At 39.3% G+C, this 72,089-nt stretch overlaps 2 protein-coding genes across 2 annotated transcripts; one reads left to right on the forward strand and one right to left on the reverse strand.

Moving 5' to 3' along the window:
* Nucleotides 1–5,143: 5,143 nt before the first annotated feature.
* Nucleotides 5,144–7,039, reverse strand: LOC147638024 (zinc finger A20 and AN1 domain-containing stress-associated protein 8-like). The gene has a single exon (XM_086797593.1). The coding sequence runs from the start codon at nt 6,096–6,098 to the stop codon at nt 5,496–5,498; it is 603 nt and encodes a 200-aa protein (XP_086653719.1). The 5' UTR covers nt 6,099–7,039; the 3' UTR covers nt 5,144–5,495.
* Nucleotides 7,040–36,570: 29,531 nt separating this feature from the next.
* LOC147638025 (alpha-amylase-like) lies at nt 36,571–39,672 on the forward strand. Its single transcript, XM_086797600.1, has 4 exons — nt 36,571–37,065; nt 37,411–37,540; nt 37,805–38,607; nt 38,709–39,672. The coding sequence occupies exons 1-4, from the start codon at nt 36,757–36,759 to the stop codon at nt 39,150–39,152; spliced, it is 1,686 nt and encodes a 561-aa protein (XP_086653726.1). The 5' UTR covers nt 36,571–36,756; the 3' UTR covers nt 39,153–39,672.
* The last annotated feature ends 32,417 nt before the right edge of the window (nt 39,673–72,089 follow it).

The following is a 72,089-nucleotide window of genomic DNA, read 5'->3' on the forward strand; positions in this document are numbered from 1 at the left end:
CAGGCCTTACACAGGAGGAGCTGGCAAACTAACAAAGCAAGAAGAAAGGCTGAGGAGGAGGAGAGAGAAAAACAGAATTTTTTCCAGCAGAACCTTTTCAAGACACCACCCCCAGAGCACTGTACAGATCTCCCTCCTAATTTCACAGTGGTTAGACCCTCGTCCTCTCATGCATCTCATCAAAACACACTTGACACCCTCCACTGGGCGCGGTCAGGCAGTTTCAGATCTAGCCAGTCCCATTGATGTTATTGACCTATCCGTCCCCGAAAGGTCTTTGTGAGTCCATACCCCTACCCCTCCCAAAGGACGACCAACGGCTTGGAACATCTACATGGTAGGGGATGGCACCTCGTCCATGAAGCATACATCTCCCTCCGCACTGACGTCATTCCCCCTTATTCAACACGGCTAACCTCCTAATAATGTACCACAGATGTCATGAGCAAATGGAGGTCATGGCAACCACGAGAATATGCCAGTTCAATGACTCACGCGTTGTATTCCCCATGGACTTCACCCTTGATGAAGCGACAGTAGCTGAAGCATTCTTTCAATCCCATGGTCTAGCTAACTCAACAGAAGATACTCATGCCCCCGGACGGCCACCATGACGAAGGTGACGCGGCCATGGCAACCTCCCACCTCCACCATCCTCAACTCCTCCACCTCCCCCTCTACCACCTAGTTCCTCTCACCCAAGTACGAGCACCCAAGTACGAGCAACCAACCACCACCCCCATCAAGTACATCCATACTGCCACTCTTCCCTCCCCAAACCTCTTCTCCCCCAGTTTATTTTCCTACCCCACCCTCATCACCAACCCCACCCTCCTTGTCATTGTAGTTGGAAATGCACACTGCATTCCGTGACATCTTGTCCACCCCACACCTAATTGACACCCACCTCGCCTCAAGAGCCTCCACATCGACAACCCCTCCACCCTCGTCACCGACACATCACCCCTCCACCCTCGTCACCGACACATCACCCCTCCCACCCAACCCTCGAGAAGGTGAGATTCTGCCACCGCCACCCCTGGAGCGCGAGGAGGTCAACCCCCTCCACTTAACCCTCTCAACTAGCAAGACCCCCTTGACCGCACGGAGTTTGAGCAAGCGAATGCTATCCTGCTCAGTCGATAGCTCCAAGCCACGGCCATCACCTGCATAACAAACAACATGGACATCAATGTCCTGTGTCCATACCTTGAGGCCAAACATCAACAATGGCAGCTAGAGCATCCACCCAGAGAGCACAAAGGATACCACTGGCCACCCACCGCTGCTCTCCCCATCATGTTCGAACTCATGGGCAAGCAATTAGCCTGGAGACGCCCCTATCTACTCAAACCCTTCATCTAGGAAACCTACTACCTACCCATAAGAAGACGGTGGGCATGGAATCTATTCCACGAGGAGCAAAAGAAGAATCCACGGCTGTAATTCAATTTTTCATGATTCGCTCCTCTGTCAGTGCAGCAGCCTTGTATTGAAGACACAATGATTAAGCACTTCAATGAGTTCATCTGTCGCTATAATCAAGTCCCAAATCTAGCCGTGATCGTGACGATCAAATTTTTTCACTTGATCATCATGTTGTTAGAGTTCTTTCTAGATTTTGGGATCATTACCATGAGGACTTAGCCTTCGACATCAACAAAGGGCCAATGCTAAAGTAGATTTTTGAATATTATGTCTTCAAAGGTTTGTAGTCTCTAGGCGGGCATCCACATTATGCGCTTATAATATTCAAAAATCTACTTTAGCATTGGCTCTTTGTTGATGTCGAAGGCTAAGCCCTCATTACCTAGGTGGGCATCCACATTATGCGCTTATAATATTCAAAAATCTACTTTAGCATTAGCCCTTTGTTGATGTCAAAGGCTAAGCCCTCATGGTAATGAGGGCTTAGCCTTCGACATCAACAAAGGGCCAATGCTAAAGTAGATTGGTAATGAGGTCTTAGCCTTCGACATCAACAAAGGGCCAATGCTAAAGTAGATTTTTGAATATTATAAGTGCATAATGTGGATGCCTGCCTAGAGACTACAAACCTTTGATGAAGACATAATAAAGACGATATTTTGGACCCACTACAGAGTCTTCCATCGAGCCCCTCTACTCCAACCTCATGCCGCGACTTCATCCGAACATATTCGATCTACTACAGATAGATCTGGCCATCTCTGAGGACGGACCTGAATTAGGAAGGAGGGTATGTTAACCACTCTGGTTAACATTACTTTTACAGCGTGGCTACGCTTATTGTACTCATCTTTTGTAATCACGCTAAGCGCTTAATAGACATGGAATGACCAAGCTTACGGCTTATGTAATGCTAATCGTGAGGAATATTTGTACCTATAGCTAGGAAAACTAGTTTTGGGTCCCAATTGTAAATGTGTGACCGACCATTGAAACTATGAGCTCTTGTATAAAAGATATTTATGAAATATAAAAAGGAACAATCCCATTAGTCTCATTTAAGCTTTGCCTCTTCTCTCTCTCTCTCATTTGAGCTTGTAGATGTTTGGTTGCTTACATGCTTGCTTGTTGGTGTGTGCTCAACAGGGATGCTGATACTCTAATCTCTCTCCTTCTATCCCCTCTCTTTGCTCTCTACCAAGTCCCTCTTGAATGCATGTGGCATGAGGTGAAGGTTGAGCTTTCCATAGCTCCCTCTTACTTGCTCTCTATCTAGCCATTGAATCTCTATTTGTGTGACACAAGTAAAGGTGGAATGAGCCCCTAGCGGCTTCACATCGAGGAGCTAACCCTCATTAGGATTGGCTAATTGCAACTCTCTGGACTCAAGCCTTGCATATGTCTCTCTTCTCTTCTCTCTCTTGTGTGCAATGTAGTATGTTAGGCTTAACAGCGGGTCTCACTTCTTCATCGCGTAGGCTAGCAATCAGCCAACCAACCCTCATGCTGCTAGTAGACCGGCCCTGTGAGGCTTGGGTGGTCAACCCCAGCACACGACGGCTCCAACAGCCCGCCAACCCACACAGTGCACAACCTCCTAGTGCGCATGGCGCACCACCCCAAGCGCACCATGCTCGCCCCCCCCCCCCCCCCAAATCCCCTCTCATCTTTTTTAACATAATTAAAAGTGAATAATGACTTCATGTTGACACTTGGATCTTAATCCCTCCTCTCTCTCTCTCTCTCTCTCTCTCTCTCTCAAATCCCATCCATCCATTCAAAAGTGAGTGCACCCTAGCACAGATGATCTGTTCACTCCAAAGGTGAATGCATAACTGGCAAGAGACCTTGTTTTGGAAATCAGCTTTAACTCATTATATCCCATACCTCTCTCTCTCTCCTCAATTTCCAAAACGCTTCCTTCACAATTAAGAACTCAAATTTTTGAGATCACTTGGGAAAAATCAATAAAAGGGCAAAGGCTTTTCCACAAGAGCTCCACTTGTATTTAAATATTTTTTTTAAGTACTTACAGTACTTCACCGTCATAATGGCTGATCTGATAAGACGAGAAATGCTAAGAAAGAAAAGAAACTGCAATGAGTGAGGGCAAGGAAAATGGCTGATGACTTGTATGGATCCTTTGTCTGGCATTTTCTCACATAATCATCATGACTTCCCCCGTTACAAGATAAGATTCCAAAGTCAAAATGCTCTACTACACAACCATTATAACTTACAATTGCAAGATAAGATTTCAAAGTCAAAATGCACTACTCAAAAATCAACCATCAATGCATTCTACATGGATCTAAAGCATATTCAAGGTGGAATTCAACTTGATTCTACTCAAAAAGTTCGTGAATATTAAGTACATTGTGTGAAACATACATGCACTTAAAAAAGAATGAGGTGATTTAAATCACTCCCATCCATAAAATAAGCAGATCATGACTGCCCATCGCTCTTAGGTGATGCTCCCACCCAGACGATACATGTGGGATCATGAGTCGGGATTTTTTAGTCCATGGGATGATTACTCACGGGTGAAGTTTAACTAAAGACTACTCTAAAGTAAGCAGTGGTTTGGAAACAGTCTAACAACATACACATAGTTGAGTGGGCTAGGACAAACTGAGGCCTGCTGTAGGCCTAGCTAAAGCTAGGCAATATGGACCGAGTTTTTACAGCTGCCCGATACTCAAGATACAACATCAAGGCTTTATCAGGGCTAATTGCAAGTACTGGCAATGGGACAAATGTCATCTTAAATGGAAGCTGTTCACACACAGTGGCAAGCATTCCAAGTAATGTGGCACATGTATGAAAGTCATGCTTTAAATGCCTATCAATGTGCCTAAGGCAGGATAGCTCATTTGATTTGAGTGATAGGTGGTGCCTATTTTACATGCTGACAACTAGCAGCTCCTTTGGGAGGACACAAACAGCTTGTAGTTCTATTGAACACCTGGTTGCTTGAATCAAATGGGCTGTAAATGGACCATAGTTCAGATTCAGCTGTAGCTGCTTGTGCAAAGATCTATTTTGAGGGATGAACTGTATGCCCATCTTTACACAACAAGAAGCCCTTGAATAAGCTGGAAGCCTTGACAAACACTTCACACAGGAATGCACCCCGTTGCTGATAATCTCATGTAGGATGTGATGATGGTATTGACAAAGTATCCAATGGTATTGGCATTCTTTTACTTTTTATCCAAAGAGGCTATGACACTCTCTCCGTGTACAACTGGTTTCCACTTGGAAAAGGGTTCATCTTTCTTCCATACTTCGTACAAGAATTATATAAAATAATGTTTCAGTACCAGGGATGGCAATAGGAAAAAGATCAACTGGGTGCACATCAAATACCTTTTTCCTAGGTCTACTCATAAACTTTACACATCTGCAGGAGGTGTACTGTTCATTACTTCTAACGTGTGTTTACCAAAGTCCTTCAAATAACAAGTTTTTTTAGCAATAATGAGAACATAAGGCAAACAAGTTGCACGCTGCATGTCCAAGTGATGCATATGGGAGAAGTAGATTGATAGAATTCACATCATCAGCACATCATAGCCCCCAAACACGGCACCGTAGACAAAACATGGCAGAGATAAATGGCACACATACGCCTTTCTGGCAGAGACCTACCTCCCATGGCATCAAAAAGCCTGACCATATGATTGAATAAACAAAGATGAGACAGAAGAAGTGCTAAGAATACCCCTTCGGCCCTCATCAAATTTCAATTTTGATACATGCAAACTGCACATATGAATAGCGGACACAACACAGATGTGGCACTATGTACACATGCAGTACCATCTACATTACCATCATATGCAGTTAATCATAAGGTCAAAACTACCTGGCATATGCATACAGGACACACTTGATAGGGAGAAAAGCATCGGCAAGCATCTAACCATCCACAGAATTTAACAAAAACATCGAAGCAGCCGCCATTATGGCATCAGATCTTACGCATTTTGTCTGTATCAAGATAAACCGGCATCAAATCTTTGCTGATGTTAGCCGTGATCAAGGTACACCTATTGCTTGCATCAGATCTTGTCCATTTTGTCTGCCTTGATGACAGGGTTGGCTTTGGCGATGGCATCCTGGGCTGCTTTCCTGTAGTCAAAGGGGCAGTTGTGCTTGTCAGAACATCGATGCAGGGAACAGAAGAGATTTCCGCATTTGCACTTGAAACCCGTCAATCCAACGCGTTTTTTGCAGCAAAGGCATCTATTTGGGACCCGCCGAGATGTCTCCTGGGGCAAATCAGGGGGGACACCATCACCACCACTAGATGAAGCTACTACAGAAGGCAGATCATGTCTACGGCAAAGTGCTACAGAGGGTGGATCGTGTCCATGGCCATGGCCATGAGCGACAACAGGCAGATCATGACCAGGGCTAGATGATCCCACTACTTTGTCATTGATCTCCGGCTGGGGTGTCCTGTCTGCTAACAGCTCCAAGAGTTTCTCTTTCTGAGCTCCTGTTGCCATAGCCTTGGAAGCCCTAGTTTCCTTCAAGACAAGATCCCTGTAGCACTTCGAGCAGAGATTCATGGTGGCAGCACTGCCGAAAAATCCACAGTTGTTTGCGCAGAAGACAGGGCGTGCTTCATCTTTCTCCGTCTTCCAGCTTTCCTGAGCCATATGCGGAGAAGAATGAAACCCTAAAAAGACCACAGAGAGCAGAAAATCTTGGAGAACCAAAGCACAGAGAGACCCCAGAAACAAGAGGAAAGCCCTGGAAAAGCAATCAAAGAATATCAAGAAACACGATGATCTATTGGTGAAGGCGGCATCAGAGCTCTGCGATTCTCTGTGGCTATGGCGAGAAGTGGTAGGGAGGGAAAGCCAGGGCTTTAAAAGACCTGTGGCGATGGCGGAGACGCCAGCCCTGTGAGAAAGAAGATGGCCACGAAACCTTCGACAATGACCTGCTTAATCAGTTTGTTAGTCCATTTGATTGCATGCCACCTCATTCCACAGCAAAATTCCGTGAGCTGCGGCTCATTTCAAATTAGGGCGGGGCTGCTTCATCGGGCTGTTGCAGCCGGGCGGTCACGACCAAGTGGAGGTACAGTGTTCGAATCTACCCACTCTCATAGTGATACCACCTAGCCTCTCTCCGTGTGTGTGATACCCTCTCTGTGTGTATGAAGTACTCTCATAGTGGAAAGTGATACCTCCTAGCCTCTCTATATGTGTGTGTATGAAGTACTCTCATAGTGGAAAGTGATACCTCCTAGCCTCTCTATGTGTGTGTAATACCCTCTGTGTGTGAAGTGTGCAAGCTCACCTACAAGCCATTGTGTCATCCACATCTAGCCGAGCTTCTCACTTGGTAGTTGCCCTCATCTAAAGCCAACATTCGAATGGGCCGTCCGAGAGTTTTGACGGCATGGGCCTTCTAAGGCACAAACTTTTAGCACCCTAGTGTATAGGTATCCTAAGACATCATCCAAGAGTTTTTAAAGGCACGAGCTTCTAGGCTGAGTACACCCTAGGTGGCAACCTCTCATCGCTTCTCTTGTTTAGTGGTACTTTGTAAAGGCCCTTATGGACAAGATAAATGGACATTGGACACCAATTGAAATCACGTTTGCAATGACAATTAATTGTGACTAGTCTCTAATGGGGCCTTCTCCAATTAGACAAAAGTACTCCATAGATGTGCTAAGGGTTTTTAGGGGTATTCACATGCACTACCTAGCACACGAAAAAAAAATGTGATTTTATGCAAATGTACAAATGTAATTAGGCACCACTAGACAATATAATATGTTTTATCATGTTGTGTATAACTTTCAAGGGATGTTCCAAGCCAAACAAAGAGGAATTCACTCAATCTTTGTCCTACAATTAAGGTGTATTAGAGACACCATCAGAACACCCTTGAGTAGATTCAATGTAGAATTAGTGGTTATGTACCTTTTGAAAAATGAGTTTTTTAATCACAAAAAGTGTGCCAACACGTTATCCTTACAAGGAGAGTTGATTATCAATATACTTTCAAGATTTGATTAATGGTTACTTCGCTTGAAGATTTGTATTTCATCATCAAAAATCAATTTCCATCTATCAAACTCACCATTATTGTCTATGTAGATTTGGCAATGTGACATCTCACAACAAGAATGTGTGTATGTGTGTGTGCGCGCGCGTGCACATACGTGCGCGCTTGCATGTTCATGTCTAAAACCACTTGTGTATGTGTTGATTCAATCATGTGTGATTCATCCAAAAGCATTGAAAAGACAACCTTTTATATGTACCAAACTATAAGTACCAAAACAGTCATTTGTATACTTTTGCTTTTGTTTCTCACATTAGATTCGGTGCTTGTTTCAATCATGGAGCTTTCATACTTAGATGTGACCCGTATAAATAAATACAAAAACTCATGTATGCACCCAATGTCAGCCATAGATGAGTTGGAGACTCTGGCCTAAACACTTGCTACCTTTTGTTAGATGTGTAACTCAATTAAATTGAATTATCATCATTTAATTCAAGCCACCATGATGCAGCTTACTATAAAGAAAAGCTAACCCCTTTATTCCTTAAAAAATATGAATGTTCAACCCCTTAATTCCTAAAAACATATGAATGCTCAACCCCTTAATTCCTAAAAACATGTGAGTATACACATGTTCAACCCCATAATAGTTGACATGTTAGCATTAACATTATATAATCTCTCTATTCCCAAACTCAGTTAGCCAATACTTACATAAAATATCAATAATGATATATAAACACAATGTTTAGGATGTTATGCATTATATAAAAGTTAATAATCTTATTAGAGAACCCATTTATAAATAATAATACAATACTTCTAATAGTCCATTTGTAAATAATAAGTTGCATACTTATAGTAGTACATTTGTAAATAATAATACACATACTTATAGTAGTCCATTTCACATAGACATAATCTTTACGAGCTCGAGATCTCGCAGATACAAGTCCTCTTTATTTTAGTAAGTTTGAGATAATACACATACTTATAGTAGTCCATTTCACATTGGCATAGTCTTTACGAGCTCAAGATCTCGTAGGTACAAGTTCTCTTTATTTTAGTAAGTTAAAGATAACCAAATAAAATGGGAATCACTTTCCAAAAAATGCCTGCTTATAAAAACTTCAAAGAGAAACTCCGAGATAGTGATGGACGTTGTGTCATTTAGGGATATTGTGCACCTTTGGATTATTGTTGTTTGTTGAGCATGGTTCGTTAGAACAAAGGTTGTAATTCTAGATTAAAGAACTAAAAAGAATTAGATGACACATAACAAAATGTTCACTTTAAAATTCTAAATAAAATCCATATTAAAAAATTAGAATTATACTATTGAAGGCAAGGTTTCTAGTGTATACAAGACAAGAGAATCGGCAACAAAAATACATATCCTTGCCATGAAAAAAATTATATGTTATTTCCATACAAGATAAGAAAATCATCAACAAAAATACATATCCGTGCCATACAAAAAATTATATGTTATTTACATACAAGACGAGAGAATCGTCAACAAAAATACATATCCTTGACATACAAAAAATTATACGTTATTTCGATACAAAAAAGAGTAAAAAAGACACTGACTAAAAAGTAGAGATCACTCATCATCATCGTTATCATCATCATCGTAATCCTCATCGTTATTATCATCATCGTCATCGTCACATCATCATCGTTGTCATCATTATATCAACAATTTTCACCAGTATCATCAACATAATCATCTTTCACCACATACAATAAAGTTTACATAGCTAGTACAATAAGTTAAGTGGTTATAATTTAATCAATCATTCTAGAAGCATACTTACAATAGCTTGAGTCTTAAGAGACTTATAGTCCAACTACACTCCAACCACTAAAATGTTTTTGAGATGCTATTATAATAGTAGTATTCATACTCCTACACTCCATACCACTGAAATGTTTTTGAGATGCTATTATTTATTACATTAGTAGTCATACTCCTACACTCCAATCACTAAAATGTTTTTGAGATGCTATTATAAAAATAGTATTCATACTCCTACACTCCAACCACATTGAAATGTTTTTGAGATGCTATTATTATAGTAGTATTCATACTCTTCTTGTGTAGGTGAGTGGTGAATTTCTATTATATTGTTAAAGATTTCAAATATTAAGAACTTAATAAAGGTAGGGAAGAAAAGTGTAGAAGCTTATAAAGTGAGCATGAAAGGTGGTCTTCCACTAGACCCAAGATGCGAAGTGCCACATTTTCATAGTCGAGTGTGAGATGCATCTCTTTAATAGCAGATTCTATCTAGATCTCTTTTACCAAACTTCCACTCCTTTTTTGAGCAATAGGGTAGCTTTCACCATTGATTTTACACATCTTTGTAAGCTCTCTTGTTAAGAGAGGTGAATCCTTTGCAAACTTCCACTCCTTTTTTAAGCAATAGGCTAGATTTCACCATTGATTTTTACTCATCTTTGTATGACAATTCTCTTGTTAAGAGAGGTGAAATATCATCCTCCTTTTCATGATGTCATCATTGAAAGCCATACTTGAATGAGGCACAAAGTACTATGTCTTTAATACATCACAAACATGTATCATTTTTTGGCCTCGTTTTGGCTGCTTTAGTTTGTGAAACAAAAAGGGACATCAAGGTTAACAAGGCCATGCATGTGTGTATTAACGTGCCTCCCCTTGTGATAGAATGGAAGTTTGTGGACTCTACGAGTCACAACCCACTTAAGAAAGGGGTCTCACTTCTAACTACTACAAGATTCCCCTTCTAATAGAATGGAAGTGTGTGGACTCTGCGAGCAAAACCCACTTAAGAAAGGGGTCTCCACTTCTAATTAAGATATTCCATCAAGCCATATATAGGTGCTACATGCAGGCTACGGATATTGATTGATGAATGTAGAGTATTATGACCACATGGTCATAGCTCCAAAAAAGGTCACATGTTCTATATGAAGAAGATAGATTTTCCAAAGCAAAATGTAAAAAAGTCTTTATAAATATAGTTTTTAAGAGAAAAAACTAAAAAAGTATTAATAAAGATAGGTTTTTTAACAAAAAACTAAAAAAGTATTGATGTTGTAAGAGTAGAAGAGCTCTCTATGCATATAGTGTATGAGCATGAGAGCACAAGAGCTCTCTATGCTAATGGGAAAAGTGATTCTAATAGGGATTGCACTTCCAACAACTAAGAGATTCCATCAAGCCATATAGAAAGTAGGTTATTGCTAATATCGATCAACGAATGCAGAGTATTATGGCCACTTGAGCCTTGGTCTCAACTCTAAAAAATGGCCATATGTTTTATAAAATAGAGATAGAATTTTATGAGGAGAAAACTAAAAAAGTCCTAATAAATATAGATTTTTAGAGAAAAAACTAAAAAAATCTTGATATTGTAAGAGTATAAGAGCTCTTTATGCATATAATGTAAGAGCACTCTTTATGCATGACAGACCCAACACTTAATCTATGGAGTGAGCTATGAACAAAACAACATAGAGCATAACATCATAATACTTTTCTATGTATATAGCTATGCATAGAGTATAAGTGAGAGCTATATGCATGCATAAGAGAGATCTATATGCAATGCATAAGAGGTATGCATGTATTGAAAAGCTAGATAATACATAACTAAAAAATCCTAATGCCTGCAAAGGTGTTGAATACCCAAAATCTATGAGGGAGAAAACTCTTACCCCATGAGAGGAGAGATAATGTTGACTTGAAGATGTGTTTAAAAAGGTTAATAAGGAAAGATATCAACAAAAGTTAACAAGAAAAATACAAGTTAACAGAGGTTAACAAGAAAAAATACAAGAAAAATAGCATTTAGTGAGCTTTGGTACAAAAAAGGAGACCTAAGAAACATAATCTGGTTAAAAATCTTGTTGCATTTGGTCTACAAAAAAGATGAGACCTGAGAAACATAATCTGGTTAAAAATCTTGTTGCATTTGGTCTACAAAAAGATGAGAAGGAGAGAAATAGGGGAAGAGGAGTAGAGGAATAGACCACATACAAGGGGAGAAAGAGAGAAAGAGGGGAAGAAGAGTAGAAGACTACACCACATACAAGAGGTGATTTAGATATTATGTACAACTTGAGTGTTTGGTTATTGGATTCCTTTATGTTAATGTGATTGGGGTCAGGTTTTAGAAAAAGCTTATTGATTAACATTAGGATTGTGTAAGAAATAATAATGCAGGGTTTATTCCAAACCCTAATAGCATTAGAGTTTTAAAAAATACCTAATAGCCTAAGGCATGCAATAAACCCTAAAACTATTATGGATTAGAATGAACACTGACACTTTTAGGGTCAAAAGAGTGAAATAGGGCTAGAGAATAAAATAGACTACTGTATTGTAGAATAGAGAATGGATATAGAAACCCTAAGAGTGAAATAGGGAATGATAGAAACCCTAAGAGAAAAAACAAAAAGAAAGAAGAATTCACATGGCTTGCACTTAGCTAAGATGCTTTATAAAATGGAGGTATACAAATGGTCTTTACCTAGCCGCGAGCTTAAGTGGGTACCCAATGCCTATCTCTACCCATATATACAATGCTTGTGGTTGTGGCTAGCTTTGATATGTCATTGGCCCATGGCCATACATAATGTGGATAGATCCTGGGCTAGAGGCTGAGATTTTGATGTACGAAAAAGAGTTAACAACCCCCTTTTCCTAGACCTACTTCTATCCTTGGAAGCTATGACCTTCGCTTTACCTTCACGAATGACCTTATCTTGTGGAAGCGTTGCACCACCTTTGGGCGGTGAAGTGTCTTCTTGTTATTGCAAGTGAACACAAAATTGTAGCCAGAGAGGATGAAATCATAAGAGAACATCTCATCGAAGGCCTGTATCTTGAATGCTTCCAAAACTTGAATGGTGTGAATAGCCCATAGATTTGATGAAGCGTGGGCCACCCAAGGTTGATATCAAAGGCAAATCCCTGCACATGAGATTTTTCATACTTATGCCATTGCATGGGTCCCTTTTCCTCTTTGAAATCTTGTAAATAACATGGATCGTGTCTAGGAATTTGATGCTTTGATGGCAATATTTGGGGTGCCTTGATATGAGGTAATAAACTGAACTAATCCCATTCTTTTGTCGGAATTATGGTAAACCCAAACATCTATGGAAGTGTTGTGAAGCAAAATTTTAGATTCGATACTAATCCTTCAAAATATTCAAAAGCAAGGGTAGACACCTAATGGAGCTAACAAGAGAAAATATATGAAGGAAGACCACATCAATGAGCTGAGGAGCAAAGGTCTTTACTGCAAATGTGGCAAGAAGTGGCATAAAGAACAACACAAGTCATGCAACACTAAGAATGTCACTATCAACGTGATTCTCTCAGAAGTGATTGGAAGATGATCATGAGTCTTTTGATGTTTCCCATGAGTTTGTGGATGGTGCTAGTAATCATAAGCTAGATAGGGAATCTTCTTTTGAGAGCTAGACGGTGATATCGATCATGAGCTAGATGTGGAATTTCCTTTTGATCTTGATGGTGTTATGCATGTTAAAATATGACACCTTTCATGTCATGTATGGGGAACATATATGTGGGAGTAATATAGATGGAGCCTAGGATGATATGAAATTGGAATGGGGCTAAGGTTATTAGGGGATGTGAATGGATGAATGTAAAAGGTGGTCAAATGGTCAAAAAGTAGGCACATGGAAAGTGTAAGGGTGCAAAAGGCATGTGAGCATTTCTGAACACATGGATTGCACAAGTGTGCATGGAACATGTGAATAAAAGATATATGAGAGATACAAATGGATGTAACAAACTCATTCTCTTAATGCAAAAGCGTGAGTATGTGGTTAACCTTAACTCATATCATGGCCATCATTGGGTTAAGTCTTAGGGATAATATCATTCATCATATTAGCAACAAAGAGCATGCCAAAGAAGCCTGAGATGAGCTAGTGAAAGTATTTGTAGGAAAAAAAATCAAAAATAAATATGAAAATACAATTCTATGGGCTTGATATGGAGTTCAAAGACTCATTTTTGGAGCCTGTAGGTAAGATAAAGAGAATTATGATGCAACTTGTAGGTATCAAGGCACCTGTTGAGAAAGATCCAATTGCGGTCTTAATCAAAAGCATGCCTCAAGAGTTTTCTTCAGTTATAACAACTCTTACTAATCTTCCAAATCTTCCTCTTAAAGGTGTTGAATCCTCTTTATTTGAAGAATATAAGAAACTAAAAGGTACACAAAAAAGCTCAACAAAGCAGTAGGGAAATTGCATTCTTTAACAAATCCAATGTCAAATGTAACCATTGTGGAAGGATGGGGCATGTAATGGCCCAATGTCGCCATCAATCCCAAGCTTGTATGTGATACATGTGGCAAGGAACACCTTTTCTAGGTGTGATGATGTATGTAAGGTGATGTTTTATATCATGTCTTATGTTAATGTCAACCTTGGGATTGGGCAACCCTTGGTCAAGATGTGTCCATATGTGTGTGGATGTGATACTATCTATGTTCATGTCCATGATGTCATGTCATGTCTATGTATGTCACATTACCTTCTTGGGATGATACCCATTTGGGCACCAAGGGGGGTGTTGAAATATGGTGCTCGTCATGTCATGTATGGGGCACATGTATGTGGAAGTAATATAGATGGAGCCTGGGATAATATGAAATTGGAATGTATGAAGGTTAAGGTTATTAGGGGGTGTGAATGGATGAATGTAAAAGGTGGTGAAATTATTAAAAAGTAGGCACATGGAAAGTGCAAGGGTGCACAAGGCATGTGAACATTTAATGATGGCACAAGTGTGCATGGAACATGTGAATGAGATCTCTATGAGAGCTACAAATGGATGTAACAAACTTATTCTCTTAATGCAAAATCATGATTATGTGATTAACCTTAACTCATATCTTGATTATCTTCATTAGTGTTAATATTGCGCTCTAAGTATATCTTCTTCCATCTTCCATCCACCATAGCTCTCACTTTCTTTGGTTATATACTCATACTCTCTTTAAATCCATTTTTTTTAACAATGTAAAGGTAACATGACTATGATAATAGTTTTCCTACACCTACTAACTATAAAACCAATGGTTAACTAGGTGAATGGTTTAGCCTAGCCCACCTACAAAAGCTTTCAAAGTTTGTCTAAGCGGAACAAGTGGTGAGCATCGTCGAATGCATTTGTTGTATTTTTTTTCTCCACCCAAGTGGACTTTTAACACTTATTGTAACATTTTTTCCACTCAAATGAGCACATCACGATGTCGAGCTGGCATCACATTCACATATACAGTAGTAGACACCCATAGTCCTTGGTTTATACACAATGGCTACCCTAGTTTAGGTGCTCCATCACTTATAAGTTTTCTATAAAAATCTCCATTAACATACTAGGTGGTTGGTTTGTGAGTTTAGGTGTGTCAAATGAATTTTGGGTGCAAAAAAAGAAAAAAAACGAAAACATTTTTATCTCTGTTAGTTTATTAATATTCTCTAATAACATTTTTATCTCTATTAGTTTATTAATATTCTCTAATAAGTGAGAAAATTGATTAATTAGTAAGAAATTAGTCTAATTAGTCATTACATTACTTTTAGCTTTGCATTAGGATCCTTCTCAGTTAGCTTAATTTGCATTTAAGCATCTAAAAATTAATTAATGGATTTCTTAACTCTCTACATAATGAGATTAGAGGACATTAATTGCTAATATCTCCTTCAATCTTTCCTGACATTCAAAAGTAAACATAGATTTGGATTCTTGGCCATGAGATTGACCTAGCCATAACTTCAAATCACATTTTAGGGCTAGTTGAGATTAATGCTAATTACACTATAGAGGGTAATTAGTGAGCTTTAATTTCTCATAGCTCCTTCAGAAAGCCTCCATTTCCAAAACTAATTATAGAATTGGATTCCTTGTGCTTAAAGTGAGCTATTAAAAGCATCACATTGCTCAATAATTACACTTTGATTTTTGTCAAAAATTAATTATGTAATTAAGAGATAATTAGGCTTAATTGCACTTTTTAAGAATTTTGAGCATTCCATGGGATTGAATGAATACCTGAGATTAATGTCATTTTGATTTCACCAATTCCCATTTTCACTTCAAAGGTTGTGAGTTTTTTTAAGGTTTCTGCATAACATTGTGAACACATAACAATGACTAGAAGGAAATTCTCAAAGTTCATAATGCTTAAATGAAGCATCAAACCGAGAAACTGATTGTGCAGTACGAAAATTTCACTTACCCTAAACATCATACATGCTAAATCTCTTAGTTGAAATTTCATTGATTCTATGCATAAATGTTTAAACTCTTCATGTTTATTTGTTTTTTCAACTTGCATTTAGCAAATCTCGACGAGGATTTTGGGGGACAAGAGCAGGTGTTGGTGCCATACGAATAGCTAAGCAAGGTCCCTAAGAAGCACCATAACATCCATAAGTCAATTGACAAGTGTGAAGAAGGGTTGGTAGTAGCAATAAGCATTTGTATTCCATCCTTGAATCCACTTGCACCATTTATAGCAACATAATCTTTTGGGTCACTGTTTTGTAAGTCAGTCTAAAATCTCGTATACACTCAAATTAACTCTGCTAGAATTTATAACTTTTCCCTTAAAAATTAGACTTTGAGTTTGATCTTACACTCACAATAAAGGAAGAGATCTTAAGCTTGGACAACCCGCTTACGAAGGGTGCACATTAGGAAGTTCCAACCTAGTTTTGAACATCTCAATGGTATCAAGGGAGCTTTCACCACATCCAAGTAAGTTCTAAACCTTATACCCTATTCAAAGGTACATGTCTGTAAGAAGTCAGAATTCCCTAAACTACTATAGTTTTTACTGTGTAGTCTAGAATTGAAATCTAATTAAAAATATGGATTCTTTTTTTTTAAAGATAGATTTTGATGATAAGAACATCAAAATCGAAGTCCTAGAACTCTAGATACGGCCCGGATATAAGGTGGACGTAGTTACAAAAATGAGGTTTGTCATGTGAGTGAACCTTATCATAAAGATGAAGACTGGCTAGACAAATCTAATTTGGGTGTCGTGTGAAAACGGCACCCAAGTGGAGTTCTGACTTTTACACTTTCACCTGACCAAAAATAGTAACAAACGAGACTGAATCTAATGCCATATTGGGAAACTCGCTCAATTGGAAATGAAAAAACAAGTGCTTAAGGAAGCAAAAAAATGCAAGAGGAAAAAGTGAGGCTTAGAAGACGATAAATTTTTATAAAGAAACAATAAAAGCCTCCTTGGGAGTCATATGAGAAACCGCCAGTGTAGGAGAACGGTTGATGATGTAAACAACAGTGCTCACAGCTTCTCCCTAGAAAGAGGGAGAAAGATCAGAAGGAGATAGCGTAGTATGGGCCATCACGTGAACAATCCTGTTCTTAGGTTTAACCACACCATTATGTTGAGGAGTGTGAGGTGTGAAAAATTGACGGCTTTTACCTTTTTGTGAGTAAAAATTATGGAAGGATTTGGAGATGAATTCTCCTCCATTTTCGGAATGGACTTGTTAAACGTTTTGTGTGGTCACAATCTCGACCAAAGTCACCCACTCTTGGAAGCAGGAGAAAGCTTGAGATTTTTTTACCAATAGATAAACTCAAATTTTGCATGAGTAATCATCAATAATAAGCATAAAGTACCTAGCTCCACCTTGGGTAGTAGTCTGCAAAAGTCCATATGAATGACCTCTAGAATATGAGAAGCCCAATGAGTAACCTCGTGAGGAAAGGGATCTCGGTGTTGCTTGCCATGAAGACAAGCCACACAAATGGAGTGCTTCAGTGTGGTGGAAGACCCTCGACCATCTGCTGAGAAGATAACAACTACTGTAGAGAAGTATAATTCAGTGAATGAGCATGCCTTAAATTCATATCCACATGAGCTACCAAGGCATGATAGCTGTGAAGAAGTTGTAGCAGATGAGATTGGGACTCAGTCAAAAAACCTCCAAAGTCCTTCAACCGGTAAAGACCACCTTCTTAGATACATGTGGTGGTAAAAATGTGCAAAGTGTTGGAGTCGATGATCTCGAGGATGGAATTGTCGAAGTAGACACCATATCCTTTCTCTATAATCTGAAAAACTAAGAGGAGATTGTTGGAGAGCTTGGGAACATGAAGCACATCTCCTAAATAGTAGAAGGCTAGCCTGGGAAGGTGTTAAGTCGCACATTACCAACCAAAAAGTCCTCCAAGTTGGAAGCATCACCAATGGACACCATCGAAGAGCTGGGACAAATGTCATGAAGAATGGTCTTATCAGGAGTCATGTGAGTAGTACACCCACTATTAACCATGCAATCCGTAAGACGTGAAGTGGAAGGAATAGGAGAGTTAGAGGGAAGCTCCTCAATAACAATGAAGACAATATCCTTATTGTTGGAAGAGGATTTTTTAGTTTAGTTGGTGCATGAAGAGATTTAATTAGGGGGTTTCTTAGCAAAACCACCTTCTCTCTTCTTCTTGCACTCTTCTTCTTGCGAGACATGTTGAATGTGACCTTTGAGACCACAATAGTGACAAATAAGCTCCTTATGAGAGGGATTGTTGGCAAGTTTAGAGTCACCTTTATTGCTCATGGAATGTCATGGAACCCTTTAATCTTCTTGAAGAAATAATTAAATACATCAAAAAAATTAAAACAAACACTTGAATTAAATTAAAATTAATTAACATAGCATAACACAAAAGCAAAGGAAAGAAAATAACATCACCATCTAGACAAGAATGGGTGCAATCTCCCCCCCCCCCAATGCCGTGTAGCTCCCCTTCCACGACATGAGTATTTAGAGGATTTTATTTCATAAAAATTACCCAAGGACCTAGAATAGGTGAACATACAAATTGGGCTTCCTTTTCCCACTTTTGGGGTATTGCTTTACACATTTTTAACCATATGAAGTCTCCTAAGGTTTATACATATAAAAACCCTTGCACCCAAATAAAATTGCTAGTGGGCCTTGTTACATAAAATGGCTATGTGTACATTTACACCTATACATTAATCTTGTGCCCACTTGCATATTCCATTAAACTGAATCTTGCACAAATTAAATTAAACATATTTTTGTAAGATTATTAATTCATCAAGAAAAAAAATTAAAACAAACACTTGAATCAAATTAAAATTAAAACAAACACTTGAATCAAATTAAAATTAAAACAAACACTTGAATCAAATTAAAATTAATTAACATAGCATAACACAAAAGAAAAGGAAAGAAAATAACATCACCATCAAGACAAGATTGGGTGCAATCTCCCCCGCTCCCCTTCCACGACATGAGTATTTAGAGAATTTTATTTCATAAAAAAAACCCAAGAAGTTATGAAGAGATTCAAATCTTTACACACACAAAAAAATGCCCAGAAATAGGTTGTGCCCGTGGCCTGTTTCTGGGCATATTTTTTCTTGTGTTGTAAGAGCTATGCTTTAGCTCCTTGAAGAATCTTTAGCCCAGCATAAAAAATAAGAGCTATGATTTAGCTCCTTGAAGAAGCTTTAGCCTAGCTTGGAATTTTTACAAACATTTAAAAAAACCACAGAAACAAGCCTCGCCGGCACCGCCTATTTTCGGGGTTTTTTTCTAGCTCCTTGAAGAAGCTTTAGCCCAGCTTGGAATTTTTACAAACATAAAAAAAAGCCCCCAGAAACAGGCCATGCCAGCGCGGCTTGTTTTTAGGGGTTTTTTTCCCTCTTCGAAGATGCGCAAGGCCGCTCCTTAAAGAAGCTTTAGCCTAACAAAGAAGAGCTAAAGAAAGGCTTTTTTTCTTTCTTTAGCCTAGCAAAGAAATGCTATGAAAAGAAGAGCTTAGAAGTTTTACAATCATAAAAAAACCCTCAAGAAACAAGCCGCAATGCGGCCTATTTCTCTTCAAAGATGCGCAAGGCAGCTAGGGTGAAGAAAGAAAATAGGAAAACCATACCTTGGCGTTGGTGGCTTCCAGAGGCGCATGCCCATGTTTGAGTTGTCCATCGATCCTCTTCCTCCCATGACTTCCTCCTCATAGCCCTAAACTTTCTTCCCCAAACCCTAGTTGAGCAAAACGATATCTTTGAAATTACACTATAGTTATTATTTTCTAAAAGCTTTATGATCTAAAGGTTTTTATGCCAGTGTTTGAGTTGGCCATCAATCTTCTCTACTTCCTCACAGCCCTAAACTTCCTTCCACAAACCCTAGTTAAGCAAAATAATATCTTTGAAATTACAAATATAGTTTTTATGTTCTAAAAGTTTTTATGCTCTAAAGGTTTTTAATTTCTAAATATCTCTTCTGAACATTGCTAGGTTTCCTCCCTTGTTAATTTATCATTTATAATTTTTATGATTAGATGTGCTTTTAAAGAATTGGTCTTTCTACTCATAAATTCTCTCCTCTGTCCCAACACGTGGTTCCTCCCCTAAAAAAGAACACTATTAAAGGATTTTATAGACAACAATGCTTAAGTCAAGGTTTATCACTATATTTAAAGAGCTAGGTGAGCTACAAGCCTATGCATACATAAATACAAGCCTAAGCAAAACATGATCCTTCTAGTTCTCCTTTTTTTGGTCATGGGGGTTACCTTGATTTGACCATTAGAATGGATTGATTGGCATTTTAGTTTGTATTGGTATGAGAAAGAAGATGAACATAATAATGAAAGCAGACATTCAAATACATTTTTGTTGAGATATCGAGCTCGTCTAGTGAGGCGGTGGACACTGATGACCCGCCTGGGGGATAGGCCCCACACTTACACCACTGGCATGGTTGGTGAGATCTTGGGTGATATGCGGCCAGTGGGATGACAGGCTGTGTGACAGCCACTCTAGAGACTGGCATAGTTATAGCGCCAGCTCATTTAGATGGGTTCACACTATAGAGAACCCGTGTATGTATTGGTTGAGTACCTTTCATATTATGAGTACTCTTATCTTGTATATGGTGTGTTGAGTGTTGAGTAGAGAAGAAGAAGATTTTCAGCCTCTCACCTTGTGTGTTCTCTATTAGAGTTATGTGAGTGTGTGTGTGTGCTTGCAAGAGCTCAAACTCTCTTCCCCCCTGCATCTTTTCATGGTATCAGAGCCTGGTTCGTGCTAAGGGCTGAGCTGCAAGCAAGAGAACCACAGGAAGCGGTACGAGGGTAAGAGCTTCAACTACTCTTCCCTATTGTGTTGGTGACTACACCCTTGTCGGGAGCTCTACGGGAGGCATCGGCAAACGATCTCTGATTGAGGAGCTTTCTTCGCGGGAGTAAAGCTATAGGGCAACTATACAGTCCTATTATCGGACTACGATTTTTGGGCCGAAAACGCGTTTCGGGCGCGTCTAGACCTCCGTTTTTCAGAAAGCAGGCGATTTCGAGCACTGCGGGTAAGTCATCGATTCTCTGCAGAACTCTGTTTTAAGAACTGCAGGAAGACAGATTGACTGTGCAAACACTGTGGGTGCTGTAAAGAGGTCTACAGTTGCCATTAGGTGTATGTATGCACATTGAAGTCACTGGTTGTGACATTTGAGAGTACTACAGTACCGCTGTGCAGAAAATACAACAATTTGTGCAAATAAACCAGAGTGCAATTTCTGGTAAAATTGTGTGTTTGGCAAGATGTCTAATGATGGCATAACACAGATTGTGGCTGAGAAGCTGGATAAGAATAACTTCCATGCTTGGAGGTTCAGGTTGACGGGAAAAGGCTATTGGGACTACATAGAAGGTGAGCATGAAGAGGCACTGGAGATACCAGATATAAATCCGATTGTTGCTGTGCAGATGTAAAAGAGTTCAAAGACTGGAACCAAGGAGCCAGGAAGGTTATGTATTGGCTTTCCATTAGTATACAGGACACCATGATTGGGCACATTCAGGATGCCAAGTCCCCCAAGGAGGCGTGGGACACCTTGGTAAAGCTCTATGAAACAAATACCAAGGCACGTAAGATACAGTTGAAGAATGAACATACTATGGAGAAAAAGAGCATGTCTGTGAATGACTATGCGCTGAAGATAAAGGGTATTGTGGAATCCCTTGCATCTATTGGTGTGTCAGTAGATGATGATGATAAGGTGGAAGTCTGTCTACGTGGTCTCGGGCCACAATACAAGGCGTTCAAGACGTCCATTCAGACTCGGGAAAACATTCCCAACTTTACAGATTTGGTGTCTATGCTGATTATCGAAGAGAAGAGCTTGGGTGAAGACCAACAGTCTTCACAAAGCAAAAACAGTTCAGAGCAATAGGCCTTCTACACGAGTTCAGGAAGAGGACGAGGTAGAGGAGGCCGTGGACGCGGTCAAGGAGGTGACCGAACAGGTAATCAGAATTATGGCCAGCAGCAGCAGCAACAACAGTCCCAGAATCAACAACAACAACAACAACACACAGGTGGAAGAGGCAAATTCAGAGGCAGGGGGAGTCAAAGAGGCCGTGGAAATTGGCAAAGGCAATATAATGATGCACATGAATGCTATTATTGTGGTAAGCCTCGACATGTACAGTCAGAATGTTATAAGAAGCAGGCTGACATGCAAAATGGGAAAGTGCAGCAAAACAACTATGCATCCTCAAGCAGAAATAATGAGGATAATGAAAGGTTGTTTGTTATGCAGCATGTTGTGAATGCCATGTCTGAAAATGCTGATGCAAAACAAAAAGATAATGTATGGTATGTGGATTCAGGCGCTTCGAACCACATGACGAGTCATAGGGAGTGGTTCAAGGAGATGAAAAACCCAGAAAGACCAGGTTTTGTGGAAACAGGGGATGACACTGCTCATCCAATTGCCCACGTTGGAGATGTGCCATTGTCTATGCAGGATGGCAAAGTGAAGTACCTTGCAGATGTCCTTCATGTACCGAACATAACAAAGAATCTGGTTTCAGTTGGCCAGATGATTGAGCAGGGTTTGCAGGTTCGGTTTAACCCTGATGGGTGTTATGTTGAAGATTTCAAAGACAAGTGCAGGAGGTTGGTTGCAAAAGGCAACAGAGTGGGCAAAATGTTTACGTTGAATGTAGACATGCCTGAAATGAGTGCTGCGATGTTTGCAAATGGTTCAGGAATTGTTGCAGACATAGACATATGGCATAAAAGAATTGGACATGTGAATGTGCAGAGATTGAAGTCTATGCAGACAAAAGGAATTGTGACAGGGCTGCCAAAATTTAAAGTGGAAGGTATGCATAAAATCTGTGAAGCATGCCAATTTGGAAAGCAAACAAAGCATGTGTTTCCACGTAACAGATATGTGAGCAGAAATGCACTAGATGTTGTGCATTCAGATGTATGGGGTCCTACGAAGACCATATCTATGGGAGGCTGCAGGTATTATGTGACTTTCATTGATGACCACACAAGGAAAGTGTGGGTATATTTCATGAAAGAGAAGAGTGAGGTGTTCACTCACTTTCAGAATTTCAGAGTTTTGGTTGAAAAGCAAACAGGGAAATATGTCAAGTGCCTGGGGAGAATACTTCTCCAATGAGTTCTCTGAATTTTTGAAGAAGAATGGTATTCGGAGACAGTTCACATGCAGATACACTCCGCAGCAAAATGGAGTTGCTGAGCGGAAAAACAGGCACATTGCTGAGATTGCGCGAGCATTGATGGAAGAGAAGAATATGCCGCATTGCTATTGGGCTGAGGCTGTTTCTACAGCAGTATACATCATGAACAGGACTCCAACTGCAGCCATACATGATGTAACTCCAGAGGAGAGGTTTACTGGCAGAAAACCAGATTTGTCTCATCTGAGAGTCTTTGGATGCATTGCATATGTGCATGTGACAGATGAGCTGAGAACTAAGCTGGACCCAAAAGCTGAAAAATGTGTGTTTATTGGATATTCCCTTGAGCAAAAGGGATACAGGTGTTATAACCCTGCTACACGTGAGCTGAGGGTAAGCAGGGATGTTGTGTTTGATGAGATGAGCAGCTGGTATGTTGTTGAAAAAGAAGCTGTTGGGGCTGATGTGAGTGGAAGTGTGGTTGCACAGAATGCAGGTCAGCAATCACAGTCTTTGAGTGGACCAGGAGAGTCCTCATCTAGTGGGTCTATTGATAGACCATGGAGTGGCAGGCTGCGTCATAATACCAGTCCTGCAAATGTGATTAGTACATCACGTAAAGGAAAAGAGAAAGTGGTTGAGCCCCTTGGTATGCCTGACATTTCTGCAGGGCATTCTCATGTTGATGGAGAGTCTAGTGGCTCAGATATGAGCCTTGATGAGGAGCTTGGGATCCCAGCTATGAGAACACTTGGTGTAAAGAAGGCTATGGAAGCCATGAATGAAAAGCTGCGAAGATCTAGGAGAGTGAGAAATCCTGTGTAGAGATTTACATATGATGGTTATGTGGCACATCACTATGCATATATGGCAAAGGTTGTGCAGGTTGTTGAGCCCACATGCATTGATGAGGCTGTTGGAAATGTGTGTTGGGAGAAAGCTATGGATGAGGAGATGGATGCACTATATGGAAATGAAACTTGGGATTTAGTGCAATTGCCTGAAGGCAAGAAAGCCATTGGATGCAAGTGGGTGTACAAAGTTAAACATAACAGTGATGGAAGCATAAACAGGTACAAGGCTAGATTGGTAGCCAAAGGATATGCGCAGACATATGGGATTGATTATGAGGAAACTTTCAGCCCAGTTGCCAAGATGGCAACGGTGAGAGTTGTGATAGCAGTGGCTGCGTCAAAGCAATGGTCTTTACATCAGATGGATGTAAAGAATGCATTCTTGCATGGGGATTTGCAAGAAGAGGTGTATATGTTGCAGCCACCTGGTTATGAGGATGTGGGTCACCCCGAGCATGTTTGCAGGTTGAAGAAAGCCTTGTATGGCTTAAAGCAAGCACCAAGGGCATAGTCTGACAAGATTTTTGAATATCTTGTCACTATTGGCTTTCATGTAGCCAATGCAGATTTCTCATTGTATGTGAGACATGGTGATAGAGGAGTTGTGCTTGTTGTCATCTATGTAGATGACTTGATCATTACGGGGGACCATGGTGCAGAGATCTTTGATGTAAAGATCTTGCTTAGACAGAAGTTTGAGATGAAGGATCTGGGGGAGCTCAGATATTTCTTGAGCATTGAGGTGATTAGGTCACCACATGGTATTGGATTACTGCAGAGACAGTATGGCTTGGACATGTCGTCCAAGTATGGTATGACAGGCTGTAAGCCTATTTCTGTGCCATTGGATCAGAATGGCAAGTTGAATGCAGATTCAGGAGAGATCTTGGAGGATCCTACTATGTACAGGAGCGTAGTAGGAAGTTTGATCTACATGACGATCACCAGACCAGATTTGAGCTATGCTGTTGGGTTGGTGAGTCAGTTTATGCAGGTTCCACGGAAACCGCATTTGGATGCAGTGAGACGCGTACTGAGGTATGTGAAGTCTACTTTGCATTGTGGACTATTCTATGAGACTGGTACAGAGATATGTGTACATGGGTACACAGATGCTGATTGGGCTGGTAGTATCTCAGATAGACGATCTACCAGTGGATTCATGTTTTCTTTGGGGAGTGCTGCTGTGACTTGGAGCAGCAAGAAGCAGCCTACGGTTGCTCTATCGAGTACAGAGGCCGAGTACAGAGGAGCTGCTATGGCAGCATGTGAGGTAGCTTGGTTGAGAAAGCTACTTATAGATTTGGGTCTATCAGTGGATAGACAAGTTGTCATTTTTTGTGACAACATTAGCAGTATACAGTTGGCCAAGAACCCAGTCTTTCATGCTCGTACGAAGCACATAGAGGTCCACTACCACTTCGTCAGAGAGAAGGTCTTAGCAGGAGACCTTGACCTTGTTTATGTCAGCACAGAGGATCAGGTAGCTGATATCTTCACCAAAGCATTGGGTACAGAGAAGCTCCACAGATTCAGGGCTTCGCTTGGTGTACATGAGATGGAGTTGAGCTCGAGGGGGAGTGTTGAGATATCGAGCTCGTCTAGTGAGGCGGTGGACACTGATGACCCGCCTGGGGGATAGGCCCCACACTTACACCACTGACATGGTTGGTGAGATCTTGGGTGATATGCGGCCAGTGGGATGACAGGCTGTGTGACAGCCACTCTAGAGACTGGCATAGTTATAGCGCCAGCTCATTTAGACGGGTTCCACTATAGAGAACCCGTGTATGTATTGGTTGAGTACCTTTCATATTATGAGTACTCTTATCTTGTATATGGTGTGTTGAGTGTTGAGTAGAGAAGAAGAAGATTTTCAGTCTCTCACCTTGTGTGTTCTCTATTAGGGTTATGTGAGTGTGTGTGTGTGCTTGCAAGAGCTCAAACTCTCTTCCCCCCTGCATCTTTTCAATTTTTAAGGTTATAGGTTAATGTGTAAGGTTAAAAATTCAATTCATGGGGAGGTTAAAAATGTGCTAGGTGGCCAACTAGTGGCTACTGACTCTACTCCCTTTAGTGTTTAATGAGAAATAAACAATCCAATAAGCAAATACAAAGTATCTTTAGAGCCGTTATAATCATCACCCTTGATGGCACCACTACGTGTTCATAAATTAAAGAATATTTAGAGATTTTCTAGAATCAATTGTTTGTAAATAGAATGGTTATTTTATTAAAAAAACGTTATTTGCTATTAGTGGTACTACAAAGCGAGAATCAGCCTAGTTTGAAAATCGAGGTTGAGCTTCTTTGAGTATGTTTTGTGCCATTTTCCCCCCACTGTTTGTTGCGACTGTGAAGGATACAATGAGCAGGAATATTACTGTGTATGGCTCCAACCCAAGACAAAAACTGTCCCCGGTCTCTAATGAGAGATTTTTTAAGCTAAAACTATCTATAGTCTGTGATTATTTTGATCTGGCTTTTTGTTTTAGTATTAACATTCTATTTACAAAATTGGAAGGAAAACATATATTTTCATTGGTAATTTACATTAGCCAAGAGACTTAGGTTTGATTGCATAGAAGTGACTTAGGTTTGATCGCATAGAAGTGACTTAGCTAGTGCGATTAGGAGTGATTCTCAGTCTAAAAATATAAGCTTTGAGCTCCAATTGAGTGGATTAGGGTGTGTGGCTATTATTTTCTTTGATTTTATTCATGAATTATTGAAATTAGTAGCATAGAACATCTCAAATAAACAAAGAAACCTTGAAAAACTAGAAAAACCAAGCCAAAACACTCTCCAATTGGGGAATGTGAGACCTCAGTCCCATGACCTGAGCCTAGTAGATGTGAGTCTATAGAGACATGACATGATCTTGTAGGGCTTTGTGACATGATTCTACCTAGCCAAGACACAAGCCAAGTACAAGATGTGGTGTGAGCCTATGGGTAGTTGAACCTTGTATTGTCCTAGCTAATTAAAATTTCCTGACTTGTACAACACACCTATGCATGTCCTAAAAGGATTTTCTTGTCATACACAATGTTTTTACTAGCATCAATTCCCAAGAAATATCCTTGTCCTTTTAAATTATTGGAGAATTAAGGTGAACAAACAACAACAAAAAGGGCGATGACGTAAAGAAGAAGTAAGATTCTCTACCTAGAAATGTGACATGCTATTCGGTATGCCATGGAGACATGAGCACAATCCTTGCATTGATTATGAATGATATGACACCATGAGATTGTGAGGACATGGTCATTAATGACATTTTGGATGTGTACTCATTTGTTGATGATGAATGGGATGATGACTCATTTGTTGGAGATACATGTGATGACCATGCTTTGGATGATCATGCATTAGGTGAAACATTGAGTGATTCGCGGAAGATTCATGAGAATGCATTGTATGATCCATTTTCAAGTTTGGCTTGGAAGACATATGATTGTCTCTTGTTTGACTATGAAGGCTTAGAAGATGTGGATCATGATGCATACAAAAGAGAATTGTCTCGTATTGACAAGATTGTCAATACATGTGTTGATGATTATGCATATATATAGGTAGTAAACATGTTCATGGAGATGATGATAGTCTTGAGGTGACATATTTTACTCCTATTGATCATGACTATCACATGGATTTTACGCATAGTATGCATTGGTAGCAAACATGCTGATCTTGAAAATGACACCTATGCTTATGGGGATTCTAGTTATGGGATTATGCCAATATGATTCTATGATTATGGGAATGGAGCATTCACCTTCACATGCATCTTATGTCACTTGAGATGCATGATATATGATTATGTGGCATGCCATGGTACACCACAACATAGTGTGGTCTCATTAGTCAGGATTTCTATGAGATAGGAGGATTCGGTGCTATGACCATTGATGATGGAGTTCCTCATACTGAGGTGGTGTTGGATTTATGTTTTGGATTTTTGGATACGCCGTTATGTCTTCCTTTCGATCTAGGAGGTTATACATTTCTTTCATGGTTGGATGATCTACACTGTGGCTATCCATTTGACCCAAGAGGATTGGCTCATCACATCACCAACATGGTATTTCTTTATTCTCTGTGATCCAGGAAATTTGATAGCCATTGCTTTGGATTTACATTTAGTCCATGCAGTTGCAATTGTATGTATTACCTCATCTTCGGGGTGATATTTGCAGCTTTTCCATTTGATCCAGGAGGATACATACTTAGCCTCGCCTCCTCTGATGATGATTTTCAACATTGGAATTTGATATGAATTATATGGGCTTTTATGACTCCTACAACGGAAGATGTGCATTCTGGAATTTTTTGGACAAAATTGGCAAACACACTTTTTCGAGATCTCAATGAGCTCTCGTGGTTACTCTATGATGGTAGTTTATGATATGTATATGCTTTGGCATCATATGCATGTCATTTGGGGCTCATTTTGAAGTGTTCATGAGAGATTTACAAGTGGTTTGACATCTACTTGGGCTGCCATAACAGTCCACTATGCTTGAAGAGCACTTTCTTCATGATTGGAGGGTCTAGTTCCACATTACTCATGGATGAGGCTACTTGGCAATCTTTGGAGTATTTGTAACAATATGGCATACATGAGGAAGGTGTTGCTTGACCAAGTGGCACAATTTGTATAGAGAAAATGGAAAATACTTGGGATTATAGGCATGCTGTAATTTCTGGACAATTTTGGTGAGGTCCATTGTTGGGTTTGATTCTCTACTCCTCCAACAAGCTTCAATGGTCATCACAATGGAAGAATATGATGCGGGACATGTTTGGGTGAATTTTATGCATCATTTGCGGCCTATTTCATGGAGTTTTCATGAAGAATTTTTTCAAAGGATTTCATCTACAACAAGCGTTGCCACAACAATTGTTATGGGAATATATTTTAAGCCCTCTTTAAAATATTATTCTACCCTCGTAGATAATTTGGGGACGCTTGGATTATCTTTGCATCATGCCAAATTATGTTAATATCATGGGTGGTACCATTATAAATATTAATATGTTTGGTGGATATTGACGTATGCTTGGGGTCTCTAATGTTTATTTCAGTTGGTTCGTATGTACAGGGGGTGATTCCCAAGCTACTTTACGCTTGTTGGCAAACATGTGTGTGATGATGGTTTTTATGCTTATGGAATATTTATTTTACCAATTTATTGTTGTTTATTTTATAGGTGAAGAGGATTCCGAGGATTGACGAGAAGTCACATAAATTTATTACTTAGCACACCATTTTTGTAAACAAGCTTTGTAAATACATGTGCTAGCTTATGCACATTTTGATTTATTTTGTAAAAGCCATAGTCTATCAAGCATAGACTTGATCTTTAATATTTGGTAAAGCGTGATATGTTTTCAACCCAAGCCTAAATTTATGGGCACTCTATTTTCGAAGATAAGAGAGTGTCGTGCAAGATAAGCACCCTTTTTGTATTTTTGGAGGCTATGGCCTAAATTGGAATAAAGTATCTCGTAAATACTCATGTGTGGGGGAAAATAGGCCATACACACATGAGGGGGGATGATTGCACCTAATCTTGGAGCCGAATCTTTGTGAGCTGAGTATTTTCATTTATTTTTGAATAGTTTAATCATGGTCATGTGATGTTTGATGAATTATTGAATTTAAATCAATTTCTTGCAATTTATTTGATTTCTATCTCCCAAAAATTTAGATCCTGTGACAACAGTTCCACACATATGCATTGGAGATGAAGTTTCATGGATATCCTTACATTTGGAGAACATATTTGGGACCCTCACCACTTTCCATTGATTTCATTTGAGACTATATTGAATTGTAGATATCTTGTATGATTTTGAGGACAAAATATTTGGGAAGGGATGGTTTGTAATGAAGCAGAAGCTAAGGTCAAAATATGTAAATAATGGGCCATGGCAAGGTTACTATAAACAGGTCCTTGGGTTCATTAGGGATCTTTCATTCATTCATATCTTGGACACTTACATGTACTCTTGGCTCCTTTCTTGGAGATGGCCTTTCATGGTCTAGAGCTTATGGCAAGCTTGATAGCCATCCTCATGGTGAGAAGTTAAATCACTTAGGTGTTATGCACATACCTTCGTTGCTACATGTGCATGTGGATTCCTTCTATTTTCATTATAATAACATGGATTTATCATGTGTTTTATGCCCATCAAATGGATGCTAGATTTGGAATATATGTTTTGATTTCTTAATATTTGGTCTAGATCCATTTCACGATCAATGACTTTTTACAAGCAATGAAATAAGTGTGTTTGCTAAATCTATCTACAATGGTCTAAATCATATCATTCTTGTTTTAGCAGTCAAAGGAAAACCAATAATGAAATCCATACTTATTTGTTCGCATGTCAGACACAAACTTAGCAACATCTCTATGCATATTAGGCCAAAAGAAATCTCTGGGAACTATTTGCAAAACAGATGAAACTTCTCTATGATAAAAAAAAAGATAGTCGATGAGATTCTTTAATAATAGCTTGCCTGAAAGGTCTAGTAATGCATAGCTTCTTTTGAAAGAAAAGATCACCATTATTATAAGAATAATCTTATTGGGGTAACCAATCATTATCTTTTATCTTGTTGTACGCATCAAAAAAATTAGAATCGCTTTTATATGTTCCTTTCATATTATTAAAAGAAATCCTTTGAATAATAAATATATTATTTATGCTAGGTCTCCTACTCAAAGCATCAACAACATTCTTACGACCAGATGTATATTAAATAGTTGGATAAAAACTTTGAATAAAAGATGCCCACTTAATATGTCTATCTGATATTAAAGGTTGAGAAAGCAAATGTTTAATACTTTGTTGATCAGTTTTAATGTAAACTCAGAACCCATAAGATAATATTTCTAACTTTTCAATGTATGAATAACAACAATTAATTCTTTATCATAAGTACTATACTTAAAAAACTTCTACTTTTAAAAGCCGTTGAAATTTCTCAATCAAAGCACTTATGAAAGTTGTCCAATCACACCCATTTTTAGCTTTGTATCCCCTTTAACCACACGGTGGATACATTGGTGACTTGTCGAGAAAGATTCGGTAACAAAGTATCTTCATCTTCTTGTTGTCCATAAATTACAGCAAGTGTCTCATCCACTTCAACACCCACAATGTGTGCATAAAGACCCACATATTCATACTCTATGACCAAATGTGATAGTGAATGGAAGTCCTCTTTTCCATTTTCTCAAGCCAAAATCTTGCAAGTGTCTCATCCACTTCAACACCCACAATGTGTGCATAAAGACCCACATAGTCATACTCTATGCAATGACCAAATGTGATATTGAAAGTCCTATTTTGAATTCTCTCAATCCAAAATCTTGCAACATTGAGTGCATAGTAGATCTTCTATCCCCACTCAAAGCAGGAAGACCAAGTATAGGTACCAACAATTCACATATATTACCCTTGTTTATATTGGCTTCACTTGTAGAGTGTTTAACATCAATCATTGCACATTGTCTTCTTCCAATCACTCTCTTTGAATAAAATAATGTTTGAATATGTGCCTCATCATGTGCACCAAGTTGATACATGTGTATATCATTCTCATTTGTCCTATCTTGTTGCATAGGCATCCTCAATGCAGTTGTCCCCTCTTGGTGCATCAATGGTGGAAGTGAAGTCTTCTTCCTAAAAATAGAACCACAACTCCGATCACCTTGTTACAAATTAGCTTGAAGGCTATGTATTTCATTTGCATATGAAGTGTCAACAAGAGATCCATAATCTTGCAGTTTGACTATCATAGCTTGAGACCGTTATCTCCTTGTATCAAAGAAATCTTGCCTAGAGGACATCCAAGTGCTCATTTCTCCTCCACCATTAGGTATTGACAATGCATAGCTCCTTGCTTGCATTAAATCAACATCCTCTTCATCAATATCCTCGTCCTCTTGCATGTAAGAATTTACAAATTGGGCAGTCTTTGTACTCCTTCTTAATGAAAGAAAGTGTTTCCATCCAACTATCATAAACTTTCCTTCACCTTTCAATGAATAACATATGCTCCCAATCATGATCAACCCCATCCTTATCCCCAAGCATCTCCTCATCTACCATGATGGACTGATTTTATTTTGAATAAGATGGTATCCTCTTGGCATGTCCATAACATGAATCCATAGGCTTGAATGAATCTTGTGGTGGTTACTATTCACTTGAGAAGTACCGGGCTGAAATGAAGAAGGCATCAAATCCTTGATGAAAGGTTTCCTAGCATCCATCATAAATCCAAATGAAGGAGCCTTCATAGAAGCCTCTTGCATAGCTTGTTTACCTCCCTTGTGACCACCATAATGATTTTCATGCATAGGTTGCTTGCCCTCATGAATCTCACCAGTTCTATCCACACTAGCTTCTTCATAGTGTTGATTCATAGATTGCCCCAATTGATCTTCAATGGCTCCCATTTTGGTAGTCATAGACTCAGACTTTGAATTCAAGGTTTGGTTGATGATGTCCAATCTATCCATGAGTGGCTTAAAATCAAGTCTATTCACAAGCAATTCCAAGAGTGTATCATTTGAAATGGCTTGCGAACTTTGAGAGGTGTGCTTATGGGCACTTCCCACATTAGCATCCACTTCAACTTCTTTTGACGTTTGACCCATGGATTGAGAGACATTTCTATGAGTGCTTCCCCTGACCATTTTCTCTTCAAGCTCTTCCATTGTATCCATAGTGCCTTGTTCCCTCAACTCCTCCCCTTCCATATCTTCCATTGCCAATGAAAGCTTTTTAGGCCTACCTCTTAGCTTACCGACCATAGTAGGATTGTTTTGGCAAATTTGCAATAGGGTGATGTAGGAGTGTTGGATTTGGATGTTCTAGGGCTCTATAGGAACCTATTAGGATAAGGAGAAAACCTATGATGTCACTTTTGGTTCAGTCCACCCTCTACATGCCTGTGTTTTAACTTTTTTCGCAAGTTAAATGGTGATAGTTTGGCCCACCGCTTGCACTCCAATGCTCCAAATGAGTTGAAACTTGGTGGTTAGGATATTTTCAAGTGGAGAACACAATGGTGAAGCTAAATTTATGATTCGAGACTTGGTTCAAATTCTATCCAAATAGGGTATGCGTTAGAGAAATGGGTGTAACTCCTTAACCCGGAAACCAAACGGGGTGGTTGAGGGCTCTATGGCAAGCCCTAATGATGTGGAATAACCCCCAATATTCAATTTAGGTTCATTCCTAAACCCCTCGAACTGGATCACGCTTTTCTAAAAATTGTAGATTATGTCAAATTGTCCGCAAAAGCAACCATCTTGCAAATCAATGCATGCTTGCATCTCAGCATATCAAGGCATCAATATGCATCCAATCAAGGCATTTTGACCAGATTTTGGCAAAATTTCGCCATGACCTTGGTGCATTTAGGAGACAATCTCAATCTATATATCAATACCAATGTGCCAAATAATGCCAAGTATGCATCCTTGCAAAATCCCATTGATTGCCAATTGCATTTGATTCGATGTAGCAAGTCGATGGAGAGCTCTTGCTTCCTGATCTCCTGGCCAAGCCTTCTCACCCTCTTACCAAAGTTTGAAATCCGATGGCAAGAGAAGAAATCCATATGCACATGTAGCAAAGAAGGTATGTGCATAAGGCCTAAGTGATTTAACCTCTCACCATGAGGATGGCTATCAAGCTTGTCATGAGCCCTAAACACATCAAAGGCCATCTCCAAGAAAGAAGCCAAGAGTACATGTAAGTGTCCAAGATATGAATGACTAAAAGATCCCTCCAATGAACCCAAGGCCCTATTTATAGTAGCCTTGCCCATGGCCCATTATTTACATATTTTGACCTCAGCTTCTGCTTCATTACAGACTGCTTATCAAGCTGCACATGTTTTTATTCAACAAGTGTTTGTGCATCATTGTTTACCAAAGATTATTGTTTTTGATAGAGATTGAAAGTTTTGTAGTGATTTTGGACTAATTTGTTTGATAATCTTGGAACAAAACTTGATTTTTATACTGCTTTTCATCCTGAATCAAATGGGAAAATTGAAGTAACAAATAGTACAATTCTTGGTTTTCTTAGATCTTATGTTTCATCTCAGCCTAAGCAATGGGATAAGTATTTACATATTTTGTAATTTGCATATAATAATTGTCCTCACACTGTCACAAAAAAATTCACTCTTTGGGATATGGTACGGCTTTACAGACTCCCACGCCTTTCACATTCGATTGAGGCTATAAATTCTTTTGTTAGAGACTTTGACCAAATTCATGAGTTAGTAAAATTGAACATTCAAAAATCTCAAGAGAAGTATATAAAGTATGCAAATCGTAAACGTAAACATGTCATCTTCAACAAAGGTGACTATATACTTCTTCACATTGAGAAAAGGAGACTTAAGTCTGCAGAGACCAATCCAGTGATTAAGTTAGCTCCTAGATTTTATGGACTTTTCAAGATTATTACGAAGATAAATGATAATGCATATAAGTTGGAGCTACCCTCCAATTGGCATATTCATAATTCTTTTCACATTAGTCTTTTGAGACCCTACCTTCAAATCCCATATTAGAAGAACCTCCTAAGTGAGTTAGTCATAACCTCTATGGTCAAGTGGGGATGCCTATGTGATCATTACTTATGCATGGTATATATGTCAGATGTTTTATGTGTGGGATAGGCTTTTATTTATATCATTTTCTAGGATTAATGTGTTTAATCAGGTGTGTGCACTGGTATGATAGTCAAGATCAATGTGTTTAATCAGCTTTGTGCGCTGACTAATATTATTTTGGACGTAGGCGATGGTTAAGTAATATTTTTGGAAGGCTAAGGCCAAAAGTGAGACATAAATATTATGCAAAACGAGAGAATACCTAACCTACTTAAAAGAGAGAGAAAGCTAGTTGATATAAGCCCATGGTAAGAGTGAAAAAGTCAGAAGATTCATTGAGATTGGGGCTCAATTAGGAACTCTTTGACATTGATATATATAACCTCATGTATCTTACATTAGACTTCCAAGAAGCTGATTCCAATGTGTCAACCAGAGGCTTGGGAAGCCACATTCATTTGTCAACTTAGTGGAATATATGGTGGAGCTTAATTAATCTCAACAATAGAACATTTACACCCCCCTCCCTCTTGAACTTGACTCCCTTTAGACAATGGGAACTTGACTCCCTTTAGACAATGGGAAGTTTTAATGGGATTCACCATTTTCTTCAAGGGAATGTCATCATAATGGCTATTTTCATTTTCTACATGCATGTAAGCACCTTACATTTCACGTAATAACTATAACTTTTTTTTATGGGAACACAAATGAATGGGTTGATATTAAAATTTTGTCAATTTTTAACAAGGAAAATTACTTTACTTTTTTAGACTTCTTTACTATTATGTTGCAATCTATAATGAATAAGCGAAAATTTTACAAAATGCCAAAACTTCCTATAATATAGGTACTATTATGTTGCAATCTACGATGAATAAGTGCAAAAATTGCCTATAATATAGGTACTATTATGTTGCAATCTACAATGAATAAGTGCAAAAATTACCAAGTTGTAGGTCCAACACGAAGATCTCTTCTCCATGCTCTCTCTTGTGACTTAGGAAAAGTGTCCTTGAAAAGTGTAATCACAACCCTCACGTTGTTTGCACCTACTACTACTACATATATGAAAATACTTCTCGATAAGCTGCTCATTTCTAGATGCATTGAGGAAAATAAAAGTGGTAAAGTGATGTTGACATATCGATAATTTTTTGAGATGCCTACGAGTGTTGTGAATTGGAGAAGGAAAAGGGCCTGAACATGAGTCCGTGACTAGAGCTAAGGGGAGTGGAAAGGCTATGGTGAAAACAACATAAAGGCCATATAAAGAGATAATGAAAAACAAAAATCAGTGCATGCCAACACAAGGTGAAAGCGACAAAAAGGGCTTCTTACATCTCAACAGTGAAAACAACAAAAAGGGCTATATCCCATTTAGTATGCCACACACACCCCCACACAACAAGTTACAACACACACACACAAAACCTGACATAGATGTGTGTGTTTGCTATATTACTTATTTTTTAGAATATACATGCGTAATATATCATTTTATTTCATAAATTGTTGTGTGTGTGTATGTATGCCTACCATACATATCAAAGTGTGTGGTAGATTTGATTGGGGTGTTTTTAAACAAGTCCAATTTTGCAATTTTAAAACACCAGAAAAAAACACACACGATATGCACACAAAATCTTTTTCCTTTCCAATGGATATTCCTTTTGAATTTTTACTTCTACATATATACACACATATATATGTATAATATATATCCACACTATTTTCTCAATTCTTATGCCACGTGGCCGGATTAAGTCGATAAGCTATTAAAAAGCGACACGTTGACAAATGTGATTGGAAAGTAAGTACAGTATGGAAGGTTCAGGTTTATATATATGTATAATATATATAAACATATATATGTATAATATATATCCACACTATTTTCTCAATTCTTATGCCACGTGGCCGACCACGTGGCCGGATTAAAGTCGATAAGCTATTAAAAAGCGACACGTTGACAAATGTGATTGGAAAGTAAGTACAGTCTGGAAGGTTCAAGTATTCACTTGAGGAGGAGCCTGCGCTTGCCATCACTACGTTCACTCTCTCTCTCTCTCTCTCTCGCTGTGCGAGCAGAAAAACGTTCTCTCCGCTCGCATTTTTACTTTCAGGGTTTCGCCTCCTCTCTCTCTCTCTCTCTCTCTCTCTCTCTCTCTCTCTCTCTCTCTGCAAGGCTTCTTCAGAGCTTTAGGTTTTTCTTACTTTTCTCTCTTTCCATGGCTTCCCCTACCTCTCCCTTCCATATCCATTTCCGTTTACATAGCCCTCGGAAACCCTGCCTCTCTGGCTTTTCTTCGTCTCCTCCAACTCTCTTTGTGTTCCGGAGGTTGCCATTCCTGCAGACCACGCCGTCGAACCCCATCACCGCAATACAGGCCACCCCTGCTCCCCCCAACGACAAGCTCACAGATGTCGCAGGGCAGGAAGTTCTGTCGCAGATCCAAATTACGGAGCCCAATCCATCCAAGCCAGCCTGCAGAGGCGGGAACATCAGGTTCGACCCACTTGATATCATCATGTTCCAGGTAAACCTCACTTTAATTAAGATTTCTAGAGTGTCTTTGCTTCGTGTCTGAGCGGATAATTATTGTATTACTGAAGGTGTTTAAACCCTTGTCTTGGTTGCACGAGGGTGAATTATGGTTTTCAAGGCGGGTTAATACGTGTATGTTTTATATTCATACATCATGCACAAATTGAGTGTTATTTATGGCTTTTAAAGAGGGTGAATGCATGTTTAAGTACATACATACATCATATATGCATGCACACATGCATACATATATTGGGCTTTAAACTAGGGTATTCCAGTGATACTGAACTTAAGTTTATGGTTGCTTGTTTCCTGCTGATTGTGTAATCTGTGTCAGGGTTTTAACTGGGAGTCTTGGAGAGCACAATGCTGGTACGATGTGCTCATGAAGGTCACTAAAGACCTCGCACAGGCGGGTATCACTGATGTTTGGTTGCCTCCACCAAGCCACTCTGTGGCACCTCAAGGTCTGTGGTATACACTTTGCCTTTGCTTTGAAGGTTAATTGCAGCCATAGGTGTATCAATGTGTGGATGTGATTTCGTTCGCACGGTTTTTTTCCTCATGTGCACATACACATTGATAGGATTGTCAATGCACAGACATGAGCATGTGCTTCTTCATACAATTGTGGGAAATGAATACATGGATGGAGCCAAGTACACAGCAATGATCAGATTTCACCTCTTAGTTTTCAAGCACTAAGCATTGCCCAATGCCTATGCTTGCAGGATACATGCCAGGGAGGCTCTATGATTTGAATGCCTCCAAATATGGGGACGAGGAGAAGCTGAAGCAGCTCATTGACGCATTCCATGACAATGGAATTCGCTGCATTGCTGATGTAGTGATCAACCATAGATGTGCTGACAAGCAGGATCACCGTGGGGTATGGTGTATCTTCGAGGGTGGTACCCCCGATGAGCGTCTTGATTGGGGACCTTGGGCTGTCACCAAGCATGACCACCAATATTCTGATGGATCTGGACAGCCTGATACTGGTGAGGATTTTGGTGCAGCACCAGACATTGACCACACAAATGAATGTGTCCAGTGTGACCTCATCGATTGGATGAAATGGTTGAAGGCTGAAATCGGTTTTGATGGATGGAGATTTGATTTTGCAAAAGGGTTTGCAGGCCATTATGTAGGCCTGTATGTAGAGAAAACAGAGCCAGAGTTTGCTGTAGGAGAGGTCTGGACAACTCTTAACTATGGTGATGATGGGTTACAATATAATCAAGACAGCCACAGGCAAGAGCTAGTGAACTGGGTGCATGCCACAGGTGGGCGGGCAACAGCCTTTGATTTCACAACCAAGGGGATTCTGCAGGAGGCTGTTCACTGCCAGTATTGGAGGCTAAGGGATTGCAACAACAAACCGCCTGGCATGATTGGGTTCTGGGCTGAGAAAGCTGTTACTTTCATAGAAAATCACGACACGGGGTCGACGCAGATGCACTGGCCTTTTCCTGCTGACAAAGTAATGCAAGGTTATGCATATATCATCACCCATCCAGGAGCTCCATGCATTGTAAGCCCCCCTCTACCATTTTCTCCTTTCTGTTTCTCATGTGTATTCGTAATAACATTCATGTCACTGATGACGTCTTGAATTTTCTGGCTGTTTTACAGTTCTATGATCACTTCTATGATTGGGGCCTCAAAGATGAGATCGTTGCCCTTATCAAAATCCGAAAGCGCAACAACATCAAAGCCAACAGTAAGGTGCATATTATGGTGGCAGAACATGACCTCTATGTTGCAGCCATTGATGACAGGGTAGTGATGAAGATCGGGCCAAGGTTTGACATTGGCAACCTTGCCCCGAACCTTGATGAATGGCAAGTAGCCGCAGTAGGACATGAGTACTGTGTGTGGGAGAAGAAAGCTCCCCTAGAGCAGGAGGAATCTGCACGAGCGACTAATGGTGAAGAGGTATCATCTGAAGTTGAAGCAAAGTTTGAGGAAGCTAGTGAGTTTGAGAATGAAGCTATAGAAGAGGTAGTTGAACAAGTAGGAGATCGCATATCCTCTGTTGAAGAAGGTTTGACAGGACCCAACCCCCAACAAGAGTAGGCAGAGTAGGTTGGAAATATTGTGTACAGCGGGCGCTGGGTTTCATAAAAGGGAAAAAAACCCTCAAGCTGCCACTTTGAATGGCAACTGCTGCTGTGGGTTTCTAGCACGTGCAATAAACTATTTACTGTGCATATGAGGCAGTCTAGATGGGTGGATATTTTCATCCTGGAGGGGTACTTCAAGGTTTTGTATCTTGAAGATTGGGATCCCTAATCTAATTGTGGAGATGAAGCTTTCCTTCTCCCAACAATGAAGTGGAGAGAGAGGATGGCAGGTTTCTCATAAGAAGAGAAACTTTAAATCTCACAAAATTGCTATTGCAATTGTGAATGTCTGGAACTTAGAAAAAGGTATACTTAAATTCCTTCTAAACTTTCCCTTAGTTATGGTTCTCATGAGTTCTAAGCATGCAAGATGCATCCTAAGCACACTACCATAAGACAATTATTTGTTATGCATATCCTAGCACTATCATAAGACAATTATTTGTTCTCTTTTTAAAGCGCGGATACTTTTCTAGAAATTACCAAGTGCAAGTAAATGTTATGATCATCTGGCAAAGTAACCTACACAACCCATCAGTCTCTACCTAGTTTAAACTATATATATTCACTAGACCACTAGACATATTCATTAATTAGCACCAGCAAGGTTTAGAATTAATGAATGGAGTAATTAGTGTCAGCAAAATTTAGAATTAATGAATGGAGTGACGTATGGAGCTCACCCAGTACAAACAAATATATTCTCTCTGGCTAGCTGATTTTTCTTGTATGCCCAATGCAAACAAATTCATCCTGTATGGGATGAGCATAGGTAACAAAAGAACAAAAAACCCTCGACGACAAACATGCCAATTATTATTTGCAATGAATTCCTAGATAGCTTGAAAGGAGATTGAAAAGGAGAGTTGATCAAAACGTGACTACATTGATTATACTCTGCCATTCTTTTCTTTTTCCACTCACATTTTGTAACTAGTTAGTTGTAACTAAAATGGTGTTTATACACACCATCATCATTTAGTTGGAACTAAAATGGTGTTTATAAACACCATCATTATTTATGATTTATCATCTCTCTTGGTTGGGCATATAATACTTTAAATTAAAATATTATATAATTCACGGTAGTATTTCTAACACGATAACAAATTATTATTAAGTGAAGAGAATAAACAAAATGTAAAGTCAAAGTAACAAACTAATCTCGAAAGTTTACAAAATTTCAAAACTCTATTATTTCCAAATTTAATGATGGGGTATTTTTAAAATGATGAAATTCATCGAAATGGTTTTTTTAATATTGCTTGAATGCACATGATATACAGAGAGTGTTTTATGTAGTAACTGACCTACCCTCCCCTTCCCAAGGTTGTGCTACACTTACATATGTATGAAAGCAATTGGTAGAGCTTGTTGGTGATTAATCCTAAGAAAATTTGTGTTGGAGTGTAAGTTTTAGAGAGAACTCGCCACTCCGTCTCAAACCTCTATTCTAAAGTAGTGATATGTGGAGTGTAAGTTTTAGAGAGAACTGCTCACTCCGTCTCAAACTTCTATTCTAAAGTAGTGATATGTGGAGTTAATCTGGTGGTATGGAACATCATATTCATTTCATGTACTTACACCATACACATTTACATCTTCTCTTTTACCACCTTGTGTGTGTATGTGGAATGCGCCATTGAAGTATGGGACACTTAGACTCGTTTCACATATGTTCATTTGATTGGTTCGTTGCATATATGCATTATTTGTTTATCAAGTTTTTTCCACTAGTTTTTTTGCATCTATCCTGACCTCATCCAATCTTACTTTCAAACACAAGCCAACTGATATAATACAACTGAGGACAGAAGCAAGAGGGATGTTACGGATTGTCTGTTTGTCCCTCTGTGGTTAATTGGGGATGCCTAATTACCACTATGTTCGTAGCATGGTACTATTATTCCATGTGTAGAGGACACATGAATTTAGGGATGGCTAGAACTAAGTATTGGATTTAATGATTATGTGTTGTGTAATTTTAGCAGATGTTGCTAATGTGTAATGTGTTTGAATGGACAACTTGTAGGTTGGTGAGATTGACGAGCCTTGTGCTTGTAAGCCGGTATGGGTGAGATATGATGGCGGTAATTTGGCATGAACAATTATTGGAAAGGTTCTCATTTTTATTTACTATGAGATATTTTGTATTATTATTGGCCACCCACTTTTGTTATACATGGGCTTGGACCTATTAATTTTGTTGCACGTGAATTAGCCCTTAGGGTTATTTATGTATTTTTCCTTTAGTGGTTTAGATATGAAGAATTTATCTGAGCTTTTGGTAAAAGCTACGCCTATTTTTGTAATAAAGGACAAGCTCATGCATAAGCGTGCAACCATTTTTGGCATGTGGCCTATTTTTATGAATAAAGACATAATACCCAAGAAGTGGGAGGATGACTACACTTCTTTGGGGGGGGGGGGGGGGGGGGAGGGGGGGAGTATTGTAGTTTTGATCCATATAGTCTCTTGACCGCCCTTATGGCTATTTGCGAGGTGACCCGAGTTTGATTCTTACCCGTGTCTTTTGTGGTGCGGTGGTTACACACTTGGTGTGGTTGTGGTGGCCTTGGTGGTGTGGCCGCCCGCTGTAAATGGCAATTCTGTTTCTTGGTGGCCTCAGTGGTGTGGTGTATGTGTTACGTGCAATTTCCACGTGTGATGCAGTGATTCTCGCCCAGGTCCAAGTAAGATCACTGCTATGCAAGGTCATTTTATTCCAAGCTTTTTTACTATATAAAAAACTAAGTAGGTCATCCTACTTCCAAAAGCAAAGAAAAGCCAAAGTAGGGGTTCAAAGTTTTCAACAACTTTTTAAGCTTTTAATCCTTTGCAAACCCCTCTCATCCACCCGATTATCTTTTTCTCAACCTTTCACTCCTAAAAACTCTCTACATAATAGTAAAACCTTAACATATTTTGGTGCACAAGAGAGTGCAAATAATCTCGCAAGATATGCACATATAGTTGATCATGGGAAAGCAATCAAGGAGACGATAGAATCATTAAGTCAGTTTATTCGCTGCTATGAATTCGAAGAAGAAGTTTGAAGATGAGACAATAAGTCCGTCATTACATGATTCAGATGTATGTTCAAGCAAAGATGAAGAGCTCACAAGACGTGTGAACAAAGATGGTTTCATGGACAAACAGAAGAAGTGGACAAACTTTAGAAATCACTTGATAAATAGAACCAAAGACTTGTTTTATGGAAAAAGACACTTAAAGAAGAAAGGCAAATAGTTGTTGCATGGGAACGAAACATTCAATAAAAAGGAACCAAAGCTGCAAGTTTGGCAAAAGCAACTTAAGGAGCAAGTCACTGTGGGAGAAGAAGAGCTACAAGAGCAGCAAAAGCAGCTTGAGTAACAATCCAAGGTGCAAGAAAAACAATAAGAAATGCACAAGCACTAAAGATCTAGCAATTCTGGGCATGTGTGTTGTGCACACTTTCTATTGCAGGGCTATGAATCTCGAAGAAAGAATATAGATTATTATGCAACTAGAGGAAAAGATGTAAGTGCATGATGATGTGTACATGAAGATTGATCAAGGAATTAAGGCTAAAGAGATGATCTTCACACCACGACATCGAGCATCATCATTGTCAACCCGAACATATAAATTTTTTTTGTAAGAATCTTGAATGCTTCAATTGTCATTGCACATCAGTGTTCAAAGGGGAACACTGGGGATTACTACAAATGCAAAAAGATGGGACATCTATCCCAAAATCCACTCAAAAGAATCTACTACTACTACAGACAGGACACAACATATGGCAAAGGAAGTGAGTGTCCACCATCATTTGATACAAGACAGTGTTCACCATCATTTGATACAAGATAGTGTTCACCATCATTGATGTGAAAAAAGACTTGATCAAGAATATGGTAAAGGAGGAGGACATGAAAGATGTACATTTGAATGATGAGGTTCTACATTCGACACAAAAGTGAAAGGATCAAAGACATATTGTTCTAACTTATGATGAGCAAGGGGGAGTTGATTGATTAATGATGATAGATTGTCATCATCATGCCATGGCCTATGAGTGGTCTATGGTGATTGCTACAGATGCAAAAACATGAGACATCTATCCCAAAATCGTTCTCAAAAAAATCTACTACACACAGGACACAAGATATGGCAATGAAAGCGAGTGTCCACCATTGACACCCCGTACATCTATCCCAAAATCGTTCTTAAAAGCATCTACTACACATAGGACACAAGATATTTGTGGTGTTCACATGACACATAGATGATGTGATATAATTCCGTGGTGGTGTTCACATGACACATAGATGATGTGATATAATTCTCTCTTGTGGTGTTCACAAATTATGGATGCACACATTGAGGTTGTTATAACTCATAGTAGATACTTTGGTTCTTTAAGAAACTTGCATGAAAAGCACGCATGGAAAGCATGTCATGAAAAGTTTTGTACATTGTTATTAGAAGAATGACATGGGATGTGCACACGTGATGATATCCTATACATGGCACTTTGATTACAGTTTCAATATTCACTAGCTTAAATCTCTCCCTTGAACTTATCTTTACACTTTCTCTCTCCATGTTTGTTATCTTATATAAGTTTATGGGTGCTTGTTCAAAGATGAGAAAATATGCAACTATCAAAATGGGGAAAAAAAAAGAGTGAGAAACTATAGGGGCCAAAAAGGGGGAAAATGTGCAACTCCTTGATGTAGAGCTCACATCTAAGGAGTAGAGGGAAATAATGTGTCAATGTAACATATCAAATTTGATGCATTCAAAACTCATTTCACACTGCTCCAAATTGTTCCACATGCATTGCTTAAAAAATCATTGCACATTACTCTAATTTTTTATAAGTTGAACTTGAAATCTCTACTCAAAAATATTTATCAAGATCATTCGTGGATTTTACTGGTTGGTTGCAAGCTCTTACAAACTATTTGTTACTTCTCGGTAGCCATCACCATAGCCAAAGATGGAAAGGAGATCTAGTCATCACCCAACCATAGAGGAATGTGGATAAGTGTCCACATTGCCAGGCTTATACAGTGGCCTACCTGCCCACACTAGCCCGGTCACCCAGGCGCCTCACCCCGGAACCCCGGACACACTCGCCACACACGTTCTAGCGTGTGGACTCCGTGTGTGGTTAAGCTCTACCGCCGCTACTACGGGTGACTCACACATGTCATTACACAAGCTACGTGAAATTACACCCCCCCTTCTAAAGAGTTTTCATCTGCGAAAACAAATTGCGAAAAGTTGTTCGTAAGCATATATAGTTGTTCTCACTTGAGACCTTTTCTAGTACATTCACTTAACAAGTGCCTACTATTGATACACAGTAAACCTCATGTTTAAATATGTCAACTAGAACTTCAAGGCAAACTATGTGCCCTAGTTTTTGCATGCCACTAGCACAAAAGGTATATGTACTTGAGATCTCTCCGGAAACTCAAGTTTATAGACTACGCTACCAACCATTTGTAGACTATGCTACTAAATATTTGTAGACGACACTACGCTACCAACTTGTTGAGTCTTCTCCTTGCATAACTCTACGTCCATAGGAGATCTAGACTAGAGTCCATAAAACAATGTAAATTTAGCAAATCTAGTCATGAACAACAAAAAATAGATTCCAAAGGTGAGAGGCACTCTTCTTCACTAGATTATTCATCTATGCATAAGCATATGCTCTAGAACCTAGCTGGGTTTTTAGTTCAACCAGCATCAATCTACGGATGGTTGACCTCACTCTTACTTAAAGTGATATTTAACCTTTGAAGATTTTCCTTCAAAATGACTATCAAACTTTCTATCTCTACCCAACACTATATCTGCGAGCAGGCCCTATAGTTTGTAGAGACGTTTGATAAAGAGCCTAGCGAGATCAGATGTTTCACATCATTTTAGTTGGAAGAAACTTTGTCAACCAACCTATTTACTCTTCCCTTCAAGAAGAGTTTTCATCCGTAAAAATGGTTTAAAAAGTTGTAAACAAGGGTCTGTGTGTAGACCATATGGTCATCTATGCATGTAACTCTCCTAAGCACTACAAGGAAAGCAAGACACATAGCACATATTTTCCTTAAGTACTACTACGACCAAGGAAACATGCCACACTTGTGTTTCATTTGGAACACCAAACCATAGTTGCCACTTGCAACTATGAAAGATGTCAATAAAACACAAATTGCTACTAAGGCATTGAATAACATCATGCCTTTAGTATACACAAGAAGTTCTCAAATCCTCAAGAACTTCATAATGCTCTGACATTGAAGGAATTCCTTTGCATGTTCTATGACATTAAAGAAGTTTTTCTCTTGTGGTTAGAAACCACATGGACTTTAATTTAACAAATTTGTGCAATTGTTATAGGTCTTTAGCAAATTGTTCTATAATGTGGTAAAGTTCAATTGACCTTACATATAGTCTAGGAAAAGCTACACTTTCTCTCTCAAAAGTTCTTGCAGTCTTTCAAGAATAGTTTACACATCTTGCAACAAAGATAATTTCCACATAGACAACGTCTATGTGATATATAGTGTCTGCCTTTGTTTTCCAAAGTGGACCTACAGCCTCTCGCTACGACTGTCGCATCCTTCAAGGCTAACTCAGAGATCTTCAACCTAGCCTCCTAGGTGCGCCAGCAAAGATCGCAGATATTCATCCTTTGGGGTGTGGCTACTACCAGGTTGAGTTCGACTCACCAGCAGCTTCTGATCTTGTCAAATCAAAAGTAACATGAACCAATAAGAGTACCACTCCCAGCCCAGTCTTTCAAGAATAGTTTACACATCTTGCAACGAAGATGATTTCCATATAGACAACGTCTATGTGATGTATAGTGTCTATTCACTACTAGAAAATCAAAAGTAACATGAACCAATAAGAGTACCACTCCCAGTCAACGAGTAGATACATGCCTATCCACATGTCTACTCCTACAACCACTTTGGTTGCTTGGCAATATATATCTATGTCTCTACGGCCAACCATGTCTCTACGAACATGTTTATGGGCTATCTATGGTCACATCCAAAAGTTAATAGCACCATCCAGACACACCTCTACAAGTGTGGTCTCACTGGACACCTCTACTAATGTGAAACAATATCGTAAACCAGACACACCTCTACAAGTGTGGTCTCACTGGACACCTCTACTAATGTGAAACAATATCGTAAACCATTTCAATTATGGGAATAAATATGTGGATTAGGTATGCCTCCAACACACCTTACACTGATAGACAAACAAAATCAATCTCTATACTTTGAGACTGCTTTGACATGAATAACACAACATTAAAATTGTGTTCAATACCAATATGAAGTTTGGCGTATAACAAATCTTTGTTACCTCCTCATTACAGTGGCAATGCACTACATACATGTAGGTGGCAATATACTACCCAACTGTAACCTATGACAATAAAAAAATAATGGGTCCTATATGCCTTCATAAACATATTACAAAACACAAATGTGTATGATTATTCTTTTTCCTAGTAGCAAAGTAAAGAGGAACAACATCCACTTTACCCTATCTATCAAAACACCAAATCTTTCCCTCGATTTGGTTGAGTAACTCCACACTCCTCTAAGAGTAACTCTGTACCCATGAATATACCCTTCTCAAGTTGGGATATTTACAGAGCCGTCTTTAACAAGACGCTCGAGCCACTTACTGTGAAGTGCTCATCTAGATTGACTCAAAACCTTTGGCACTACGACACAGAGTATGGGGCATTCCAACACCAACTTATTGTTGATCCAACATCTAATCAACAACTATGCCAATTTTTGAACTCTACGGTTCAATATTTAATTATGAGTCCCACTAGGTAGTGATAGAGGCCTTAGACTCAACTTCACTATGAATACAAGTAGCAAAGTTCTTTAAGAACTTTCCCAAATATTTGTGGATCCACCTCATGGATACCATGGTGAAGCATAGTGTGAAAACAATTCCACACCTACCCAACTACACACTAACACTCTTGGAAATTTGGCCGCACCAAATTGACAAGTTTAGGGCTTTATCTAAAATAACAAGCACCTTAGGTATGTGACTTTCCATAAAATTTGAGCACCTAATATACTATCACTTTTTCTCGATAAATTTTATCACCCCCATTTGACACAAGGTTAAGTGGGGATGAAGGGTCCAACCCCTGAGCACTCTGTCTAACTGCTCCCTTGATCCTGTTTGGCTTAGAGTCAGATGTTTCTTGTCAACTGTCTGTCTGCCCACTTTCTCTTTCTTGAAACTTCACTTTGTTATCTTGTTTACATTACTTTGCTGTTGTTACAGATTCACAAGGTCTCCATGGTGAATAAAAACTATGGCCGTTCTTGTGGAAGACGCTCTGTGGATGATAATGCTATGAAGGCAGAATTATACCGCACATCCTTACCCCGTTGTCCTGCTTCTTCTATTTCTTCGGTAGAGAATTCAAGTACAGTCAAAACGGAAGGAACTTGGGAAAGGTTTAGTGTTTCGAAAGGAGCATGGGTGCTCATGCAACCTAGCAAAAGAAAGAGATCCCAGACAAAAAAACATTTTCTTGGCGTCATGGAAGGGAAGAGTACAAGATTTTAAAATCACCAGAGGGAAGATATCGGTGAAAGAAGTTTTGATTCAGCATGTGTACATGCATAAAGAACTTGTCTTGAGAGACTATCCAAATGATCTTCCGCAACACAGGCCTAATTGTATATTTTTCTATTGTGGTTTTGTTCTTTATGAGGTGTATGGATTTTTAAGATGAAGCTTTCTTTCTTGGCTTATTGACATTCTTGTGTTATTTTATTTCAGATTTATACCCTTCATCGTATGAGACATGGCAAAACATCGATTGTATTCTGGGATTTATAGATGTTTTGCATGGATCGATAGGAGAACAACAATACCAAGGTCGATGTGCAATAGAGCTAGCTCAATCGGGTATATTTTTTACTGATCATTTTTATCAGTTGTTGCTGGACAATGCTAACACACATGGTGTGTTAAGAAAACAAGACCTTCCGGCATGGAATTCAGTGGATTGGCCTCTCCCACATTTTAGTGTTACAGAGGCATATAGGGCCAAGCTTTTCAAAGAAGTACAGAAAGCTCTGAGGCCCAATATTGCCACAAGGATAATAAAAATTTCTTTATGCATGCCTCTCACAATTTTTGTAGACTTGTTTAATACCTTTCCAGTGAAGGTTTCAAAAACAATGTTCACAGTTAAAGCAACAAGTCTGGCATGCATGCCACAATTTTTGGATAAAGGTTGGGATAAGAAGACATGTAGTTCAGTGTTTTGTGAGGTTGTCCAACCTTCTATGCAACTGAAGTACATGGTTGCATCACAAAATTTTATTTTTTTCTTTTTATTATAAGCGCAGTCGAATGCTAGGTACAAAACTAGTCCCAGTGGATCAAGATGAAGATTCTTTTGGTGCAGAAAATAAACTTCTTGATATTGATGTTGTTGAGAATGGTGATGTGCTAGTCAATATCTCATTAAGACAATGTTGCTCCCTAGCTCAATTGCGCAATGACATTCTGTTTGAGACAGAAGGTTCTATTTCAAAGGACTTTTTATTTATCTACAACAATAAGAAGGTACACCATCTGACTTATCCTAGTCTCATTAAGCACTGCTATTAGTTTACTTTACCCTATTGTTTCATATTGCTTTTTTGCAGGTGCTCAAAAGAAGAGAGAGTTAAATAAAATGCAAAGACATTGAAAATTTGAAAATTGAGATAACACAGACTCCATAAACAAAGGTATTATATTCAATAAAGTAAAATTTTATACATAAGTGTTTAATTATATATGTAGAACATATTCTTGACAACCATTTTCTATTTATCTACAGGCTGATCTAGAGGCTGCTCTACATGGTCCAAGCTCACCGTATCATCTTTTTTTGGAGAATCTGTTTTCTGCTACTCCATCCTGTCGTGTACAGTCTCTTGGTGCTGCTCCATTGTCTCCTCTACTGCCCCTGGAGCATCTGTTTGCTGCTGCTCCATCTTCTCCTCAATAACATCAGCACAGCAGGTCCTTGTTCTTGTGGCTTCTCCTCATCAGCACTAGGTCCTTGTTCCTGTGGCACCACATCAGCATCATCTGTGTCATCAAGGTGTTTGACACCTTCTCGGACTTTAGAGCTCTCACCCAACTCGACAGTAGCTGGTACAATAGGTTTGGGGGAGGCATACTTCAAAAACTTCCAAATTGTATCAGCTCTGAAACTATATACATAGTTTGAGCTGAAGCTATCTTCTCTCATCTGCAATGACTTTGTACCAATATCAATTATTTTGAAGCTAAATGAAAATTATTTTTTCTTACAAGCTCTGCCTGTCCTATCTCAAAATATCTTGAAAGTATATATTTGGCACTAATCAGCACTCTCCAGCCGCCGCAGCTACTTGAATCATCTTGTTGTGGTGTTTGTACCGTTGGAAAGTTATGTTAGAAACTGTTAATATCTGAACAAAACAAAATTATTCAATAAGTTCAAAGGCATAGCATGAAATAGACATCAGTAGAGGGAATGACTTTCTACCTCTAAATCTAATGGCTCTATTGAATCCAAAGATTGACATTAGGAGGACAATGATCCAATGCATCTAGAAGCCTTCTAATACAACTGCAATACATAAAATTCAGTTAGTGTGCATTAAATCAAAATAATGAAGTTTAAAGTTAAAAATAGCACACACACCACTTACAATTTCAGCTCTCTCTGTGTGTTTTTAAGAGAGTTGAATAAAAAGCATTGCTTCTGCTGGATGTCAATAGAAGCAAAGCTCTAGTGGTCACTGCGTAAGGGAAAAAGCATTAAGAAATCAAAGGCTACAAGAGTTCTCAATCTTGAAGAAAAATCCCAAAAGAAGCAGTCACCCACATACTTGTTATGGTATGGAAGTAGCAAAATATCGACAACATTAAAATCGCAGTATCTAAACCAATTGGAAATATCCATGGGAGTTTCCTTTGGATCTCTTAACTTGAAGGAAATGGCAGGATCAATAATATGAACTATATGCTGTACAGCGTGGTTAAGCCAGCTTCTCATCATGCTGCATTGGACCAAACAATAATTAGGGTAGGGTGTAAAGGAGGTACAAGAAGGATTATCTTGCAACAAATGTAAAATAAAAGACACTTACTAGAGCATTGCAAGAATGATAGTATCTGAGCAATACTCATTCTTATGAGCCAATGCTGCCAAGCATGGTTTTGTCAAATCAAAATTATTCACTGAAGTTTCATCCTCAATATGGACAACTATGTTAGGGCCCAGCTCCTGCAACCTTCTCTGTATCTGCAGCTCCATCTGTACAGTCTCCACATCTATAACAGATTTGGATTCTTTTATTTGTTGCTTCAGTGACTCCTCATAAGCAGCTTTCCCTCTGTGCTCATTGAGTGGGTTACTTCAACAACCTTAACCTCATCTACCTTCAACTTTCTTATAGGTGGAATTAATAATATGTCTCTCATTTTGATGTCCTGCCATTCCACAGGATGGACCAGCTTGTCATACCTCCATCTCACTCTGGACAAAGTGTTGAAGTCTTTGGCCATCAGAGTTACCCTGTGAGCATGGGCTGCTACCAGCATTGCATCTTCAAAATATTTCTCCAAGTAATCCTCTGCCATTTCCTGTAGGGGAAGAATGGCAGTCCTGTTCCACCTGAAACCAAGGTGCCAACTATCACATATGTCTCTCACTAGTCTCTGAAAAGGTGCCTTGAGGATTGCAAAGCCTATAGCTTTCTGTTGCTTCTTCCTGATCTTCTTTAGCACACCTGCACCATGTTTCAATCTCTTGGCCTTTTGCTGGAGTAGGCTCATTGGCTTCCCCTTCCTGCCATGTGCAGCTCTTCCCTTTTGGAGGCACACTAGCTGCCCCAGCTGCTACTGCTACTGCAAGCCCTGGCCCCTTGCCAGCCCTCCTTGCAGTTGACTTGGTTCCTACCATCACTCTGACAAGCTGCATACAAAGCAATGGAAAGAGATTACAGCCATGGAGAACATGGAATGATACAAGAAGGAAATGACAGGGGTGGATGAAGCAACATTTATAAATTTGCAACAAAATGCAATTTCGGCAGTTTGAAATTCCTAACAGCTCACTCTCGCGTTTTCCTGCAAATACCTGAAGTAACATGCTATTACATTCCTATAGTGATTTCTCTGTCTTTACAACTAAAAACAATATGGATTGAGTTTATGCAAGGAGTGTACAGCCTTGGATAGCTTAGAAAGACACAAAATCACAATGATAGGGGTGGATGAAGCAACAATTTTATATTTGTAACAAAATGCGATTTGGGCTGTTTGAAATTCCTAAAGCCTTCTCCTCGCATTTTGCTGCAAATTCATGAGGCATCATACTGGAACATGCCTTCAGTCATTTCACTGTGTTTGCAACTTGGTACAAGATGGATTGAGTCTATGGAAGGCAAGAAGTGATCAATCTCTCACTCAACCAGCCCAATTCAAAAGTCTTCCTGCTTGTGGTTGCAATGGAAAAAGCTAAGGAATGCATATAATATTTATCTTAATATCTAAGCTACATCACATCACTCAGTACCTTATCCTCATATACTATTAAACAAGAAGAAAAGGATATAGAGAGTCTTACTGACCTGGAAGCTATCTGTAGGTGTGCTGTGCTTGATGAGTACCCTGTGCTGGGGATGAACCTTTGCTGCTGGTCCAGATGCTGATGGTGCAGAGTAGGGAGGTAGAGAGGCAAGAGAGGGGAGGGCCCAGATAGGAGAGATTAAACAGGAGGGAAAAGATTAATGCAAAATACAAACAAAGCAGCTAATAAATACCACACGTGTGGAATGGAGTCGTTTTTTCACACGTGTGGATGGGACCCAGATCTCTTGGAGTTTGAAACTTGGCAGGTGTGAATGGCACTTTTTGCCTTGGAACTTGTGCCAATCATGATTTCATAATCAGATCCATAAACACTCTTTCCTCCCCGTCTTTCATCCCTGCCAACACCCTCCCATCATCCTTTTCCTTCCCCCTCTGATCCCTTCCTACCCAACACACTCCATCCAGACTGCAACCTGCCTGAAGACTACTACCACTGCCAAATCTCCAGGTTACCTAGGCTGCAGCTCAAGTTTGGAAGAGAGCTGAAGAATCACCAGTGCAACTCCAACAGCATGGAAAAGGAAAAGAAAGGTCAGAGATCTATATTCTTTTCAATGTTTTTTGATATATATATCTTCCATCCATAGAAGTCTTGAATCTTACTGCCCAGGAATCTGGTACAGCACCCTAGGATTTGATTGGAGATGGATATCAATAGGACCTAGAAGTTTGCAACAAAATGCGAGGAGGGTGCTTTACATTTTCCAAATGTCCCTATATCGCGTTTTCCTACAAATTCTTATATTAGTTTTGGTTTTCATTTCTTCCTCATTGTTTTGCTCTCTTTGGCCCTGGGGAATTCTTCCTAGTATCATCTACTGTCCAGGACACTGTGAGATGATCCTAGCATTTGATTGGAGATGGATGTCAATAGAAATGGAGAATTTGCAACAAAACGCGAGGAGAGTACTTGACATTTTCCAAATGGCCCTACATCGCGTTTTCTTGCAAATTCCTGTGTCCCTTTTGGTTTTCACTTCTTCCTCATTGTTTTGCTTTCTTTGGCCTTGGGGATTTCTTCCTTGATGATGAGAAAAGTTTTTGCTTTGGAACAATTGATTCTCAGGCCCCTCCTTTCAAGAGGAAGCTAGATTTCTGCTGCTATACTTAGACCACAGCAATCACCAGGTGAGTCATGTGTGCTCATGAAGAGAGTTGTTTGGTGATATCCTATACATTCCTTGATTGCATATGTCAGCATATAGAATTCATGATATATAAATTTTTGTTCGGGCAAAAGCAAGAGACTGGAGCAGAAAGCTGAGTCTTCCCTTTCAAAACAAAAGGAACCAGAAGAGGACAAATCTCCAGATTTGCTCCTATTTGACTTTCTTCACAAGTGTAAGGCTCAGAGGAACTTCCACATATACCACAGTATTTTCAACAGGGAGTTCACTATGAGCTCTGTACTGGAGCATCACAGAGATTTTCTTTCAGATCATTGGGATACCTTCATAGAGGCAGGAAGGATTGTGGAAGGTGAAAAGGTTTTTGTGCATATAAATCATATTCTCTCCATTGACAGGCTGAGGTACCATGTGAATAGAAGATTTGACAGCCTGCCTGAGGAATATAAATTCAGCTGTAACTTGCACACCAGAAAGTGTAGAGTGCTTGAGGAAACCATGGCATTCCTTATGTACATTGTCTTCCATCAGCACTCTCTAGAAGAGCAAGGGTAGGAGGCTAAAGAAGAAGACACATCTGTAGCAGAGGAAAAAGAGGATGTTCCTATGGCAACAGAAATGGCAGAGCAAGAAGAAGATATCAACCTCCAGGATGAGGGGCTGTAAGTGGCTTCTCTTGACCTTGTTCAACTGAGGACTGAAACTCTTAGGGCAGCACAGCCAGTTGAAGATTTTGATGTTCAGAGCAGCAACTATGCAGTGCCCATGCTTCCAGGTGTCTTGATTGGTGGTAAAGATTATGTTTTCCTCCATGATATAGAGTGTATGTTCAATTTGAGGGAGGACTATGCCATTTCCCTTATTGCTCAGGCTTCAAGGCTTAACAAGGAGGTTGGCATAGCCTGGATGACCATTCACTATTGGCTTTGGAAACAACTTTTGATCCTGCAGAGGCCCTTACTATTTGTTTCAAAGAGGCTGAAAAGTTCCAAGAGCCAGATGAAGCTGCCTTCCAGCTCACACAGGAAGCTATGAATCTCTCAACACTATACAAGGGAAAGCTTAAGGAAGAGGCTGGACTGGAGGGGAGAGGAATAAATCTTTGGAAAGATGAACTTCTTGTTGCTGATGAAAATGAGAAGGTATGATCTTGTTACTTCAAATCAAATACTTTATCTTGTGTTTAAATGTTTTGTAGTTGTGTATTATTGTCTCACTCCAATCGTTTGATATGTGGCAGCTACAAATTGAGGATGACACATTCCTCGAGAGAACAAGTGGAAGCAGGCCGGCTGGGTTTGGCAAAATGTCAAGCCTAGCTCATTATATTCATGATCTAGGCAGTGCTAAGATCTTGATTTACCATAGGTAGTTGAGCAACAATGGAGAAGCCATTGTTTACTTCTTTAAATGTTTATCTAGGGTTTTAGGTGGACATGATCTTTCATGGCAAAAGGAAAAGATCATTTTAATAGAAAGATTGTCTACCATAGATATATTTGGGGATTATGTGAATAAGCAGGCCTCTAGGGCCTCTTACTTTTTGTCTTACACTTCTTATGCATTAGCATGTGGTGTTAAGGAGCCCAAATGTCTGGAGGGCTATGGAAAACACAAGCTCATAAGGTTTCGAGAGCCACCCATGATTGCATCAGGTGACACAATCCAAGAAGAAGAACACGTGGAGATAGCTGAAGACAAGGATACCCCTCCCAGACAAGCAACAGAGGCAAGCATTGATAAACACACAGTCGACATCAAGCCAACAAGGAAGAAAAAGAGTCCAATCAAGTTCAAAAAGAGAGTTCCGACTGGCAGGCCCTGGGAGTAATAGGATTTAGTCATCAAATATAGCACAAACATTATGTTGAAGTTGAACTGATTTGTACAAAGTCTTTGATCCTCATCAATTCCTTGTCCGTACGGACGATCAGTACCCTTTTGCATTTGTCCCATCACCGTACGACACTTCAGTAGAGTCTTCCCACACTCAGTAGCTTCTAAAAATGTTTGACACTCAGTACCTTATTGGTAAGGATCAATAGTGTGTCTAGCATAATTAAGTAGTATTGATTGAATTTTTTGTGTGTAGCTCATGGATGTATTGATGCTTGTTAATATAGATCACATGTTTTACAAAAGAAATACTTTTGATGGAGTCTCAAAACATATAGGCATAACACCAAGAGTCACTTGTTCCACAAAATAAAAATCTATTGATTGAGTTTGAAAACATGTGGACATAACACCAATAAGTTACAAACTGCTATTCATATTTACTTGTCCATTTATGGTTTCTAAATATCTTCGAATCCCTCCATTGTCTATGTCTCTCTGCTGCCATTGAATTGTCCAAATTTTGTCTTCGTCTTTGCTTTTGGGCTAGAATAAAAGCAAGCTTGACTTTGGAACTAGCAACTTTTCTTTTAGCATGCAGCAGCCTCTGTAGAATGCCTCAGTAAAACCATTGGAAGACTTCCTTCAGACTATTTGCCTTTTGACTCCCTCCGTAGTGTTGTGTGTGTCTGAAAAATGCATTACGTGCCATGTAGTGAGACTTCTCCATACCTTGGGTGGGTAGACCAAATTGCTGGGCATCCATACTTTTTGACAAAATAGGGAAGGTGGTTGTAGATGATATGCTGTTTTCACAGAGACATAAGAATGCATAGTAAGTTATAAAAAAAAAGAGGATCACACTTAAGTAAAAGAAGATAGCAAAACTTTACCATGTAGTGAGTTATACTGTAGGCTGTCCATGCATCTTTCATTGACTTCCCAAAATGTTTAATTGCCTCTTCAAAGTTCTTGTAATCACTCTTTGTCCATGTTACATTGTCACAGAACATGAAGAGTTGATGAAGAGACCTCCACACCTCTGCCTTCACATTTCGTGCTTCCCCATCTGCTTCATGATCTTTCACGGCATTATGGACTTGCTTCCACAATCCATAATTAATCCTTGAAATTTTTCTACCTTGCCTTACTTGCTTACTACTGTGTTTGGGTCGAGACAAGAATCTTCTTGCCTTAACACCACCAATAAAGGGCTTGATTGGTACCTCCTTGCCATTGGTAGACTTTTTAAAATCCTTTGTGATATGAACATCACCTCCATGCAGACCTATATCGGATAACACTTTTTCCAATGCTTGAAGAGCATCCTTTCTATTTTTTCGGGACGGAGTTTCCAAGCAAATCCAATATACAAAAATACCAATTTCTCAATAATTTGACATAGAGCATGCGATGTGCATATGTGAACATTACATAGTGGAATGTCAAGAATGGCCTTGAAGTCAGGGTCAACTTTATCTCTATTAGGTGCTCTCTTCCACCATTTGGAATCCATTACTTGAGCTGATTCTTTGCTGTAAAGACAAGGAGACTTTGAGTTGCCTCCTTTACTAACGTTATACATGCACTTAAGTGTTTTAAGATCCCCCGCCATGTGCCACTCTACTTGAAAATCACCTTTTTCTGCAACATGGAGATTCTCTCCTTGCACTTGTCTTTTAATTATTCTTGGTATTTTCGTGTGGTGAAACACCCAATCTAGTGTTTCATGGTCTTCTGTCTTCACCTGTGATTATAGAAAACAAAAGTCTTACTATAAAAGATTTGAAAACAATGACTAAAATCAAATACGAAACAAAAAATGATCATACCTGGAACGAGCCTAACTACCATATGTGTTTCTCCGACTGCACACTAAAATACTTCAGTCAATGATGTATCAAGTGCTCCATTCATCAATGTAATAGTAATCCTTTCCATTTTCTTTTCCTTTACAACCTCACACTCATCCAGTTTGATAACAAATTTCAAAATGCCTTTGCACTCCTCAAATGTTATTCCATAAAACTCGACCATTCTTCTTTGAAGTTGTTGTATATCTACAAATATATTGTTCCAAGGGTCATACACAGTGGTTCCTTTACCACCATAAAATATTTCTTCGATATGGATATATTGCCCAATAAACTCATCTATACTTTCATTCAAATGACCTCTTATCCTCCACACGGTTGCTGGATTTGGCAGTAAAACTCGCTTAATCCTTTGATCTCTCAAAGTTGAGGATATCGCATGGAAAATCGAACTATATCCCTTCCTGCTAACTCCACTAACATCAAGAGCCTCTTGGATTGTAGTGCCATCAACTTGATTATTGGATATAAAGTCCTGTATAACATTCCGTTTGATTGTTTTGTATTTTTTTTCTTCAATCAAACCTTTTGCTACACCACAAGAAAGCAATCCTTTCATTTGTTTAACAGGAAGAAGGTTGGGATCCATATTTTCTTTTGCAGGCTTCAGTAGTTTCCTATAGTAACAACACAATATGCCTATATTATTCAACACCTCCATTCTTGTTTTGCGTTAATGGACAAAATAGATATAGTCATTTGAGAGCCTTTTTGAGTATAAAAAATGAAAAATTTCAAACTAGCCTTGCTTCCTGAATTCTTCGCTTGCATCCACCAGTCCCAGCCTTCAAATTTGCAATGTTTTTAATCTTCCTGCTTCGTTGTCTGTCTCCAAGCACGATTCTCTTCCTTCTTGCTCTTGTCAACTCTTTTTTACTCTTTGAATGCTCCTCAATTTCATTCTGCAAACTGCTGCTCCAATTTTTGCACGAATGGCTATCTCTTGCATCCTGGCCCCCTTTTCTTGTAGGTGCATCGTTTTATATGTTTCTGCAAATGCAGACTGCGCTGAAATATAACCAAGAAGTCCATTTTGTCCATCGCCCGCAAACCTCAGTAGTGTGGTTGGATTGACAAATGGAGGCGTAGAGTTTTTTACTAGACATTTTGGATATATGCTTCCATCGCACCATAAGTCAATATGTTGAAGCCCTTCTCTTCTCATATTTTCCCGTTGAGCATTCAGCACCGTATCCTTTCGTCTTTTCTGTGCAGGAGCATATTGTTCTTCTAAGTCGATGTGCAGATGGTGTAATCGCTTCTTCTGAGATTGTGACTCACTAGTATCGGCCATTTTTTGTGCTTCTGAGGTTGCAAAGTTTGCTTGTCAATCTCATAGTCTTCTTGTAACATGAATCGTGGAGGTGTGGCGGTATCCATGCAATCATTAAGTTCAGTGATGGATTCTTTATGAGAGGCCTGCACATGTCGTCAAAAGAGATGCGGAATCTTCGGAAAACAAAAAAAAACTAAGGAGATATTTAATGCAAAATCGTGTTAGTTAGACAAAAGATTATTTTATTCCTTTCTGAACTGACAGTTCGGTAGTCCTTACTGATAGCTCTGAGTCACGTTTTCGTTTTTTATTATTTTTGAGGTCTTTTAGGAGAGAAATAAATCAAAAAATAGTGAAACATGCAACTCATGCAACTAAAAATAGGGTAGAGGGGTCTCTAAATAAGGTACAAGTTGTGATCAAGTGATTATGTAAGTTTGGTTCATGCCTAATCATAATTAGTGTCTTTTTGTGTTAATCTCAAAGCAATTTCTGCATATACTAGTTTTTGTCCCTCATGTTCATGATGTTTTGTACAAGCTTTGATCTACCTTGAGTATGTCTTAATCAATATTCATAGTTGAATTATCATATCCAACATGTCTCTCTGCAAATATTTTCCCCTCTAATTATATTGAGGAACAACCACTCCAAAGCCTCATTGGAGTTTTCTATGCTATGCATGCATCCATTGGAGTATAGGAAAATATTTTGATTTTTTCTTTGATTGCAGAGGGTGGTTGAAATTGATTACAGAGGGTGGTTGAAATTGATGCATTTGCTGGGTGAGGCAGCGGCAGAAAAGACCAGGCCAAGGTCCATGGACACGATGCTGCATTGGCGCACTATCTTGGTTGACTTCCTGTGGATGGCATCGCCATTATCCACAGGGACTACACCCCTCAATCTGCCTTCACTCTCTTCTTTTTGAAAGCCCTCTCTAAGGTGCTCTGTGTAGCCTCTATGGCACAGAGCACCAAATGTATAGTTTTAATTAAAAAAATCCCTTGCCTTCGATGTTTTTGGTTCTGGATTTAGGGGTAAGCTTCTTGCTCGTATAGGTATAGCCAAAAGCATAGGCATAGAGGATCCTCAAGAAATAGCCCAATCACTCCTTGAGCACACTCTGCCCAACAACAAGAGAAGGAAGCTCAATATTGTAAGAAAGCTTTTGTAAAGATGATGTATCACTTCTTATTATTGTTTTTTCTAGTTTGTATCATCAATGTTTTTGTGAATGCATCAGAAATGACCCTGGGAGCCTGGGGGAGCAGTGCCAGAACAGTGCAAATTTTGAGCATGCATCACTGTTGTAGAGCCCAAATTCGCACTGTTTTGGCACAGCTTCCCTAGCCCTTCAGGAGCAATTCTGATGCATTGGATGACAAATAATGTATTTTTACACATGATTAAAGGTATTTTTTCTTGTAAATTACTCAACTTGATTATAAATGCATCAAAAATGATTCTGAGTGGCTGGGGGAGCAGTGCCAGAGAACAGTGTGAATTTTGAGCCTGCACCGCTGTAGAGCCCAAATTCGCACTGTTCTGGCATAGCTTCCCCAACCCTCCAGGAGCAATTCTGATGCATTGGATGACAAATAATGTATTTTTATACATGGTTAAAGGTATTTTTATTTTATAAATAACTGTTTTTATAATTAATGTACTCAACTTCATTATAAATGCATCAGAAATGATCCTGATGAGTGGCTGTGGGAGCAGTGCCAAAATAGTGCAAATTTTGAGCCTGCACTGCCGCTGCTGGCAGAGCCTAAATTCACACTGTTCTGGCATAGCTTTCCCAGTCCTCCTCCAGGAGCAATTCTGATGCATTGGATGACATGTAATTTTACACATGATTAAAGCTGTTTTTATCTTATAAACTATTGTTTCTCACAATTAGTGTACTCAACTTCATTATAAATGCATCAGAAATGATCGGCTGGGGGAGCAGTGCCAGAACAGTGCGAATTTTGAGCCTGCATCGCCACTATAGAGCCTAAATTCGCACTGTTCTGGCATAGCTTCCCCAGTTATCCACCAGGAGCAATTCGGATGCATTGGATGATAAACACTATATTTTTACACATGATTAAAGGTGTTTTTATCTTATAAACTACTGTTTCTCACAACTGGTGTGCTCAACTTCATTATAAATGCATCAGAAATGATCCTGAGTGGCTAGGGGAGAAGTGCCACAACAATGCGAATTTTGAGCCTACATCGCCGTTTGCAGAGGCCAAATTCGCACTGTTCTGGCACAGCTTTCTCAATCCTCCAGGAGCATTTCTGATGCCTTGGGTGACAAACTGGCACATGATAGACACTCCATGTTAAACAAACATGATGAGACCGAGACATTGTAAGAGAAACTTAAAATTTTAATTATCAGAAGGTTACAAATGAAAGCCAGATAGGCTTGACAAAGGGGGGTTTGAAACAAAAGAGTTGCTTCAAAAAAAAGGTTAACATCTAAGATCTCTAGATCGTGTCTCGCTCGCCTCGAATGCGCCGAGCTAGTTGCATGTCCTTGTTTGGTAGATATGGTAATCCTCTTTGCATGTATTGCAAGGAGGTTGGTGTCTTCAAAAAGCCCAGCAAGGTAAGCCTCGAAGGCTTCTTGCAATGCTTCAAGGGCAATCCCCTGCACACGGAACTCTGTTCTATATTGTTGGAGAATCTCCTTCACTGTGTGAGCGAAAGCGAGCGAAAGGGGCTCTTCTTATCAACAACTCAATGTTCCTCTGATAAAACTTGATTTCTTGGCGAGGTTGGGACTTCCTTGGCTTGAAGAGCTTGACCTTTCTACGCTTGCGCGCACTTGCAGGAACCTCCTCTTGGTCTCTCTCATAGTCTGAATCCTCCTCCTCCTGCTTTGGTGGTACCTGTGTATCAAGTTCCTCCCGGGTAGGTAGGGGACCTTGTCCTGGTAGTAGGGTCTTGCCACCTATGGTGCTGCGCAATGTAGGAATGTTTTCACCAACCCAGTCGAACTACTCATCATTGGCCTCTCTATCTTGATCTCTGGGGTGACTGCATTGTGGGGTCTTCTTCACAGGCTTGCTCCCACTAGAAGGGCCTGTATATGGGTGCGCTAGTGTTACTGTGGGAGGAGGGTTGGACTCTGGTGATCCCATTGGGCGTGTCCTAGAATCCAAGGAGTCACTCTCTTCCGTGGTGGTGTCACCAGTATGTGGTCGTTGGGTGCCTTGCACTGTGTTTTGTGAAGGCATGGCAACACGTGCAGTGTTCTTGGTGCGTGCCATATCCATATACGACTATGCTAACGTGGTGATGTGATTTCGTCCTTACATGGGTGTCTACGTAGATCTTGAGCTCAAGCTCTCTAAAAAGGTGAAATGAAAATGAAGTGAGAGAAGGAACTATTAATAGTTTTTTTTTAAGGGGAAAAAAAAACCTAACTAAACTTATTTTCTTCGCCTTATTACATCTAGATTTATGCCGGTGCGTACACAACCCAGTGCCTCCCTTGTCTCCTCATTCGCACACGCCGAGCACCATGTCTATGGGGAGCATTGGTCTACAACCATTCAAGCCGAGCATGACTTTTTGCAGCCTTGCATGCCTCTTGCGCAAGGAATACAAATGTGTAAATCAACCTTCCATTTTCTAGCTTCACAAGGGGCACACACAGCTTGCAAAGGCTCCATAGCTAAGCAGAGGAAGAAGCTTAAGCAGAGAGATCCTCATAGGGGGGGAGAGAGAGAGAGAGAGAGAGAGAGAGAGAGAGAGAGAGAGAGAGAGAGAGAGAGAGAGAGAGAGAGGGGGGGGAGTGAGAGAGACTGTTAAAACTTTGTTGCAGGTTTAACACAAATCCATTTTTTTAAGTAGAAAATGATATTTTTGATATACAAATATACTAACATGGAGTTTTTCATCATTCAATAGATTACATTTATGAGAAAAATTAAAAAATAATAATTTTGGGGTCCCCACACTTTGGTAAAACAGAGATTAAGCATTCAATGTTTGGTCAAATCTTTTGTTTCTTGGCTTGATCCTCTACTAGACTAACTGCTATTGATGCCTTTGAAAGGAGTTGAGCTCATTTGAACTCTAAGGCCCTAGATATGGCCTCCCCGCACACTCTATTTTTTGCACACAAAATAGAAAATTATTTTGTTAATCAATGATTAATCAACACTAATCACTGTATTTTGGTACAATTGAGGGTACAAATTTACCATTGGGTATCTGATACAGATCCCTATAACTTCAAATTGCAATTCGGAGATGGTTTGATACTCCAACCATTCAGTACAGAGATCAGCCTACACTTGGCTTTATGTAATTTTTTTGGTGAATTTATGCTGATAAATCTGTTGTAATCATCATCTTGCATTTTCCCCTTGGTTAATGCTTGTAAATCACACTCAAATTCAAGTTATTTATAAAGCAGCCAGTGTTGCATTTGGGAATGTGCACAAGAATGAATGCTATATGCATTATGTATTGGGCACACATGGGTGATTACATCATTGTAAAAGTGGGATCAGACACTACCCTTGTCGAGAATAAGGCAAGAGGTAAGACATCCCACATAGATTTGGGTTTGCATTGCATAATTAAAAAAATGACACAAGATAAACATCAAAAGCACAAAAGATCTGTCAACAATACATTAAAATATGTTGCTCACATGGAGCAAGACCTGAAGGTCAAGCTCGTGGCCCCAGCCATGAAAGAAGAAGAACATCTCTTTTCAAGAGGAGGATCAACACATCGAGAAGAAGAGATAGATGAAGCATTGAAGGAAGACATGGACGCGTGAAGAGAAGTTGCCACAACAAGAAGACTGAAAGAAGAGTTAGACGAAGCATTGAAAGAAGACATGGATGCATGAAGAGAAGCTGCCACAACAAGAAGACTGAAGACAAGAGAAGATGTGAGGCTCCAAGAAGTGAGGAGCCATGTGAAAATCTCTAAGGAAGAGAGAGAGAAACCCCACAACCCAATGTAACCTACCCCAAACAGAGTAAAACCACCTCTGAGCCACCGATGATGTAGGCCATGTGGTATGTGTGAGCACTTTAGTCAAAGTCACGGGCACTAATAGTAAGCCTTAAACACATAGAGAGAGAGAGTGTTAAGGACTATGAGTTAGGGACTTGAGGCATTGGTCGTCGCTCGCAGAGGCTACCAAGTAAGAGGGAAACTTGGTATAGGGTCCATGTGTGCTAGGATTATTCACTTGAGGGGAGGTGTTGAAATATACAAGTGAATGGGTGTGTGCGAGAACAAGCCCTTAGCAAGAGGCTGTAAAAGAGAGTCTGTAAATGAGTGAGTAGCAGTGAAAAGGTGAGAGAATAAAGGGTAGCATGAGAAGTTCTAGGATGTGTGGAGATATTCAGGGAAAAGTGAAGAGGTGGAGAGAACAAGTAAAAGAGGTGGAGTGAATAAAGGAGAGATAAGTGGGATTATATGCTTAGCATCTTGTGGATGTAAACACTATAAATTGAGGCATTGGCCTAATGAGTATTTGCTGGTTTTTGAGTATTTATGCCTACATTAAGCTATCAGTTAATTGCTCACTAATCTTGTCTTAAGCATTGTCTAATCACTTTGCTAATGATGTTGATTCTTGCATTTGATCCACCATAGCTCATCACTTTGCAAAGTAGTCCTTAAACTCTTGTAAATGAGTAATCAGTGCCTCTACCTCCTATGGGGTTAGGTATGTGGCAATGAAGACTGGTTTGGGATCTTCACCAGGCTCTGTGATATCAACCTCCTTCACCTCTACAAATCCATCATATAGGAAACCCCTGTTTGTTCACCCTTTGATCGTTGTGTCCTTAGGTGAATTACCTTCCTTTCATCAACATCAAAATTTTTGAAGTAGTGGTGACCTTTTGCAAGTCCATCTCCTCCTCATTCTCCTCCTTTCTTACCAATGCCTTATTATTTGCCTTAACTCTTCTCCCTAATTCTTAGATAATTCCTCATGAATTTCAATGGCTTTGACGTATCTTATCCATTGAGCATCCCTGGGTCCTCTTCTAAGAATATCACTCTAGTTACATGAAACGCTTCTTCTTCATCCATCTTCCGAACCTCAACCTTGTAGGGTTGAATCTAAAGCTTCTTTCCCACAATCAAATTCAAACTTTTTCTCTTCCAAAGAGCCTTCCCACAATGACTTGTCCATTCATAGATGGCCTTGTCATGCACACTATGGTGAGACTGATATTTTATCCTTCCAATCTAGCTCCACAAATTTTGTTGCATGCTTCCCTAATGACATGTTGTGGCCAATACATGCATCTAGTTTTTGCAAAACTCAACATTTAGGAGAGGGGCATATAAGATTTTCTCTTCTTGTGACACTTCTGGTTATTCATGGGTTGCACATAATTGTACTAAGGTGGTTCGTTTCGTGGTTTCAAAATCATTTCCAAATAGCCCTCCATCCATGGGATGCATCTTCCATATTCGTACATATACTTTTAAGATTTGTGATTCCTTTTATAGGTAAATATGATCCGTGGCCCAGTCTCATGAACCAACTTCACACTCCTCAGATTCCGATACATAATTAAAGGATACATTTCTGCCCCTCTATCTATTAAGATATTAGGGTCCTTCGATTGATACACATACACCCCCTCCTTGCGGTTAAGCTAACGACTTCGGGCATGGTAAAAAGTCTACCAAGAATCACATCATACAAATCTGTGTGCCCAGTAATGTTCATGATCGCAAACGTATGAGATAGTAGGTGGAATGATAAGACTCTCATCTTCAAGTTTTACAAAACTCCCATAGGCCACGACATGGTACCATTAGCCATTTTTACAATAAGATTTATTCGCTCTAAGACTTGTTTTCCCCATTTTTCCCAACATTGCTTTGTGATGATACTTATCCCAGCTCCACCATCAAGGATCGTAAGAGCTTGATTATCCTTATGCGCCACTATAAGTGTTGCATTCGCATAGTCACTCTCATAATACTTTCCCATTGTAAGAGCTTGATTATTCTTATGCACCACTTGTAGTCACTCTCATAATGTTTTCCCATCTGATAAACCAAAATTTAAAATAGTTCTAGCAGGTCATCCCTTCCTTCAACCAATTCTAAATCTTTCTCAACAACAGGAAAGGGTAATTCCTCATTGGTTGGTGGATTAGCTTGCATTCTAACTTCCACCCAATCTTTAAATCAGTCAAAAGTTGGGGGTTTCCTTTTAGACAAGTTCTAAAGGGCATTTTTATCTCGGTGGAGAGAAATGTTGTTAGCCCTACCACATCTCTAGGCATTTGGAGTCAACCAACATCGTTATTGTATGATTCTAGGACATCATTTAATATTCTCCTCCTTCCTCAAGCATCCTTAAGAAAAAATCATTCTTTCCTCCTTCTTCTAAGTCATTGTGTTCTGGCACACAGGTTTTGGTAGCTCTTTTGTTTCCCTCATGGTGTTTCGTCCAAGATAGACTATTTTAGTAGCTTGGCTTGCTTATAACCATTCCTCAAACTTCTTTTGGCTCTTCTAGACTAGAAATTGTGCATCCTATACTTTCTCTATTTCCTTTTGGGCATTTGGGTACTCACTTACCCCTCTTGGTGTCTTAGGTTCATCAGCTGGTTTGGCTTCTTTTCATGTCACCACTTCCTTTTTTCTTGTCAACACATTATACTAGCTTGACTCAGTGGTTACACTATCAATTATTCACTCATCTGAACCATCTTTTATCAGCACTGCGGAGTCTTCTCATCCCACCTTCTTAGCCCTTCTTCCTCTCCTCAACATACAAGTAGAAGATTTAGCTAAATATTCTCCATTATTTTCTGGGGTCTTTAGTGCTTATGCATGAGTCATGATATTAAGTGGTGATGCCATCCTTGATCACACCCCAATCATTCGGAGTCCCATGGTTAGATTAGTGGTTGACTGAAGACTCCAATGCCTCTATAAGGATAGTCCTTGATTAGATAATCAATTTTGCATTTTACACAACTCAAACCTAGGTGTGTACTGACTTGAGTATTTTGTGGGTTTATTGCATTGATGAGGACACTCAACCACTCAATGAAATCCTTGGCAATGATAACATTGTAGTGAGGCTCTCCTTGTTACATTGACCTTGTGAGGACACTCAGCCCTCAATGAGATCCTTGGTAGCATTGTAGTGGGGTTCTCCTTATTGTGGCATTAATCTCTTTACCCTTCCATTGCATTACAGCTAGGAACACTGGCATTGGTGTGTCCCTTATAGTAGAAAATACTTACACATACTTGTATCATGATTCCCAAGTTGCATATAATGCACGAAGCACATCAACGGTCTTGACGAGCACTAAGGACACTCAATGCTTGCGTGATTTTGTCAACATATTGAGCACCATACCAATTCTCATCTATGGTACAGATGTTGGTTTGTGGGCACATCCCTCACTTCATTTAGCTTATCTAGAAGTGTTGTGCTTAGCTCATCTAAGATCATATCCTTTATTTGTCTCTTTGTAGAGGTTATCGCACTTGTTTGCCCTAATTAATGCAACGGAGATACCGAAGCGACGTTGGCTTAGCCAACAACAAATAGTCATGCATCCTCGTGTTTCTTACTCCCCCAAGGAATGATGGGAGCAATTTCTTATATGTTAACCTTTCCCTATGCTTACACCTTAAGTTTAGGTTTTTCAAACATGAGATGCTACGTGAGCAGTTAGGTCTTCTTTTGTGAGACTCCTCCAAAATAGGTTAGGTGCTAAGAGAGCGGTTAGGACTTCCTCCTCCGCAATAGGTTCTAGAGTTGCAAGACCCTCCTCCATTTCACGTTCAATATCCCTAGCACAACCTCATGCAACCAAGTCTTCTTCATGCCTCAATCCACTGAGGCTAGAAGAATCTTCCCCACACATTCTTGTATTAAGGGCACATCTCTTAGCCAACTCCCTACAAAGATCTAAGCTTATCTTCTCTTATTTATACCTTCTAAGTTGGGTTTTTGTTTCCCTCATTCTTTCCTCAATCTCAAGTTCCCTAGAAGTGGAGAAATACATGGCACCCATCCTTTGGGCGCTTATAGAATCCCTTTAAATTCTAGGAGTTAGTTGTACCATGGGTTGAGGATTCACCCCCTAGTATAACCGCTCCTCCATCAATTGTTGCCCTATTACTCCCAAGTTTTCTAGTGCCTACTTTCTATCTTAGCTCAATGGCTATCCCTTGGCATCTTGTGGAGCTTCTCTTTTAGGCTTATAATTGTATCCTAGGATTCCTTGGGCCAAGCCCATGAACCCACCAGATAGTGTTGGAGAAGAAGTACCCTTTTCCCCCACCAATTCCAAGCATGATTCAAAGGCATAATTGATGACATCAACAATCACGGTTGTGATTACCAATCATGAACCGTGATCATGATTGGGTAAGATAAGATAAGATGAAATGTGTACCGATAAGGTGAATTTAATGCACAATCTTGGGGTTGGTGGGACAACTAGGATTATCAAAGAATCACAGCGTGATTAAAAATCATAGGCGTGATTTTCTAGACTACAGAATCACAGTGACGTGATTCTACATGTTTCAACCAAAAATCAGTGGTGGTTTGGGGGTGTAAATCTTAATTTCTCCAGTTCAAAAATTTTAGATTGTTTCTTTGTAACATGAATGTTCAAGTGATAGCCAGCCATAGGATCAATGGCTCTTTATTTTTTCAAATTTTTTAGATTTTCAAAAATACAAAAAATGGATGCTCATTGTATAGTCATCATTATTATTAAGTTCCCATCATGTAAGTATGGATGCAAATGCTTTGTTTTTTTACTTTTCTAACTCTTAAAAAATGTAAACAACCATTTCAAATGCTAAAACAATAAAAAACAGCTCTTATTTTTCTCCCTTCTCTCACAATGTTATCGACAACTTATCTTCTCAACCAATCACACAAGTTCAAGAAGCTATATTAAGGGGAAAGGGACTTGTAATAAGATGATAGGGAGTGAAAGTAGAGTAGAAAGAGACTGGTAGTTTCTTGGCACAACACCAAAAATGTTACTACCCCTCTCCAAATGCAACAGATAATGCTTACCTTAACATGTTGTGTGGTAGTTGGGTGATGGCTTGTATACACCACTAACAGACACACAAGGAGAGAATGTAAGAGGAAAAGAACTAGGGGGTACTCAAATCTAGGCTCCAAGGCACCAATCAACTCAACTCCTATCCTCTACCCTCAGGCTAATCACTCTGGACACCTCTACACCCTCCCAACCTCCCTATCTAGTCCAACTGATGCCTTCAGATGTCCTCCCCAGTTAGCTCTCACCTTCAACACCTTTGAACATACACTTAAGAGCCTCTCTTGCCCTCGGCTAACCTTCAACAGCTCACCAAACTTTCCTCCAGCTGATGTAGAACTTTTTGATTCTACCTCTCGAATGCCTCCTCTTGTCCCCAGACATAAAATTATCCACCTGACCCATAGAGTGTCCTCCAACATCAGCTAGTCTCAAAACCTTACTCTCCAGGGCTTCACCTACCTTAACAGCTCTCCTCTACTCACTCCCTAATGCTGACCTTCTAACCTATATCACACCAGCTGACCACCAGCTGTCCGAAATCTGCCTCCAAATTCTGACCTTTGTTCCCAATCACAGACATATATCCTCCAGGCCCTCCAACCTTCCTCAATCATCATCTACACTCAAGTTCTGACCTTTAGAGCCTCTCTGAACTAGCCAGCTATCCCCTTCTGACACCTCTCTGACTTTGAGTTGAATTAGCTATCTACCGACTGAGAATTGATCTAGAAAATTTTCCCCTTGTCCTCTGACACCTCTAAACCTTCAGACACCTTAGATCTCACCAACATCCCAACACATCCAGCCCTCAGCTGACAACAGTAGAGCAGCTAACAACTTGCTCTAACACATACACTTTCGACCCACTAGTCTATATGTCTCCTGACAACCCTGACTATCAGGCCAAACTCACAAGCACTTCTTACCCACTTAGACTAGCCAGTCCAGGGTCCCTATACCTTTAGTTGATGTTACTTATGTTCTCAACTGACACCGAGATGCAGAACCATCTCTATACTTTCTCAACTAGTTTTGACTCCTGATTTTTCTGACCTCTGACAGTCAGTTGTGACCCAAGATCATCTCCCTTCAACTCAGACAAGCTGAAAACAACCTTCTACATCTTCAACTAACTATTCTGAAGGCCAGCTAACACTAAACCTTCCCAACAAATGCTAACTTAGAAATAGCATCCTAATCATCAGACTGACATCCTCAAGGATTCAACCTTCACAATCTCAATCAAAATTACACATACATCACCCCACAAAAACATCAAAATCAAAGATAACACCCAAATCCTCTGGCTACTTCAGATAAACCAAACATAATAGCATCTCAATAGCCCTAAGACATGGGGCTCCAAGAAAAAAACAAGAGAATCACAGAAAACTTTCAGGGGACTTCCATAAGTAGACCTCAGGAGGCAGCTCTCCATATCATCATCTTCATCCACTACCAACCAACTTCCAGTTGATAAACAGCAGCTACCGTCGAGTTTATTAGGGGGAATTTGAACATAAAAAGGGCCCTGTAAGGATCGCTAATCTTAAGGAATTAAGACTAATTTTTTTGAGGCTTAAGGAGATAAAGCTCATAAAAGAAGCCTACTTTTGAGCCTAAAAGTAAGGGATCTCTCTACTTTTCGAACTAGAATTCTCTTTCTAGCTATTCTACTTTTGAGCCTAAAAGTAGGGGCTCTCTACTTTTTAAACTAGGATTCTCTTTCTAGCTATTAAAGCCCCTATTAGCATCATCATTCTCGTTGTACGTAGGGAGTCCCAAAAATTAGTAAAAATATTTTTTTCTTCATTTCAAGGATATTTTATATTAAAACTTACCTCTGATATACAAAAAAGTTACTTTTCAATCTTATTTACTTCACTTTAATAGCCATATTTGAAATTCCTCCCATATTCTATATCATCAAAATCATTAATAGGCTTTTCACCAAATCCACATCAAAACTGTTTCTTTTACTCGTTGCCACCACGTCTCCTCTTTGTCCTACCTACCAACTAACCTTTGCAATGAGACTCTCTATCTCTTTCTTTCTTTCCAAGCGAGATCTCCTCTTCTATTCTCTTCTCTCTCTCTCTCTCTCTCTTTCCCAAGCTCCTCTCTCCCATTGCAACTACAGTAGCAGGATAGCCGTGAGTAATGCATTGATTTCCATTTTCCATTGCAAATATAGTAGGATATAGCCTTGAGTCATTGTTTTATCTCTGATCCTGAACTACCAAAATATTCTTTTCCATTTTTTGAATAGCACTTAGAGAAACAATAAACATTTCAGAGGCAACAAGAGTGTGGAAGGTGGACTTGCATGTTCGCATACTGAATGAATATGCACCAAACAAAAAAGAACATCTGAACGTACAAGAGAAGCATGCACGAAGACAACAGGGTCGGACTAATGTGGATCTTTGGGTTGATGGATATTTATATCCTTATGATCCTTCTTCACGTTGTCCTCCAACTTTTATTGATCTTCCTTCATTTATTTAGTTTGTTGGAGAGGGTAAGAATGGACTACTTGGGTATTGCAAAAGGTTATGCATGAGTGATGAATTGAGAGTCCAATTTCTCTAATCACAAATACAAAGCTTACAAAGTACTTTGATTAGTGTGCAACAAGCACTCCAAGATGCACAAAATCAGATTATGGAGTTGCAAAAACAAGGAAAAAAGAAAGAGGCCAAAGTTATGAAGTTACAAGACACAATCTCTTGCGCATGAAGAATACCCGAGTGGGAGCAAGAGAGCAAAAGAGGACAATCAATAATATACAAACACTAGCAATTGCTGGTGGTTCTCACAAACGAAGAATCCATGCAAGAAGGTTTGTTTTCTATCCTTTATCTACTATTGTTGTGTTGTAAGAAAATTTAATTTCCTAGTTGTGGTTATAAGATTCTCTAATTAAGGTATTTTTGGATATTGTAAGTAATCTTCATTGGTTTGTGATAGGAACTATTTGAAAGAAGCATGTGGTGATAATGGTCCTCAAGATTTTGAAGTAATATTATGTAGCTGTGTGAGGAAGCATGACATTATTTCGAGACCCTCGCTACAAAAAGATACGTCAGGTACTCGCAAATGAAATAATGGATGATATTACCAATCTTTTTAGCATTGAGGAGGTTCAGAATGCATGCGATGAAGTGGGCATTAGCACAAAAGGATATCAGGCCCTCCATCAATTTTGCTAAAAGATATACTCTGCAAACAAGGTATCACACAGACCAATCCCCAAAAAGATAAGATTAGCAAAGAGGACATGCAATGATGATGTACAAAGCAAAATTGGAGAATACTATTGCATCAATGATACATTAACCATTGGAGCTTGGGGAAAAAAGTGAGACACAGATGGTAAGATTATGTATTACATAGTAAACATGTAGCGTTTCTTTATATTACTAAACATTCTAAAATGATAATTACATGGGGTGATATGAACATTATGCATTACATAGTAAACATGTAGAGTTTCTTTATATTACTAAACATTCTAAAATGATTATCAATAGTAGTAGCTAACTTCATCTAACATCTTTCACAGTAAACATATAGAGCTTCTTTATACTTATCATTCTGAAATGATAAGTATAAACATCTTTCACAGTAAACATATAGAGCTTCTTTATACTTATCATTCTGAAATGATAATCAATAGTAGCTACTAACTTCATCTTGTTTTCTTTCACATCATATATTGTATGCTCATGGTGCATACTTCATGAATGAGTATGGTTCTCTTGACATGTGGAGCACCCAAGGAATGGAAAAATTTCACTATCAAGCTAGAGGAGTATACTTTAAAAACACTAGACATGAAGGAGGAAAGACTTGTATAAATTATCTCAAAGAGATGTTTAATTGGTTTTACATCTATCTATGGAAAGAATTGTACAAACTACCTCAAAGAATTGTACAAACTACCTCAAAGAAATTATCTCAAAGAGATGTTTTATTGGTTTTACAAGTATACTTTTGTTCAGAAACTTTCTATGGAAAGGG

Source organism: Cibotium barometz, chromosome 5 (assembly GCF_041138505.1).
Source record: "Cibotium barometz isolate CiBa-2024 chromosome 5, ASM4113850v1, whole genome shotgun sequence".
Classification (NCBI taxonomy): Eukaryota; Viridiplantae; Streptophyta; class Polypodiopsida; order Cyatheales; family Cibotiaceae; genus Cibotium; species Cibotium barometz.

Bases quoted from the DNA above. Each gene is read 5' to 3' on its own strand.
- LOC147638024 (XM_086797593.1), bottom strand. From the start codon at position 6,098: ATGGCTCAGGAAAGCTGGAAGACGGAGAAAGATGAAGCACGCCCTGTC.
- LOC147638025 (XM_086797600.1), top strand. From the start codon at position 36,757: ATGGCTTCCCCTACCTCTCCCTTCCATATCCATTTCCGTTTACATAGC. The intron at 37,066-37,410 runs GTAAACCTCACT...AATCTGTGTCAG, and splicing joins TTGATATCATCATGTTCCAG to GGTTTTAACTGGGAGTCTTG. The intron at 38,608-38,708 runs GTAAGCCCCCCT...GCTGTTTTACAG, and splicing joins ATCCAGGAGCTCCATGCATT to TTCTATGATCACTTCTATGA.